Source organism: Dama dama, chromosome 14 (assembly GCF_033118175.1).
Source record: "Dama dama isolate Ldn47 chromosome 14, ASM3311817v1, whole genome shotgun sequence".
NCBI classification, from domain to species: domain Eukaryota; kingdom Metazoa; phylum Chordata; class Mammalia; order Artiodactyla; family Cervidae; genus Dama; species Dama dama.
This window is the reverse complement of record NC_083694.1, coordinates 22,477,371-22,549,459: the sequence shown is the minus strand read 5'-3', so window position 1 is coordinate 22,549,459 and position 72,089 is coordinate 22,477,371. Positions and strand designations below refer to the sequence as shown.

Genomic DNA, 72,089 nt, shown 5'->3' with positions numbered 1-72,089 from the left:
TAGTTCAGTTCTCCAACCAGAAACCTGGGGGCCATCCTTGCCTCTCCTCCTCCTTCCACACCGGTCATCCAATCCACCAGCAAATCCTGTTGGGTCTAGAGTCCCAATATACCAGGACCACTTCTCACCGTGTAAACTGCTAAGACCTGATTTGAGCCATTGGCATCTTTCTCCTGGATGATCACAATTCCCCAAGTTGTGCTTCTTGCTTGCAGCCTTGTAATCTACTGCCTATTCTCTGCCAGCTGCCAAAATGAACCATTGTCATTTATCCACTAAGCTGTGTCTGACTGTTTTGTGACTCTATGGACTGTAGCCGGCCAGGCTCCCCTTGGGATTTCCCAGGCAAGAATACTGGAGTGGGTTGCTATTTCCCTCTCCAGGAAATCTTCCTGACCTTGGGATGGAACCTGCATCTCCAGCCACATCTCCTGCATTGCAGGCAGATTCTTTACCACTGAGGCACTGGGAAAGCCCAAAATGAACCATTGGAGTGTGTTAAATCATTTCACTCTCCGCTCAAAATCTTCCCATGTCTCTCATTATTTACAGCATTAATGAGACACACACACACACAAAAACAAAAAACCTTCCCATGACTTCTAAGCTCACTTGGAGTAGCATCTAAAGTCCTACAGCGCATATCATTGCCCTAAGTGATCTGCCCCAGCTCCCTAACTGTATCTTTTTGCTCTCCAATCAGTGTGTTCCAGTTACACTCTTCTTGCAGAGTCCTCAAAGAAGCCTTGAATATCCTTGACTCAGTTCCATCTACCTGGAATGCTCTTTCCCCTGGACAAGGTGTGGCTCTCCTTCCCTTTCTCCAGGATCTCTCTAATCCAACATTACCTTACTAAGGAGGCCTTCCTTTGCCATCCTGTTTAGAATAACACCTCCTCCTGGTCCTCTCAGCATTTTTTATTTCCTTTCTTTGATTGGTTCTTATGAACAGCATTTATCATCTCCTGAAATGTTATATATTTACATGTTTGTGTCCTTATTTTCCATCTTCCCCCAAACCTCTACAAATAGAACGTACGTTCCATGAAAGCAGGAAGAATATAGTGCATTTAGTGTGGTTCATTTGTTTCTGAAACTGCAAAGGCAGGCTAACCTGCTCAAAATCCTTAGAGACTCTGGCTACCTATAAGCCCCCATATGGACAGGATTTTTGTCTGACTTAGTTTCCCTCTATTGCCAGCACCTAGTGCTATGTCTGATAAATGGTACGTGTATCATGTTTTCTTCTTTGACAGCTTTATTGAATTATAATTTAATCTACTCATTATAAGTGTACAATTCAATGATTTTTTAAGTCAGGTTTACAGAGTTGAACAATCAACACCATACTCCAGTTTTAGAACATTCCCTTAAACTCCAAAAAGTGTACTCATGCCTTTTGTAATTCATTCTCAACACTCCCCTCAGACCAGGCAGTTAATGTCCTGCTTCCTATCTCTATACATGTGCCTTTTCTGGAGATTTTATGTATATGGAATCATATACTATGTAGTTATTTATATCTGGCTTCTTTAAGTCAGTATCATTTTTTGAGGTTCATGCATGTCGTAGCATCAGATAGTAGGATCCTTATTTCCTTTCTATTGATAAATAAGTACTGCCTTATACTGACATAAAATATTTTAGAATGAGTCATCACTTTATGGACATTTGGATTTTTCCATTTTATACTTTGAATGTTCATATACACACCTTCGTGTGGACATGTTTTCTTGGGTAGGTTCCTAACAGTGAAATTGATGAGTCATGTAAATTTATGTTTCGCTTTTAAAGAAAGTATCAAACTGTTTTCTAAAGTGACTATGCATTTTATATTCCCATCAGCAATGCATAATGGTTCCAGTTTCTCTACTTTCTCGCTAACTCTTGGTTTTATCTTTTTTATAGTTATTCTAGTCAATATATAAAGGTATAACATTGTAGTTTTAATTTGTATTTCTCATACAACTAATGTTCACCTTTTTTATTCATAATAATTATTAGCAACTTGAATATCTTCATTGGTAAAATATCTACTCAGATTATTTTCCCTATTTTTATGTCAAATTATTTATCTTATTGAGTTGTAAGAGTATTTCATGTACTTTTGGGTACTAGTCCTTTATGAAAAAATATGTATGACTTGCAAATATTTTCTCCCTAGGTGTGTCTTGTCTTTATATTAGGATAATGGTATCTTTGGCAATACAAACAGTTTTAATTTTGGTAATGCTCAATTTATCAGTTTTTTTATGGATCATATTTTGGAGTTACATTTAATAATTTTTTTCCTACTCGAGGTCACAAATATTTTCTTTAATATTTTCCTCAAGAAGTTTTATAGTTTTAGCTTTTACATTTTGATATATAATCCATTTTGAGTCAATTTTGTATATAATATGAAGGTTCCATGTCCAGGTTTTTCTACAAGGAATGAATATAATAACCTTAGCATTCTTGTTGAAAAGACTATTGTTTCCCAGTTAAGTGTCTTTACATTCTTTGCTAAAAATCAATTACCCTTTAATGAAATGAACTATTTACAGACTCTTAAATCTGCTCCATTGATTATTAAGTGTATCCTTGCACCAATACCACAATAACTTTTTTGTTTGTTTTTTGCTAAGATGTTATAGTAAGTTTTGAAATCAGGTAAAATAATGCCTCGAGTCTGTGCTTATTTTCAAAACTAATTTTGGCTATCTAGGTCCTTTGTGTTTCCTTATAAATTTTAAGAGAATTTTGTCAATTTTTGCAAAAATATTTGCTTGTATTTTGATAGAGATTGCATTGATTATATAGACCAATTTGTGATGAATTGCCATCTTAATCATATTGTTGCATACCTTTGGTTGAGTTCCAAAAGTAGTTGTTTTTATCAATTTTGTCCAACTTGATAGTTGTCTTTAGAGAGAGGATTTGCCAACCCTGTCACACAACCATGCATGTGAATTCTGTAACCCCAACCAAACTCTAAGCTCTCGGAGGCAGCTACCATATTTTCCACTACTTTGACACTCATTAAATAAAGTAAATTGCTTTTCTCTATCATATAATGTGCTGTGATGGAAAGGATTTAATAGACGTTGGAGAGGATATTGCTTGTAGATATGGCAGGAAGAGTTGCAAAACAAGCATTGTCAGCATTATTATCTTCAGAAAGAGAGAAATGTCTGACAAGCTTCACTGACTAAGGTCAGACAAGGCCCAAGTAAGAAAAGTCATGGACACCAATCCAGTGTTCAGAGTCTGTTCTCCTTCAAAGACAGGAAAAAAGAAAATAAACCTAAATTCCTATAAAATGGTATTTGGTTAGTTTTATGGGGACTTCTGGAGGGGAAAAATATATAGGGGTATTTTTCTAAAGTATGTTGAAGAAAATTTATCTCAGGCATCATTTAAGAAATGGGACTATAATTATGTTTCTGTCATGTTTTATATTGAGATATGTCTGAGGCTTGGGAATGGGTTAGAGGGCCTTTCAAAAGTCCCTCCTAAGAATCTTCAAATCTTGATTTATGTATCCTCCTACCACATCCATATCCATAGCTGTATTTTCTGAGTTAAAGCACAGAAGATTTATCAGTTTTTAACATATGAGAACCTCACACATTTATCTCTCGAGTGTCATAATGGTGGACTTTCACAAGGCCCCAAAGCTTGGCACAGACTTTGAACTGTGTTTTTATTTTTATACCTTTCCTGTATTGAAAGACACGTAGTGGAGAGAAAAGCGAACTCTGTTAGAGAAAGAATACAGCTGATACCCAGGTTGGGCCACCCAGAATGCACCAGGATTAATGACAAGTTGGCCTGACAGCATCCTGACCACAAGAAATGAAGTCACCCTAGGAAGTGTTTTGTAGAAGAAAATTAAATCAGCAGAGTGAAAAGGGGAAAAAAAGAATTAAAAGCATAAAGTCTAAAATATACATTGTCCAAGTATTTTCCCCCCATTAATTTTGGAAGCCCTTGAGTGTTTCCAGAGAAATTTAATCTGCATGTTTCTGACCCATTTACACTTAACTCACCACAACGTTGTTTTCTGAGTCATTTGTTGTCCAAGAAGCACTCTGAACCTAGTTCATAAAGACTTTTATTAAAGTGATTGTTTTCTTTTTCCTTCAAATGAAATTACGCTTTTCCAGATTGAAATGAACATTGAAATGAACCCTAAATTTAAAACTTGTGACATATAAGATGGAGCCACTTTTGATCACAATGTATTCCTAGTCAGATTTCCAACCCAAGGTGTTTTGGTCTTGGCAGCATTACAATAAGGGGTTGAAATGAAAAGACACAGGTTTATTGCTCTTTGGATAGACAAAGTGAGCCCTCTCAGGCCTTTTTTTATTTAAAGGCAAAGCTTTTAAGGAACCCTAGCCAATCTAACAATCAGCCCTGCTTTAGAATCCTTTGGGAATAAGCTCTGAACTTGAGTACACTGGAAGGACTAGAAATGCTTCATGATCTTAAGGGCTTTGTGGCCCAAGAGACTAAACTGTAAAATGAGGGCAGCAGTAGCTTCTACCTCATAGGATTTCCGTGCGGATTAAATGAGATAATCGTGTAAGGCAGCAGTCCTCAACAGTTTTGGCACCAGGGGCCAGTTTTGTGGAAGACAGTTTTTTCCTGGGATCGGGGCAGTGAGGGGGTTGGTTTCAGGATGACTCAAGTGCATTATTTTTTATGCACTTTATTTTTATTATTATTAATTGATATATACAATGAAATAATTCTACAACTCACCATAGTGTGGAACCAGATCATTAGGCATTAGATTCTCATAAGGAACACACCACAGAAATCTCTCACTTGTGCAGTTCACAGTAGGTCTGCACTCCTATGAGAATCTAATGAAGTCACTGATCTGACAGGAAGCGGAGCTCAAGTGATAATGTGAGCAATGGGGAGTGGCCGTAAGTACATTTGAAGCATCGATTACGCCTACCACTCACTTCCTGCATGTGGCAACATCTCCAATCAGTTGACTTTAAGTAAAGGAGATTACCTCAATAATGTGGGTGAGCCTCATACAGTCAGTCTCCAGGCTTTTAAGAACAAAAATAAGTTTCTTGGAGAAAAATATTCTGCCTAAAACTCTATCATCAATTTCTGCCCGTTTCCAGACTGTTGCCTTACCCAATGGATTTCAGACTTAGCAGCCCACACAAACTGATACAATGTATCCATCTTTAAAGATGCTGATAATCTCTCCCTTAGAGTAGAGGCTTGACCCAGAAAGTGAGCCTTTTGCTCAATAACTTCCGAAGCCTCCTAAATTGTTTCAGTTTTCCATTTGGAGTAAAAAGCACTGACTTCACTGCCTGTGTGTCACCATTATGATCCAAGGGTGTAGAGGTTTGCTTGCCCTGTTTGCTACAGTGTTACCAAATAGCACATGATACAACATTTATTCAATGGACAAACACTTATTGAGTGCCTCCTCTGTGCCAGGTACTCAACCTAAGACACTGTGGAATAGAGCTGTAAAAAAAAATTTCCAAAATCCTTGCCCCTGTGAAATTTACATCCTCATGAGGCAGACAACATGCAAACAAATAAATAAGTAAAATATATTATTGATCTGATGATAAGTTCTTTGGGAAAAAACAAGTCCGGGGAGGAGGCAGGCAATGCTAGAGGTAGGCATCATTGAAATAGGTTGGTGAGCTGAGTCTGCCTTAAAAATATGACCTTGGAGCAAAACCAATGTATCAGTGATGCTTGTGAAATTGCCAAATATTTCTGTTTTAAAATGACAGAAAATTCTTACTCACAATGGTTTAAACAATAAAGAAAGAGCATTTTTCACATAACAGAAATAATAAGGATTTATTGAGCATCCACAGTGTACCAGACACTCTTTTGAGCACCCTACATATATGCACTCACTTAAGGCTCACAGTCAGCCTTATAAAGTAGGTACTTTTTCTGTCCTTGTTTCATAGGTGAAGAGACCAAGCCTCAGAGGGAGTGAGAAGTTTCCAAAGGTTATGTGACTGGCAAGTGGCATAGCTCTACAAATTTGTCCCTGGCCAAGTTTCTTTCCTGACTCAGATGTTTGGCCACGAGAGAAAAGGCAGGTAGATCATGTCGGGGCTGTGTCCCATGTCTTCCCTGTGTCTCTCCTGGCTCCAGTCTCCTCTCTGTTTTGCCTCATCCTCAGCTGTAGTGAGATGGCTGCAGCATTTCCAAGGGTCACACTTGGACACAAGGGAGAAGGGCTGTCCTTCCTGAGTCGTAGACCCAATGCTAGACCAACCACTACTAAGCAGGAATAGGATTAACAGGTTTAGATCAAACTAATTTTTTTCAGGAATGGCAAGGATGTTGGGATTCAAATGAAAGACTTCGCCAGTGATATATTAAGGGCTTGTGTTTGTACTACTTTCCTCAGCTGAGGTCCATCAACAGAAACGAGTAAACATCATGTCTTCCACAGCTAGAGTGCATGCCGCATGTCACACTCCACCTTGGAGAAACGGAATGTTTGATCCATTTGATTCTGTTGTGGATCTTGGACGTGAACCCAGGATAGGCAGTGGTCATATAGAAAAGGCCACAGCTCCACCAGGGGCACGTGCTACAAATTCTGTTCTCAGTCTTCAAGATTTTAGTGTTGAGCTGTTTTATACTCCCCTCTCCTAACTGACATCACCAGAAGTGTTGATAACAAGAAGGGCTGTTTATTTTGACCTCATGCATCAAAGTGACTGGATTTCTTATCAGATGTTTTCAAAAGCTTTTAGTCTGACTAAAGACCATCAGGAGATTTTTGGCTGTGTGCTAAAAGTGAGAGTAGAAAAAGGCCGCTGAGTGTAATTCTGAAATCACACTTGGGTAAAAAAGCAGAAACTACACCAATGGAAATTATTCTGAAATTTCTCTGAAGATAGTACATGATTATTTCAACAATAACTTATTTTATAGACTGTGCTTGATAATGTTTATCTGGTCCATTATAAAGCCAACCAGTCAAAATGCCTAATCACCCATGCAATTTCATTTGATACCAAACACTAATAGGGAGATTTTCATTATCAAACAAATTTGGATTTTAGCCCTGTTCAGCATTTGCCTCCAATCAAACTTATTATCTCCCTTTTCAGTTTGGCATGGGAGTACGAGTATTACAAATATCTATATTGTCCCAGCACCCTATAATAGTATTACAATGACAATTTTATTAGGTCCATAAAAATTTTGCAACTTCCCCACAGCACACTGTAATTTCACCAACAGTTGTAAAAGGTCTTAAATTATATTTGTGCAAAATTGAGATGAATGGGCTTGAGCATTAATGCATTTCTCATTGTGTAATAGGGACTTTTTCTTCCCTCTCTCTTTGCCAAGAACAGAGAAAAGACTATCCCATTCAACTATTTGTCAACTCCCATTAGAAACATTTAATACTAATAAAATTTATGGATTCAGTTTCCAAAGGATACTGCCAGAAGACTTCATGATTACTACATCAGTACTTAAATACAACCATTGTTCACCTTATAAAAATCTATATGCAGCCTGACAGGTATAAAATGTAGCTTTGTGTGCTGAGTCAGCATCATAGACTTTTTTTTTGGTTGAAGTAGAGTTCATGAAATAAAAGTAAATGTGTTCTCGAGCCAGTGAGGAAAGATTGATCTGAAAATATTCCCCCAATAAATATGAAACTGACAGACTATGATGCTATATGCCTATTCTCAGCTGAAAAAGAAATAAAACATGATTCAATTGACTCTAAGTAGGGAATAAGTGAATTCACTTTCAAGATTTTATATACATAGTCACAAATGTTAGCTTGAGCATGTAAATTACAAAGGTTAAATAAAGTGCTGTCTTTCAAATAGGAAGATTGGGCCAACAGATCCCTCAAGTAGCATTTCTAGAAGTCAAGATGGCTTTGCTTCTATCCACGTACACACACACTGTCATTCTTGGGACCTGATTCTTCCAACCATAATTGTTTCCTCCTCTAAACTCCCCACATAACAATGTGACAATTTCTGATTTGTACCATAGTTATTTATGTACAAGTCTTCTCATTCCTACCAAATAGGAGCTCCTTATTTTATTTTGTCATTATCTTTAGCTAAGCTACAATGAATTCTAAATGGTAGGTACTTCTCATATATTTGCCAAATTAACAAATGAAAAAAAAAATGAATGAATGAGGTGCCTGTCACCCAGAGCTATGCAATCTGTAGTAACTCATCGAGCTAACAAGTTGATAAGAAAAAGTGTCATGAAAGTAAGGAATTTACAACTGTGATACCATCATAAGTATCAGTGTTTATTAAGCTAAATGATAGTCCTGAGGAACATAAGACAGTGGTGGTTAAGCTGGAATATATGTAGCCCTGAAGGTATACACTGTCCAAGGGGCAATTGACTTGGGTAGTTTTAAGAGAATACATTTTCTGTTTCTCAGCTTCCATATTTGGTTTTTAAAAATCTCTTTGCTTGAAGAAATGTCTGGAGTTGACATTTCCTGTCCATTCTTCCTTCTGCCAATTGACAAAAGACAGACATACCTCTGATCCTGAACCTTATGATGGTGCGTTTTCCTGAGGTGTGAAATCCTTCAGCCCTCCCCCTGTCAAACAGACCATTTGAAATATTGGCGTTGGTGAAGGCTCTTGTGCCTATAGGAGACACCTAAACCAGTGAGAGGGCTCCTTATGTTTTCCTATCTTATGTACTTATGCATATAAAAGCAAAGTGTGGCATTAGACCCTAAGTATTATCAACCCATTTGGGATGTTCTGAAGTCAGATATATTTTAGAGTGCAAAAGCAAGTGAGATAAAGATTTTTGTTTAATGACCTTGTTCCTTTCCATCCTCCAACTATTCTCCAAAAAAAAAAAAGAACTGCTTCTAAGGAAGAATTTTGCAAGAGCAAAGAAAAAAAAATGCTGATTAAAAAAATTATATATTGAAGGCAACTGCAACTTTGTACACCCAAGCACAAACTCATGGCACATTTTCCTGCCTTATTAATTCGTCTTTAAAATTCAAAAATGAAATGGCTGTCAAAAACTCAGTGCTTGAATAAGTTGATTTGATTAATTAAAATATGAAAATGTTAATATTAAAATTTAGTTAATTATATTAATTAATATAATTTAATATTTATATTAACTAGCGTAAGGAATTATACTTCAAAAAAACTAAAAAAAAAATGGAGGACATAACTGAACTGCCATCTGATTAATTATTTAAAATATTTTTGATGATAGATCTCTTACTTGCCTTTTAACACAAATCAAAAGGCATTCATTCCCATCTAATTTATTATGAGAACAAAATATCTCAATGTTACATCTGTTAAAACGAAAAATAGAAATAATATTGATTCTGAATTCCATTTTTCTGGTGATTAAGGGAACAAATAGAGAATTTTAAATCTCCTATCATTAAAAAATGTATGTCCCATAAAATTTTGTATTACTGTATGAGTAATAATCATAAATTGTAAGATTATAAGTAATTTTAAAATTGTTATATAACTGTGGTTTTTGATTGACTATGCACTAATAATGTTTGTGATAATTGAATGATTCAACACAGCAGAAATTGTTTCCAACATGGAGCCTTGTGGGCACTGAAAATTTAACTTAAACATTTAAAAGATACGGTGTTGCTTGTAAGAGTGGTATGGTGTTCAATAACCATAAAACAACTGTTAAATTAGCTCAAATTCTGTAAGAAAGGTGAAATGATAATATAAATTAAGGGAAGAAGAAGAAACTCTAAAATTCCCAACTGTCATAATAAGGCTTATTTATGTACATGTAAGTAGATGATAGTAGGATTAAATTTTTATGCTATATACTTTTGGAAGTGGTGCTAGTGGTAAAGAATGGGCCTGCCAATGCAGGAGACAAAAAAGAAGCAGGTTTAATCTGTGGGTCAGGAAGATCCTTGGAGAAGGAAATGTCAACCCGCTTCAGTATTCCTGCCCGCAGAATCTCATGGACAAAGAAGTCTGGAGGGTTACAGTCCATGGGGTCGCAAAGAGTCAGCCATGACTGAAGCAACTTGGCATGCCAAAATAGTGAGGTAACAATTTTATATTAACTGTCAATACTGGCACCACACAAGTAATTTTCATAGTATTGTTTAACATATTATGCAAAAGTTTAGGTGTCAATATAAAGATGAACAAACACAACATTAGTTTTAGACATTCTTATGAAAAAATGTAATTAAAAAAGCTTGAAGTTCCCTAATTTCAAACTGGTCTCTATACTGAGAAAATACCCAGTTTAGTGGGAAAGAGGGAAAACAGATAAAATACATTAACCAAAAATACACTCAGTATTCTAGTTTTAATGTCTTCTTTCTCTCTGAGGCTGAAAGTACAAATCTGATCATTAACTCTAGTCAATCCATTCAACAACACTGCTCAGCCGTCTTTGGCCAGGCTCTAGTCAGATGCTGAAAGTATAAAAGTTGACATGACAAGAATGTTACCCGGATAGGGTTCACTGTCTGGTAGGTGGACTTCCCAGGACAAACCAAACTGACCAGAAAATGGCTTAAGCACTTCAGCTACATTAATAGATTTAAACGATTCCTATAATGTGGATTCTTTCTGAGCAACTATTTATTTCCTATAAAAACGGTAAAATTTGTGTCATGTGCCAAGTTCACAGCAACGTTATTCACAATAGCCAAAAGGTAAAACCAATCCAGACTTTCATTACTGGATAAACACAACGCGGTCTGTGCATTCAATGGAATATCATCCAGTCTTCAAAAGAAAGGAAATTCTGAGGTATGCTACAACATGGATGAGTTTTGAAGATGTGTTAAGTGAAATAAGCCAGACTCGGAAGGACAAATACTGTATGATTCTATTACATGAAGTACCTAGAGTAGCCAAATCCATAAAGACAGAAAGTAGAAAGGTGGTTTCCAAGGCCTGGGAGTGGGGTGGGAGTAGGAAGGAATGGGGAACTATTGCTTAATGGGTATAAAGTTTCAGTTTGGGAGAATGAAAAAAATTCTGGAAATGGATGGTGGTGATGGTTGCACAACAGTGTGAATGTGCTTAATACCATTGAACGGCACACTTGAAATGAGTAAGATAGTGCATGTTATGTTGTGTATGAGTGTGTGCTAAGTCCCTTCAGTTGTGTCTGACTCTTTGTGACCCTATAGCCCATAGCCCGCCAGGCTCCTCTGTCCATGGGATTCTCCAGGCAAGAATACTGGAGTGGGTTGTCATGCCCTCCTCCAGGAGATCTTCCTGACCCAGGGATGGAACCTGCATCTCTTATGTCTCCTGCACTGGCAGGCAGGTTCTTACCACTAGTGCCACCTGGAAAACCCATGTTATGTATATTTTATCACAATAAAAAGGTGGTAAAAATGAATTGATCCACTATTTAATTATATAACTTTTCAAAATGTATTTACTAAGCACCTACTATATTCAGGCACTATGCTACTGACACAAAAACTAAAATACGACTCCTGTCATCAAGGATCCCTGAGTCTAGTCCTTTTGGGGTGTGAATCTAGATTCTATTAGCCAAGGAATGTGAATTTTCAAAATGGGAGCAAACAGGTAAATCAAGTCCTTGAACTAAGGCTTGAGTCTAGCTTCAACAGCCTGATTATTCCTTTCAATCAAATTAACCAAAGCCCTAGTAAATGCATATTTCATGGTCAGATAGCTTTTTGCTTTACTCACATGCAAAATCTTTAGGCAGAAATTAGTCACACAACTGAAATTCTTGAGAATCATACCTGCTTCTTAAGCTACATGATACAACATAATAGGCTGTCTTTAAAATGATCAGTAATTGCACTATAATCAACTTTCTCAAAAACTCTATGATTGTTAAGCCAAAAATAAAACATAAAAAATTCACCCCTGTTTAACTCAAATCGAATGAGCTGGAGAGCTGCCAAATCTTGCTTTGTTTTATGCTCTGAGGAGACGGCCTTAGTCTCTCTTCTTTTCAACGTTATGTGAAGTAGGTCTCTCGGGAATGTTATTCTCCCCAGATAGTTCTCTTCTTTGCTGCAGTCAGAGGATAAGTTGAAAATGTGGTAGTAAGAAAATCCTACCCAATTCCCTTCTTAAACAACCAAGCAACACCAACAAACAGGGCATCAAATGCTATTATAAGAAATGACCTCAGAGAGAATCAATTTTTTGAAATCACATATTGGAAACAGAGGCTGTGGGGAGAGATAGCTCCCAGGAACCAGAAAGGCAGCGATACAGATGATTTTTTTAACTTTTTATTTTGTACTGGGGTATGCATGCCGGCTAAGTCACTTCAGTCGTGTCCAACTCTTTGCAACCCTACAGACTGTAGCCCGCCAGGCTCCTCGGTCCATAGCATTCTCCAAGCAAGAATACTGGAGTGGGTTGCCATGCCCTTCTCCAGGGGATCTTCCTGACCCAGGGATCGAGCCCACATCTCTTATATCGCCTGCAGGAGGGTTCTTGACCACTAGCGCCACCTGGGAAGTATATTGGGGTATAACTGATTAACAATGTGCTAGTTTCAGTCATACGTATACATGTGTCCACTCCCTTGAAAACCCTCCCATCCAGACTGCCTCATAATGTTGAGCAGAGTTCCCTGTGCTATACTGTAAGTCCTTGTTGGTTATCCATTTTAAATATAGCAGTGTGTACATGTCCATCCCAAACTCCCTAACTCTCCTTTTCCCCCACCCTTCTCCACGGTAACCGTAAGTTCCTTCTCTAACTCTGGGAGTCAACACAGATGAATGTTTTAACCCATCTCCCCAGGCCCAGTCCTATGCTTAACAATTTAATCCTCCTGAATCTAAGGGGTAAAAGTGGAAAATTCACCCCAACCAGTTACTTAGAATTGCTTAGAGCAAAATAAAGAAGTCACTGTTGATTTCAGTGGTGGTTGAATGTGTTTACGACATTTAGCATCAACACTAAGTATGCTCAGAGTCTGGACAGCTGTTCCAATACCTTGCACTGCTGTCTGCTTGGTGAGGAAAATCAAGAATCAGAGCAGCTAGCAAAGACCATCTCAGCATTTTGGGGTCTTTCCCTAGAGCAAGACTCTGTCCCCTAAACGAGTACACTGATATCTGCTCATCACGATTTGCTGGGGAAGAGGGTGGTTGGCCACAAACAGCCTGTGGAATCCAAACTGGAATCCAAACACAAGGAGGAGGAGAAAGATGGTACAGAAAGAGTTGCCCCCAAACCCCACAGATCTGCCAAACTAGAAAAGCTAGGAAGACAAACCTAATTTCCAGGACACAGTGGGAAGACGGGAAGGGATGTAAAGTTATTTCTATATGCCTTCCCAACCAAAACCCCACTTGCAAAATAGAGCTGTTATAAAAATAGATTTAAGGATAATGGGGGCCTTGTAGCTGGGGGACCAGGAAGGTACAGCTGACCAAATTCAGCAAGAATAAAGACTTTCACAGTGAGGTTTTTCTGTTTTTTGATTATCAATGTCTACCCTGATTTTTTTTTTCTTCTCAATATTCTCTAGTAAATCAGAAACCACATGACCTTTGTTTCTCCTGCTGTAATTTACAGAGATGCAGTATCGCAAGAAAAACAAATGATACTGACTCAGATTCCAAAGAACCCTAGGATCAGATTTCCAGGCAATAGTTGTGAATAGCATTTATCCACCATGTAATTTTCCTTTTAAGTGTGTGACTCTGTGTGTGTGTATGTGTGTAAGCCTGGGTCTAACAAACAGAGGGTGCAAATAAGAGGGTAAAGGAAATAATAGTTTCAGTTATCTAGAAGGCTTTTTTTATGCTATAAAGAAAAGCTGTAAATCCTACCAAGTTTACTTGGGGGCTCAGGAATGAGAGAAGGGGAAGAAAGTATGAAAGGAAGGAAGCGAGGGACAGAGAAAGAATGAAGAAAAAAATGAAAGAAGGAAGAGAGAGAAAAAGAGCAAAAAATAAAAAATATACTTAGGTGAAAACCACTACTTGGGAGAAAAGCAAAGTGAGGCCACATGTTGGGGAATAAATGGGTTTCCACATGTGAACGCCAATATATTATTGACTTACCCTGAGTCATAAATATGACAATTTGCCTCATTTCATAGTGAGGTCAGTCTCAGCCCAAATAAGCAGCCATCCTCTGCTTACTTAATGTTCCTAAATATGAGCTTTCCCCAAAGCTCTCCACGCATATAATATAACGCCATGTGCATATGCAGTGGGGAGGAGGGATCGGGGAGGTGACAGAAAGCAAGCTGTGAACACAAAGATACTTTTAAGCCGAATACTTGTACATGATATATAGAACAGAAGATCGTCCATCATGGTTATTGAAACTGTGACCAGCAAAGCTATAAACCTGACACGAAAGAAGAGAAAATATGACTTGTTAGGTTGAAAAAGCACCAAAGAGGGAATTATAAAAGGGAAAATTTCATGACAAATTAGTTTGTATTTTTTGTTTTCATTTCTGACACATGATAGGAAATGCTATATGTTTGCTTAAGGAAGTGCAAATTTCTCCACTTCATCCATTTAAAATCCTCACCCTTAGGCCTTTTGTACTGAAGCATAAAGTTTGGAGACCTTAAAAAGTCATAATGTTTCCCCAAAGAATTTGGCCTCAGAAACATATTACAATTCAGAAGGGCTAAAAAGGAAAGCCATTTTACAGCAATCTGGCGGTGTCTGCTTCAGACGGCTCGCAAGGAGCATCAATTCATTCTCATGGTTTCTTTACCATATTTGATGAAATATTAGATGCGATTGGAACAAGCGGCTCAAGCAAGAAAGTCATAAACTTGGAAACAGTGTTGTAAAACAAAAGTGTGCTAACGTGAAGTAAGTCTCAGATTGGGAAAAAAAATGCCCAGTGGCTTGCTCATAGACTAATCATACAATGAGCTGGAAAGTTACAGATGTTAAGGACCAATCTGCTCTTTTATACACATTCCTCTTCTGGGAACTAAGATTTGGAGCTTATTAATAACCATTCCCCCAGCTCTGGGGAGCAGATAAAGCAGAGCAAGTAAAAGAAGAAAGCTTCAGTTCAAGAGAATGCACTGAAAAGTCCCTATTTTAATATGCTCTGCAATTTCTGTGGGAGGGGAGGGTGGAGGTGGGTGGAAAGGAGAGGAGTGAAGAGAAGACAAGATGATAATAAGGAAATTCCCCCCAATGCAACATATTAGTAGTGACAATAACAGTAATACTGCACAATTAAAAAAATGATGATACCTTTCAGTTATAGCTGCAATTTAATCTTGAAAGACATCAGTTCTCTCTAAATCACTCTACAAAAAATTATGGAATTCTACAATCCCAATCAAAATCTCAACAAAACGCTTTTAACCAGAAAAATTATTCTAAAATGTAGCCTAAAAAATGAACAAGCAGAAATAGCCAGGAAAATTCTAAAAAGGATGATTAATGGAGAGAGGTATATTTATCTTAACAGATATTAAAATTAACTATAAAATCATTATCACTAAAACAGGCAGGAATAAATTGAATATAAAAATAGTACCAACATATATGTAAACTTAGTTTGTATCAAAGATGGGATTTCAAATCAGAGCAAAAAGAGATGGAGTATGCTTATAATAATGTTGGAAAAATCTGTTAGTAATTTATAAAATAAATTAAGCTGCATCTCAACTCACTCCTGATTCCAATATAAATTTTAAATGAATCAAATATTTAAGTAAAAAGAAATGCAAACATAAAAGCACTAGGAAAATATGGGTGAATACTTTTATAATTTTGTGATGGAGAAAGCTGTTCCAAGTATAACAGAAAATTCAGAAACCATAAAATATAATGAAATCTTGCTGCATAAAAATAAGATGAAATGTTGTACGAAAAAAGAAATCAACAAAGTCAAAATACCAAAGACAACAAACTGGGAAATTTTAATAATACTATATTTTCACTTCAGCAAATGATGTTATATAAATGAATTCATGCATTTAAGCTAATACAGCTAATATACAAAGAGTTCTCAGAAATAAATACAAAACAATCCCAACAGAAAAAAATCATATGAAGAATATGTACATGCAAATAACCACAGAAATACAAATATCCAGGGACTTTCCTGGTGGTTCAGTGGTTAAGAGTCTGTGTTCCCAATACAGGGGGCTATGATTTGATCCCTGGTCAGTGAACTAGATCCTGCATATCACAAGGCATGGCCTAAAGAAAAAAATAAGTATAAATATTCAGCATCATTAAGAAAAATGTTCAATTTCACTATTAAAGAAATGCAAATAAAATGCCAAAGAGATATCATTTTTGTCAATCAGATTAGCTATGATTTTTAAAATAATTAGAGGATCCCTCGAGAGTCCTATAATAGCTTCTAAAATGTTGCTTTCAAGCTTGCTCTTCTATAGAGAATTCTTACAAGAGGCATCATTTTAAAACGTAAACCACATTAATTCCAGGATTTGGACCCTGACTACCTGGGTTTGAATCTTAGTTCTGCCTCCAACTCATTATGTGAACTTGAGCAATTCATCTAATCTTTTTGTGCTTGTTGTGTTATTCGTAAAAGTAAGATGATAGTGATAGTGTCTAGTTCTTGCATTGAAAAGATTAAGTGTATTAACATGTGGAACGTGCTTGGAACATCTTGTATATAGCAGACACTTATCAAGGATTAGTGACGAGGAAGATGCTGCTGTTGCTGATACTAATGGTGATGATGCCACAGTCCTGCACAGAAACTTCCGGTGCCATCCCACCAAACTCAGAATAAAATACAAAATGCTCGTTGCAGCCTTAGAGGTGCTACAGGATCTGGCCCCTGCATCTCTGCAATCCAACTACTGGGCCTCCTTCACTCAGTTGAAGCCAAACTAGCCAAAAAATTCATATACCCCCTTCCCTCTAAGTGTCTTTGTAATTGGTCTATTGGGCTTCCCTGGCGGCTCAGCAGTAGAGAATCTGCCTGCCAATGCACAAGTGGGTTTGATCCCTGGGTCAGGAAGATCCCTTCATGTTTTCCAAACTATGAATAGTAATTAGCTCTCACTAATAGAATCAGTTACTTCTGTCTTGCTTCCTTCCTTTCCTCCTGATATCTTTTCTTCATTCCCGATATATTTGTTCTTTTCTTCATTCCTTCCTGGAGAAGGAAATAATAGCCCACTCCAGTATTCTTGCCTGGAGAATCCCATGGACAGAGGAGCCTGGCAGGCTACAGCTCTTTGGGTCTTAGAGTCAGACAAGACTGAGAGACTAAACAACAACTGCTTTATTTCTAGCCTGGACCACTGTTTGCCCAAACATGTTTCATTGTTTCCTCCTCAGGTCTCTGCTCCAACAGGTCACCTCCCCAGAAAAGATTTCCTGAAACACTCTATCTAAATTGGTCCCTACCTCCAACCATGTTGAATACTGCTGTATATGATTGATTAAAACATAACTTAATCTTACTTTCTAGGGAGCAATTTAGCTATATATGTTGTAACTTAAAATGAACATTCCCTCATATCCAGCAATCTCACTCCTTTTCCTTAGTATAAGGAAATAAATCTGACAAGCATGTGAAGAGCTATACAAATATTATTTTCATCAAAACATGGTCTATAATAAAGAAAAACTAGCACAATCTAAAGGTTCATCAATGATCAATTTGCTATAAAAAAGATAACCCAAAACTTTATGGTTTCAACAATAGCCATTTATTCAGCTAACACATTGTGGGTTGGCAAGTTGGCAGAGTTTAGCTGGATGGTTCTCCTGTTTGGCTGGCCTCATTCATATGTCTATGATTAGCTGTCAGCTGGGCTTGTTCACATAGCAGTTTAGCAGGATTCCAAGAGAACAAATAGAAACATGCAAGGTCCCTTTTGATGACTAGGACCAGATCTTGCATAGTATCATTTATATTTTATTTTTTCAGCCAAAACAAGTCACAAAGACAACCCAGATTCAAATGATGGAGAAACAGACTCCACTTCTTCATGGCAGGAACAGCAAAACTGCACAGTAAAGGAGCACATATGGAGAGAGAGATAGAATATATGGCCATTTCTCAACCCATCAAAACAAACAATGGGTTGAATAAATTATGGTAATAATGACACAAATTTTGCATCTATTAAAAATGGTGATGATTGATATTGATTGGTTCAGAAAGATGCTTATGGCATCTTTAAATAAGCAAAGCATAGTATTGCCAAACTTATGATTTATATCCTATGTACAAACATATCTATACATGTAAGAGATATTGGGAAGGATGCTTTCCAAAATATTAATACTAATTAGCTCTCACTAATAGAATCTGCTAACTCTGCCATCCTTCCTTATATCTTTTCTTCATTACTGAGGTATTTGTTCTTTTTTCCCTTCCTTTTTTTTCCCTTCCTTCCTTCCTTGCCTCTTTCTTCTGCCTTCCTTCCTGCATTCCCATAGCCAAGCGTCCCTTCCTAAAGTGAAGTGATTAGACTTTGCTCCTATGTCTCATCCTATACTAGTTTAGTCTAGACAGTTTCTTATGACACTAGAAGAACAAGAATATTATCATAAGCTTGCAGGTATGTTTCCGTTTTCCACCTGCATTGAAACTACAAAAACAAGTCTCATGGCCAAACTCAGAATCATGGAATAGGGAAACAGTCTTCATCTCTTGCTTAGAGGAACTGCAAAGTCATACATGGGAATTTGCTGTGTAACTCAGGGAACTCAAACTGGAGCTCTGTAACCCCTAAAGTGGTGGGATGGCGAGGGAGGCAAGAGGGAGATCCAAAGAGGGAGGACATAGGTATACCTATGGTTGATTCATGTTGATGTTTGGCAGAAACTAACACAGTACTGTAGAACAATTACTCTTCAATTAAAAATAAATAAATTTAACTACCAAAAAAAGGGGGGGATGCAAGAAGGAAAAGGATCAAGAACTGCCACTGTTAATGCAACCAACTATAACTGTCTAGTCAAAGCTATGGTTTTCCCATTAATCATGTATGGATGTGAGAGTTGAACTATAAAGCTGAGTGCTGAAGAATTGATGCTTCTGAGCTGTGGTGGTGGATGAGACTCTTGAGAGTCCCTTGAACTGCAAGGAGATCAAACCAGTCCACCCTAAAGGAAATCAGTCCTGAATATTCATTGAAAAGACTAATGCTAAATCTCCAATACTTTGGCCACCTGATGCAAAGAACTGACTCATTGGAAAAGACCCTGATGCTGGGAAAGACTGAAGGCAGGAGGAGAAGGGGATGACAGAGGATGAGATAGTTGGATGGCATCACCCACTCGATAGACATGAGTTTTGAGTAAGCTCCGGGAGTTGGTGTTAGACAGGAAGGCCCAGTGTGCTGCAGTCCATGGGGTCACAAAGAATCGGACATATCTGAATGACTGAACTGAACTGTTAACAAGGATGGTGATCTAGTTGAAAGGAGTGGACTAGAAGATTTCTCTTAAAGTTGTGTTTGCCTAGCAAACATATTGTTTCTTAGAAAAATTATTTGCTTAGGAAATGACAGAAGGCTAACAGGTATTACATAAGGTAAAGCATCCTTACCATGATTTGACATCCATGTCTGTCATCAGTTCAGTTCAGTTCAGTCGCTCAGTCGTGCTTGTTGGATCATCGAAAAAAGTCTGTCCAGTGTTACCATAAAAATAAAATGAGATAAGTTTTAAAAGTGCTCTGAAAACTTTAAAGCTATGTATAGATGATTATTCTATGTTGATTTCTGATTGCCAGTGAATGTCTTTTGGGCTTCCTTTCCTTTCCTTGGAGTTTTCAGGCAATGCAAAAATCATTTCAATAACAGAGTAAGCCAAACACGATTGGGTACATAAATCTGTTGCTTAAAAACAAAGACAACATCACACGATGTCTACCAAAGCCAAACACAAATTACTCTGGGGAAATTTACAACATTAGTGTGAATAATTGAAATTTAGCTAAGTTGTTATTATCATTATTCCTTCTAATACTTGACTTGCATCTTATGTCTACCAGAAGACTTGGTGATATTTAAAAATCAGATAAATTCCATTAAGCTATTGCTTTCATTAACATGAGTCTCTTTGCCTGCAGGGATTCTAAAATGAGTCATTCTTCCTTGAAATGCATCCAGTTGCTGGAGCAGCTGTAAACTGTGGGAGTTGATGCTCCTCAATATTGAGGTGAGAGAGTCACTGAGCCCCACCCTTTGGAAACTACTTTGGCTACAACACTCAGACAAAGTTCAAGGCCTTCATGACGAGGCCTAAAGCCTTCAATTAATCTGTTTGCCTCTGCAGCTCCTGTGGTCCCTGAATACTTCACCATTGCATAGCAACAAATGCTTGTATTTACTCTTCCTTTTTCTCTGAGCAACAGCAGACACTTTTAGATGTCCTACCCAACATCTCGTCATGGAAAAATAAAAACTTAGCAAAAAGTCACCAGGAAGATTTCTGCCCCAGAATAGGAAACACAGAATTTGTTTTTTTGTTTTTTTTTTTTTTTTTCCCACAAAACCCGCCTAAGGTATCAGAAGTTTCTTGCTTCATCCCAAGTAACTATTTAGCCTTCAACTTCTTGTCTTTTCCATTCATTTTCTTTCATTAATTAATTCAACAAGTATTTATTGAACACTTTCTCTTTTTTTAGACATAGTGATAGGCACTGGCAATTAAATTCATGTCACAGTTTAAATTAAAGCCCTGGCATGCACATGTGCTCACTCACGTCCAACTCCTTGGGACCCCACAAATTGTAGCCCGCCAGGCTTCTCTGTCCATGGGATTATCCCAGCAAGGATACTGGAATGGGTTGCTATTTCCTGCTCCACGGAATCTCCCTGACCCCGGGACTGAACCCATGTCCCTTTTTGTCTCCTGCATTAGCAGGTGGATTTTTACCACTGAGCCACCTGGGAAGCCCAAAGCACCAGAAGACTTCTCAGTTCTATCTACTTATCAGTAAGAAAATTGGTTTTATCCCCTTTTCCTACTGTACTTTTCTTAAACCTTTGTGGAATAGGAAAGGCAAGGTGCTCCACTGTCTTATACCTTGTGTCAGTAACCAAGCTGAGCTATGAACTAGCGGACTAGACAGTGTCACAGGTGTACTGCCGCTTACATCTGTCTCTCTGGCTCTGTTAAGATTTAGAGTAACTGGCTTTGAAAAGAAATAAAGCATTTTGATAATGCTTTTATGTTTATATGTTAATCCTTTCTTTTAAATGTCTTTAATCATCTTAGACATAGTTATTTCATTATCTCTAAAAGATAGTTTTGTCATTGGAGCATTTTGGTAGCCTAATTCTTCTATTGTTTTTTCCTCTGATTCTTATTTATGGTGGATCTGTGTTTCACAATTGTAGATTATTAACTGATATCTGGCAGATATTATTATGGGAATCTTACATGGCGTAGATTGAGAAGATGTCCTTCCAAAGAGGTATTTTACCTTCTGTCATTCCGTTTAAGTATATCATTAAGCCCAAGACTTCCTTTTTATTTATGTCACAGTCTAGATGTACGTGGGCCACACTGGTGGTAAAAATATTGAACTATAATTCCACATGAACACAAGTTCCTATTTATGTCAAAGGAGACATTTTGGAGTTTGTTGTTATGGCTGTTGTGCTGTTTATTTTCCAAAGAGCTTTTTACCAGGTCCTCATATCTTAAAGGTCAAACTCCTCCCCACAGCCAAGGTAACTAGAGCAACAAGTCAAGTGCTTACTATCTCTTTATTAGTTGTTTTCATATTTTCCCTTAAAAATTTCCTTTCCTTCTTATAAACTGGAGTATATATTTAATACAATGCTTATTCTATTTTAGTGTATATTTTTAAATATTTCTAGAAGAGGATTTTCTTGAAACTTAATCCAAATATGTCCAGAAACTAGAGTCTTCCATCATTTTCTTGATATGATCAACTCAAGTTTTCAGTCAAGCAGCCTGACATATGTAGGAGTTTTGACATAGAATAATCACAATTGTAAATTAGTGAGCAACCTTCTTATAGTTAGAGGCAATGTCTGTGTCCCACTTCAATTATGTGTCTGATAGGTGCTTAATACATACTTCCTGATGAATTAATTAAAATATTCTTACTGATAAACTTCTTGTCTGTTATAGTTACCCCTTGTTTATGGCAAGAATGGTTTTACTATTATTTTAAAATATGCAAGTGAGTCACTCTAAAGTAATGAGGCAAATTCCACAAATGATGCATAAAAATTGGTGTTAGCAACTTGCCAATAGTCACTTCTTCTATGACACATACTTACTAACAACTCCCAGAGCCATAGATGGTTTCTGTGACAAAGAGATACAGATATGGAGACTATAGCACTGTTTTTAATTTTTAAATAATCCTTAAGTGTATCTGAACAATTGATTAGTTTTCAAAGACCACCATAAAACTTAGCTTTAAAAATGAAGATTATTCATCTCTCTGGTAAACTGAAGATATAAAAATAATATTTGATTCCCTATAAACTTGAAGCAAAATGAATGAGCTGATAGTCAAATAAAATAAAGATTTTAAAACCCATGTTGTCATCACAGAACATAGACCTATAACTCAGTCACTAAGCAAGTCACTATTTAATTATTTACATGATCTCCATAGTTCTAAAAATAGACCCCATGTTTCAAGCTGAGTAACAAGTGAAATGACTGCTGTTTCTATTTCCCAGGCTTGTGGTCACAGTACAGGAGACTGCTGTTTCCTTGGCAACAGGATGCCAAAGACCATCAACTTACCTCTAAACATGGATGCCAGAGAAACAGGGAAACCTTGTAGGCAAAGCCCTAGTCCAAGTGGGAAATTTCATTTTTTGGAAGAGTACAAATAGGATCAAAGGAAAAAGGCTAGAGAGCATGAGGATATATTCAACTTTCAGTGGCTTAACAACTTTGAGATTCAACTTGCCATCTATCATGATAATTTGATAAAGCCCATTCAACTCAATTTCATTTCCAAACACAAAAAGCATGAAATCTAGAGATAAGCCAGTCTGAGATAAGGCCTTGTGCTAACTTACTACCTGAGTGAACCTAGGCAAGTCTCTAATACTAATTTTCCCCATCATAAAAATGGGAATAATAAGAATACCAGTCTTATAGGATTATTATTATAGGATTAATAAGGTAATAAATAAACAAATGAACTAGTGTCACTAGTGTGTGACACTAGTGAGTAGCCAAATATGTGCTATTATGTCAACAAACATTTAAATATTTACTATGAGCAAAACTTTGTACTAAATACTTTGATGGATAAAAAGATAAATCAGATATATACCTGGTCCATCAGGAGCTTAGATTCTAACAGAAGAGATGAAATAAGATGAAGTTAAAAACTCCATGAGAGTAAGGACTCTATGGGTCTTATTCACCCTTATGTTCCTAGCATTCAAAAAATTTCTAGTATGACATATGTATGCAGTATGTGAAAATGAATAACTCTCCTATCTCATAGAAAATGCTAAAGGTGAGCAGGAGTAATAAAAGAAAAAATGATGGACCTTGAAGACCAATCAAAGAAAAAATGTCTCCATAGTTTCTCACCTGTCAAAGGACAAGAATAATTGCTCTTGGTTTGCTTCCCTCATACATGTTATTGTAAAGCTGAAGTAAGAGTGTGTTTACCTGACAGCAGCAGATGGAGAAAGCTAGCAACAAAATGATGATAAATAAACCCAAAGAAAATTAATATTTACAAAGAACCGTGCAGTGCTTCGTATGTGATAGAGACTGTTTTAAGCATTTCACATGGGGTAATGAATCTTCTCTTTATAACAACTCTGTGAGATAGGTTATGTTATTATCTTTGTTTGTAGAAAAGGAAACTGAAGATACAGAGATGTTAAATCAAATGTCCAAAATAAGTCACAGAAACAGAATTTAATTTCTGGCAGGGTAGCTCCAGAGACCGTGTTATGAAGCAAAGAATTCTTGGCCTCCCAACCGATGAAGCCAGGGGCCCAGACTTTCATCTGCTATTTTTACTTATCGGAAACACTGGTCCTTTCAAAGCAAGACCCTCCAAACTCCATGCTCAACTTCTGTCACTTTCTAGCAACCTTCTCCAACACTTTCTACCAGAAGCTTAATTTCATTATCTGACTGCTTCCTGGGAGGAGGAGGAAGGGGAAGAGTGAACTATAAATATCCCTTCCGAAGGGCCCCCCAAAGCAGAACCACCTTCTGGACCTGTGTGAGGTAGCGGGAGAAGCAGAGCTCCCTGGTGGAGAGAGGTTTGAATACCATCACTCAACACGGGGTTTTTAGGACCTCTTGGGGGACTGACTGCTCCAAAGGCGAGGAAAGTAAACAAGCCATAATGAATGATGTCATTACAGGGTTTTATCATCTACCTGCTTAAAGATGTCAGTAAGAACTCAAAGGCAAGTGTTGGGCAGATAAAGCATTCTGAGAAAGCTGAATTTTCAGGTATACTGTGCCCCCAAACCCCACAGCACAGTTCTGAGGTCCTGGACTCACAGGTACTTCTTAGGCATATCTTGTTTTCTTGCACCATATCTTTGGGTATGGAAACACTTTGTAAACTGGAAACAGAACAAATGCTTCTATAACCAAGTAACCCAGAGAAAAGGCACTAATGGGGTCCTTTCTTTTGAACTGGATGAGGAAATATATTTTCTGCAGGTGTCTGAAAGCTGGAAGCAGCGCTTACTTGCAAAAGACAATGGGTCCAAGGTCAGAGACTAAGTCAGTGATTAAACTTGGTTTTCCATCCTCTGAGTTCTTTTATTCGCAGCTGCCTAAGGCGGGCACAGGGATGAGCCAGCCCCTCTTCTAAGGATCGACTCACCCGGGACAGACCATTCTGGAGGTCAACTCTAGGGCAGAATCGAGTTAGCAAAAAGCTGTGCTTGCTTCTGCCAAAGTGCAAGATTTCTCTTGAAACACCCACACACAATCACGGGTGCACCATGCACGCATACACACAGACAACCACGAGGAATTTTTATTTTCTCCAATCCCAATCCACAGTCAGACACAGCTGCCAAATGAGTCCCTCTGACAGCACCTCCTACGCAAGGAGACGCCAGAGTTGCAAACTGTGCTCCGCGGGCGTTTTAATTGTGAATCCAGATGCTCTACCCTTTTGGTTCTCTGCACTGACCTTTCACTTGAAAGTCAATTTGTCAGTCTGCTCCATGTGTCTGAAGAAATCATCAAAGCTGCCCTGCAGAGGAGCTCCCTATAGGTTTCTCTGAATGCGGCTGCAAGGCAGCTACACTGTACAAGGAACTAGGGGGAACTGGGCTAGGGGGAGACCGGGCAGCTCCTCTCTGCTCAGGGTTTTGTGGGTGCGTGCGGTTTCTCAGGAAAGACGGCATCCGTGAGAGGTGGACACTGCATGTCTTTGGGGAGACAAGGAAGAAACAGAGGCAAGAAGCTGCCTCCCTTTCCCCCACCACCTTCCCACCATCAGCTTGCCAGCAGGACCCAGCTAAGGAGAGAAGACAGAGATCCTCTAGATTCTCCAAAATCCAGGCGTGTCTGAGTTTTAGTCTTGAGTTTCAATATTCTGCCAGCAGAGTCAAGGGCTCAAGTCTGGAAATAAATATTCTTCTGCCAGAGGGCCAAAGAGACAGGTATCCTCAGAGATACTCTCTAAGTGTGAAAACAGTTAAAGAGCCACAAAGGGCTGACTGAGACCATTCTGTCACCCTAAATTAAGGGACACTCAAGGATCTAGTCTTCAGTTGCTAGGAAGAACTAGACAGGGCCAGGGGCCAGCCCAGTAGCACCCCATGCCATCTCCAGGTACTGGGGCTGTCTTTCTAGTTCCTGTCCACCCAGAACAACCTCTTACCTTTAGAACTTTCTCTCCTACACCACACCTGCCATCACAACTACACCCCACCTGCCATCACGTGTACACACTACATATACACACACACACAAACCACCAACACCACCAAAGTCAAATCCTATTAAGCTCAATAGAATCGAGTTGGCAAAAAGCTGTGCTTGCTTCTGCCAAAGTGCAAGATTTCTCTTGAAACACCCACACACAATCACCACCACAGTCTCAATTCTATTGAGTTCTGTTGAACGACTTGTCAATATGATAAGTTAACTGTGGCTAAGTGTGTGCACTGGAAAAGCATCTTCTGGGAACCAAACAGTCAAGATTATAGCTAGTTCTGCCCCTGGTACCCTTTAACAACTTTGAACCACTGGTTATTTGCCAAATGTAATGGAATGCACTATGAGGTAGAAAAGGCAGACCAGTTTGCATTAGAAGCCAAGACATTTTGGAAGGAAAGAGACAGGAAACCTATAGTCGGAACTCCATGATTTGTGTCTTGGGAGATGATTTGGGTGAGGATAATCCTGAGGAAGTTCTAGTAACAAAGAAGAACTGTGACTTACAAAATACAATTCATTCCTAAGTCCAACAAAGTTAGCCTAGTTACCCAACTAACACAGTCAGCTATATTGTACGGTACTGTAATAGGTCTATAATACATTTCACACAAACTACACAAATAAACATAAAAAAATAAATAAAACATGTTTAATCTTACAGCACAGGACCTTGAAAAGTACAACAGGTGACATACAGAGGCTGCCATTGAGTGAACAGGCAAGAAGAGTTACTGATTAGGGGAGGGAGAGGAGGTGGGAGATGGTAGAGCGGAAGGATCATCAACAATAGGAGGTGGGGGGCAAGCTGTGATATCACTCATGCCTGACATTGATGGCACAGATTCTGGTTCTTGCTCAATTCAATTCTATCTATCCTCTTGAAAAAATGATCCAGCGATGTCTGGGTAATGGGTAGTAGCTCTTTCTTTCTCATCATGGATAACCCAGGAACACAAGATTGCATTCTGAGTGGCTGCTGCAACCTTCCTGTATCTTTCTACATTTGGGTCTTGTGCCTCAAAAACTAAGAATGCCTCCTCAAATAAAGAATTTCCCCTTGCCATTTCCTGCGATGTGAATCTCTTTGGTTCTTCAGTTACTTCTTCCTCTTATTGCTCCATTCTCTCAAAAATTTTCACTTTTGTTTCCATCGCTTGGCATTCCTTAGTGGTGCCAGCTATATCACCAATGCGTCTGTGCTTGCTCCAGGACATCCTGGGCTTGAAATAAAGATACTATACTGCTGCTCTGTATACAGTGCAGTGCAGTAAAGTACATGAAAGCACAGCTATTTGTAGATGATGCGTGCAGATGACAATGTATTTCAGACTTGGGAACTAGCTTATGTAAGTGGGCATGTGAATGCACATTCACATCTTTGAGAGTTTGCAACTCAAATGTTCGTATGTAGGGAGTTTATTGTATCGGAGTTTAGGATAATGAAGCAGCTAGAATCTAAAGCCTAGGTAATCAGAGAGGAAGGAACTATTCTGTGAGCTCTTGGTTGGGGGCCTCTGGGCTAAACATGCACAGGTCAAGGTGACATGAGGCTTTCAGGAGAGTGGCTACTGTGGGTTTGAGAGTAAAGAGAAACATGAGAGGAGAAGCAAGTAACTGGATGTTGGGGTTCTGCTACAGGCAGAGTGAGAAACTTGGTTAATACCTTGCTCACATGCGAAGCAACTAGTTAAGATGTCAGAAAGGCCAAGTCTTGGGAGTAAGTGCACACTCTAGAGTAATTCCTACTCTGCCTTTAAAAATGCTGTAATCTAAGCCCTGACAAAAGCCTCTAAAGAGGCAGAGTTTGGAGATTCTTTCCCCCAGCCCCAAGATAGAGGAGGCTGGGAAACACTTTGGGCTCTCCATAGATCTGCCATGATAAAGCAGAAACCTAAGACTTTATAAGTTCAGTGTAAAGAGCTAGTCACTGAACTGTCTCCTAAAACAAAACTCAACTTCCTTCAGAGATTCTACAATGCAGTATTCACTAAGTTGAGCATACAATCAGGAATATTAAGAGATGCAAAGATAAAGGAAATTGTGACAATCAAGAAAGAAAAAAAGCAAGCATTAGATATCTATCCTGAGTTGGCCCAAATATTGGGTACAGCAGGCAAAGATTTTTAAAAGGTTACTATAAATATTGTAAAAGAAATAAAGGAAAACTGGGGAGTTCTCTGATGGCCTCATGGTTAGGATTCAGTGTTTTCACTGCTGTGGCCACGGTTCAATCCCTAGTTGGAGACCTGAGATCCTGCCAGTTGTGCTGTACAGCCAGGATTTTTTTTTAAAGTAAAATGAAAAATGAAGAATAAAAATTTTAAATGAAAAATATAGCTTAATAAATGAAGATTACAGGAGATATCAAAAATACATGTAATCATGAAATAATCAAATAAAAATTATGAACTAAAATAAGAAATTAAATTAAAAATTCAGTGGGTGATAGAGATGGCATGAAAACAGCACACTAGAAATAGCAGAAGAACATAAAACTAAGCATTGTAGAAGAATAAGCAGATGTTCAAGTACTTAAGCACAATTAAAATGGTCTATTACACATGTATTTGGAGTCTCAGAAATACAAAAAGTAGTAACTGAAAATTTCCCGTATTTGTTCAAAAATACGTTTACTGACCAAGAAATGCAACAAACTCCAAGTATACTAACCAAAAAAAAAAAAAAAAAAAAATCACACCTAGGCACATCACAATCAAACTGTTGAAAATCAAAAATAAATAGAAAAGTCCTGAAAGCAGCCAAAGGCGGGGGGAAAGGTTATATATAGATGAATAATAATATAAATAACAACTAACTTCTCATCAGAAACAATAGAAGCCAGAAGATCATGGAATGCCATCTTTAACAAAGGGGAAAAACCCCACTATCAATACAGAATCACATAAGCAATTAAAATATCCTTCAAAAGGGGGACCAAAATAATTGCATCTTCAAATAAGCAAAAATTGATAGAATTTATGACAAGAAAATCCAAAAGATTTTCTTCAGGTTGAAAATAAATGATACCACATAGAAACTAGAATTCACACGAAGAAATAAAGAACACCAGAAATAATAAAAAAGTAGTTTACTATAAGACATCAGGTTTTTTCCTCTTATAAATTCCTTATAAGAAATTAACCACTTAAAGCAAAACTATTAACATTATAAGGTGAAGTTTATAACACGTATAGATGTAAAAGATATAGCTAAAAATTTAAAAGCTAATAACACCAAATTTTCCAGAGCATGCTGAGCAACCAAGACTCTCTTACAGTGTTGATGGGAGTATAAAATGGTAAAACTTCTTTAAAATACTATTGCATGCATGCATGTTCAGTCACTTCAGTCATGTCCAACTCTTTGTGACCCTATGGACTGTAGTCTGTCAGGCTCCTCTGTCCATGGTATTTTCCTGGCAAGAATACTGGAGGGGGTTGCCATGCCCTCCTCCGGGGAATCTTCCTGACCCAAGAATTGAACCCACATCTCCTGCATCTAATGCACTGAAGGTGAATTCTTTACCCACTGAGCCACCAGGGAAGCCCTGAAACAATGTTGTGAAGTGAAATGAAAGTCACTCAGTTGTGTCAGACTCTTTGAGACCCCACGCACTGTAGTCTACAGAGTTCTCCAGGCCAGAATACTGGAGTGGGTAGCCTTTTCCAGGGGATCTTCCCAACCCAAGGATCAAACCCAGGTCTCTCGCACTTCAGGGGGATTCTTTACCAGCTGAGCCACAAGGGAAGCCCAAAACACTATTAGGCATTTTCTTATCATTTTAAGGATACCTTCACTCTATAACCCAGAAACTGCACTTCCAGGTACTTATTAAAGAGGAATGAAAGTTTACATCCAAAAAAATACATGGCAGAAGTGTTCATGGTAGCTTTATTAATATTGGCAAAAATAAACAAGGAAACAAAACAAACAAAATAACCTAAATAATTATCAATAGTAAAATAGGTAAATAATGTGCAGCATAGTCATATAATAAGATACTGTTCAGTAAAAATAGTAATGAATTACCGATTTGTACAACAACATGTTCAGTTCAGTCGCTCAGTCATGTCCGACTCTTTGCAACTCCATGAACCGCAGCACGCCAGGCCTCCCTGTCCATCACCAACACCCGGAGTCCACCCAGCCCATGTCCATCGAGTCGGTGGTGCCATCCAACCATTTCATCCTCTGTCGTCCCCTTCTCTTCCTGCCCTCAATCTTTTCCAGCACCAGGGTATTTTCCAATGAGTCAGCTCTTTGCATCAACAACATGAATGTCTCTCAAAAACATGCTCAGTGGAAGAAGACAGCCACAAGAGAGTAATTCTATTACTCTAAATATCTTGTGGTCTCTGCACACATGACATTCAGGCTATAGTCCTTGACCTCTAACGGAAAGCTGTTTCAATAAAATAGCTTTACCATGTGATTCTATTTCAATAAAATTTTAGGACAAATATAATTTACTTGCTGTGATTTTTTAAAAATTGAAATAGTGGTTGCCTAAGAGCAGAAAATGCTCATCTCACACACTAGTAAAGTAATGCCCAAAATTCCCCAAGCCAGGCTTCAGCAATACATGAACCGAGAACTTCCAGCTGTTAAGCTGGTTTTAGAAAAGGCAGAGGAACCAGAGATCAAATTGCCAATATCCACTGGATCATCGAAAAAGCAAGAGAGTTCCAGAAAAACATCTATTTCTGCTTTATTGACTACATGAAAGCCTTCAACTGTATGGATCACAAGAAACTGTGGACAATTCTGAAAGAGATGGGAATACCAGACCACCTGACCTGCCTCTTGAGAAACCTGTATGCAGGTCAGGAAGCAATAGTTAGAAGTGGACATGGAACAACAGACTGGTTCCAAATAGGAAAAGGCTGTATATTGTCACCCTGCTTATTTAACTTATGTGCAGAGTATATCATGAGAAACGCTGGGCTGGAAGAAGCACAAGCTGGAATCAAGACTGTCGGGAGAAATATCAATATCAATATCAATAACCTCAGATATGCAGATGACACCACCCTTATGGCAGAAAGTGAAGAGGAACTAAACAGCCTCTTGATGAAAGTGAAAGAAGAGAATGAAAAAGTTGGCTTAAAGCTCAACATTCAGAAAACTAAGATCATGGCATCTGGTCCCATCACTTCATGGGAAATAGATGGGGAAACAGTGGAAACAGTGTCAGACTTTATCTTTTTGGGCTCCACAATCACTGCAGATGGTAATTGCAGCCATGAAATTAAAAGACACTTACTCCTTGGAAGGAAAGTTATGATCAACCTAGATAACATATTAAAAAGCAGAGACATTACTTTGCCAACAAAGGTCCATCTAGCCAAGGCTATGGTTTTTCCAGTGGTCATGTATGGATGTGAGAGTTCGACTGTGAAGAAAGCTGAGCGCCGAAGAATTGATGCTTTTGAACTGTGGTGTTGGAGAAGACTCTTGAGAGTCCCTTGGGCTACAAGGAGATCCAACCAGTCCATCCTAAAGGAGATCAGTCCTGGGTGTTCATTGGAAGGACTGATGCTGAAGCTGAAACTCTAATACATTGGCCACCTCATGCGACGAGTTGATTCATTGGAAAAGACTCTGATGCTGGGAGGGATTGGGGGCAGGAGGAGAAGGGGATGACAGAGGATGAGATGGCTGGATGTCACCGATGTGATGGGCATGAGTTTGAGTAAACTCCATGAGTTGGTGATGGACAGGGAGGCCTGGCATGCTGCAATTCATGGGGTCGCAAAGAGTCGGACACGACTGAGTGACTGAACTGAACTGAATGAAGGGCAGAAATTGACTGGGCAGAGAAATCAGAAAAATTTCTGGGATTATAAAACTGTATTTTATTCAAAGGTATTGGTTCTATGAAATGAATACATTTGTCAGAATCACCTGAGAGTACACTTAAAATTTATGATTCCATGATATGTAAATTTTACCTCAATATTTTAAAACATACTTGTCCTTGGGGGAAAAAGCTAAGTCAGGTAATGCCATCCCTTGATTCAAAATTTCTAACATCCTTCCATCTTGAAGCCAAAGCATGAATCCTTACAATAGTCTTAAGACCCTATGCATTCTGGTTCCCCACTACATCTAATAATCTTCCTGATACTCACTCTGCATTGCCCTTTTCACAGTCTCTTGAACGTGTATGCCTGCTCTTATCACACCCCAAAACTTTTACCCTGTTCTATTTCTCTCAATAGTACTTACCATCACCAAACATAATTATTTTAAATCTGTTTACCATCTGTATCCCCCCAAAATAAGTACAGTATAAGACACTTTATTTTATTCATATGTAAATCCCCTAGAGAAGGAAATGGCAACCCACTCTAGTATTATTGCCTGGGGAATCCCATGGACAGAGGAGCCTGGCAGGCTACAGTCAGTCCATGAAGCTGCAAAAGTCAGACATAGCAACTAAACCACCACCACAAATCTCCAGTGGTGAGGGTAATACCTGCCTCATAATAGCTGCTCAACAAATATTTTTGAACAAAAAATATTAAATGAATGAATCATCATTTTTCTTCCATTAAAAACATTTTCTGCTTCCATTATTCTGAAGAAGTCTAAGCTAAATTGCATCACTTAATGTAACTCTGGCTAGCAAAACTATGGTTCTTTGGCTAAGGGTTCCAAATTCCCTGGGTTTCTACTAGGGGTGGGGGCAATTTGAAGTATATTAAAGAGCACTAAGGAGATAAAATGTTTAATGTTCTAAGGGGTGGTCTGGAAAGAAGAAGTTTGGAACATATTGGAGTTAATTGCTAGATCCAAGAAGTGACTTTACATTTCTAAAAGGTAAGGCAAATTAGCATATCTTTAACTCTATGAGAAAGGAACTCACCTTGAATTAAGGTAGTCAGAATTCATCTAATCAATCCACACCGAAAAAGCTGGGATTAACTTTAAGGACAATTTTCCTTTGTTCATTGTTTTGATCTCATCACATTTTCTCCGAATCCAGTCCTAAGAAAAAGCATACCATGCTCTCAAAGGGAAAGGCTTTTTATACTAAAAGAAGTATGGACAGCCACTACACAGAAAGTCAGAGAAGCAGCAAGTCTTTGGTGAAAAGAAAAGTGTTGTACCAAGACAATGACCAACCCCAAAGTGACCACAGTGTCTGCCAAATTCACGAGAAATGGCTACAGTGAGGTTATCCAAGTGGAATGAACAGCAACGTGAACCATTATACCTCTGCCCAGATAAGAAGAATTGTCTCTAGCCATCTCAAGCTGAAAAAGACTTCATTGGAAGGATGTTGGATTGCCCTCAAATCAACATAAAGGTTGGAGAAGCTGACACAGAAAATGGATGGCAATCAAGGAGAGTTAGACAGCTAAAAATACAGCTGAGCTCACAGCACTGAAACAATCTGGTTAAAATATCTCCAGCTCTCAACATGTGCTGTTACTTTGTCACCATATACACCTTAGACATTAGCTGACCCCACCTCAAGACTCACAACTCTGTTGTCCCTGCCGTCATAAAAAGCTTCGTACCTGCTGCTTGGTCTGTACATCACTCCCTTAGGTTTCAAAGTCCTGGGTGGGATCCTAAATATGATTGGCCAGGTGTAGACCACATGGACAAACTGATGTCAGGAGGCAGAGAGAGGAAATAGCTACCCCCTTCGTTTCCTTAGTAGAAAAGTGGAAAGTAGGATCCTGTTATCACACCTATTTGGGGATTCCTCCAAAATAAAAAGAATGTTTGGATTCTGGATACTCAAGTCTGTTATAATTTATTCCTTTGTCTGCCTTACATACTCATAAACACTTTCTCCCAAACTCACACTTCCAAAAGTATTTCTACACAATATTGGTATCCCGGGGTTTCCCAGGTTGTGTTAGTCAATGCAGGACAGGTAAGAGATGCTGGTTTGCTCCCTGGGTCGGAAAAATAGCCTAGAGGAGGACATGGCAACCCACTCCAGCATTTTTACCTAGAGAATCCCCATGGAGAGAAGGGTGCGCTTCAGACCATAGAGGCGCAAAGAGTCAGATACACTGATATCTGACTTCAGTCAGATACTGCTATATACAGTCAGATAGACTGAAGCAACTTACCACGCACGTACGCGTTGGTAGCCCACCTTGTGCAACCGAAAACATACCCACTCTTTCCCCAAACAGAGAAAATAGTAAGTTTTATTTTTTACTCCCTCCAGTTTCAGTCCATATTCTATGGCCATTGTCCATTCTTCCTGTTACATTCCCACCTTAAATTTCTAAAATTTAAGATTGAATTGTAATTATAACCACCACCAATAACAACACATTCTATATACAACAGGCATTTCTATGTATGAACCCTAGCTAGTACATGCAGCTTTTCCATGCAGTCACCACCATTCCATGTTCTCTGCTTCAGCTAGCAGAATCAGTGCAGTTCAGTTCAGTTCAGTCACTCAGTCATGTCTGACTCTTTGCAACCCCACGAATCGCAGCACGTCAGGCCTCCCTGTCCATCAGCAACTCCTGGAGTTTACTCAAACTCATGTCCATCGAGTCAGTGATGCCATCCAACCATCTCATCCTCTGTCATCCCCTTCTCCTCCTGCCCCCAACCCCTCCCAGCATCAGGGTGTTTTCCAGTGAGTCAGCTCTTCGCATGAGGTGGTCAAAGTGCTGGAGGTTCAGCCTCAGCATAAGTCCTTCCAATGAACACCCAGGACTGATCTCCTTCAGGATGGACTGGTTGGATCTCCTTGCAGTCCAAGGGACTCTCAAGAGTCTTCTCCAACACCACAGTTCAAAAACATCAATTTTTTGGTGCTCAGCTTTCTTCATAATCCAACTCTCACATCCATACATGACCACTGGAAAAACCATAGCCTTGACTAGACGGATCTTTGTTGACAGTGTAATGTCTCTGCTTTTTAATATGCTATCTAGGTTGGTCATAACTTTCCTTCCAAGGAGTAAACATCTTTTAGTTTCATGGCTGCAATCACCATCTGCAGAACAGGGCAAATTAACCTAAAATTTCACCTCTAGAAATCTGAGCCCTTGTTGTTTCTGCTTGAGTAAACTGTAGTAGCCTTCTACTCATCTCTCCCACTCAAAATAATAGTACGAGAAGTACCCCTGGATTGTGTCCACGGCCCTTCCTTTCCTTGTTTACAATAGTCAGGATCCATCAAGCCAGCAAAAATCCAACTTCCTCATCACAATTTTCAATGGCATGAGAATCCTTGAATGCTCAAGTGGTTGTTTCAGCTCTCAGTTTTATAGAATTATTGTAATGTCTCAGTGAGATAAAATTTCCACTAGGGACTAAAATTATTGAACCACCAGAGCCTAGGGACAGAATGCAAAATTTTGGTAGTGGGTTTTTAGATGTGATTTTGTGTGTTTACCCATATTTCTTCCCCAAATCTCCTGAATCTCTGTGTTCTAGAACCGGAAGAAAGTAAACCACTTAGTCACCATTAACTCAGTATATGTTTCATCCTGAATGAGGAATAGCACTTCAGATATGCAAGAAGCCATCTACCAGCCAACTCAATGACTCAGTGATATCAATGACTCAACTCAAGACTCAATGATATCTGAGTCCTCAATAGATGATTCCATGTTTCTATAATGTGAACTGCTTCTGAAAATGGGACACATGGTTAGAACAGTGAATCGTATGGTCATTAGCCCATTGTCTTATTTTTTTCCCTGTAAAATTAGTTGCTCACAGCATTAAACTTACAATTTTAATTTTTATTGTAGTTCAGTTATATAAAGTCATCTTAAGTGTTATTTCAAGAGATTTAGAAAATAAATGTCAAGAAAATCAATGATTTTATAAAACAAAGATATGTAGAGTATGGATTTCATTATGATGTTTAAGAGTTTAAACTACACTGATGAAAGTGTTAGCAAAGCACAGTGGGGCAGTGAAAACAAACTTACATATGACTGTCCCTTCCATGATAGAAGTGTCCAAAATAATCAGTTCCTACTGAGTAGTTGACTGTCTCTCCCAGATGTAGCACCATCCTGTATTCAGGCCTTGTTGCTAACTCCTGGACAATGGGGGACTCAGCTGAGGTACTAGCCATAAGTCACCTCATGGTAGGATGGCTAGCCATTAGTTCTTGCCATTAGATCCATTTTTGACAACATAGCTGTTTCATTTATGAGACATTTGATAAATACCAGGAGAGGACCCTGATGGATAACTTCAGTGAGAGTCATTCTGTCCTTCTGATTATTTAAAAATCTCTCCATAGGGGGACATTTTGATGAGCCTGCAGGTTTAGTACAAATATTCTCATATTTTGGGCTCATTCTAAGAAGTGTAACCAGCTTTTACCCTAAACTTCTGTATCACCAATTCCCCAGTATTTTTTCTTCTGAGCCTCAGATTGTCTGGCCAAACCATTAGCCAGTGTCTAGGAATTGGATCTAGATCATTGCCTTAGGCAATCACTCCTGGATAATCAGACATACCACTAAATATCCACTCTCAGGGGAATTTTTATTGTCCATTGTGCTTGAGGACCACCCTTGAGCGGAATTAATGCACTACAGCAACTTACAAGCAGGAAAATTGACTGGTCTCTTGCCGTACGCTAGAGAGGAGAGTTTGCCTTGCCACAGGGAGAATGCTGAATCTCTGCAAGACTCTACAGTGAGTGGGACTGGATTGGGACCTGGGTGGAGTATGAATCTGGGGTTCTTCCAATTGCATTTGAGGGAACCCTGGAGCAGGGCTACGGATGTTGTGGCTCATACACCCGTTGGTTCTGCCCTGAATTCTGGAGTCACTGGAAAACCCCACCAAACTACTCAACACACTTGGGAGGTGTACCCACCAGTCTTCATCCCAGGTCTACACTCCAACACAAACAGAGGCTGTCTAAACACATCCTGCCTCTGTGGTGGGCAGAAATCTGGAGAAATTCAGGGGGAAAAATGCTTTGGAAATGGTTTTATTTCTGAGAACTTTAATTTCCAATCTTCCCCATCCCCTCCCTCCCCCTGACATAACCACATTTTCTTGGAGTTCAAGATCAGAGGTTGACTACCCTGGTGGCCTTTTAACCCTAATTAACCCATGAGCCCATGTGGTGCCCCCGCCTCACTGAACTGTGTGATGCCGCTTATAAAAAGATGTGGCCTCTCCTCTGTCAAATACTGCACATTCCACAGTTCTTGCTCAGGCCACTTCCTTCCCTATGGAGCCGCTGCCTGACTTTTCCAAAGCTGATATTAATATCACAGACCATTATAATATAGTTATTTTCATGGAAGGCAGGGAGGAAGTCACGTGGCATTAATTGGTCCCACGGGATCCTGAAAGTCTCCGTTTAGCATGTTGTTTTTACTCACATAAGCAGCAATGAAGTGGAAACAGCGAGGAAGTCACTGTGATTGTATTAAATGAGTATTTTTTTTCTAGGACTTGTTTGGTTAATGAGTCATTATTCCTTTTTTAATTGTATGAACATATGTAGTAGCTAGGTCAAAGGTACACGTGCATTTTCCTAAATGCACACACACACATTCTCACTCACACACACATAAATGCACATATCTTGGCCAGTGTCTGTTTCCTTATTTTAACATCTACTGTGATGTCAGCTTACTGAAAGACTGGGACACAGGAAAACTAACCAAACTGTAGGAGTTTTATTAGTTTGGGGGGGAAGGAATTCAAAAGCTCCTGACCATACAAATATATGTATATATTTCATCCTCTTTAAATAAGTTATCGAACTAGGGGGATTTCATATTGAAATGTTATTATCACCTGAATCCATTACTTTGTGTTTGTATCATAAATTTTACCTTCAAAAGCCTTAATTTCTTTCTTGGGTTCCTGGAGTTTTCAGGCCATCTCTTAGTAGCTGTGTGATCTTTAAAAAGCCACTGAACCTCTATGAGATCATTTGCTAGTTTAGACACCAGGGTAATAATTCTGGTCCTACCTACCTCACAGCCCCATTATAAAGGTCAAAAATGATAATGTATAATAGCATGTGATGAGCTTTCAAAAGGCAAAATTTATGATACAAACACAACGCAATGGATTGTGGTGATATTAACACTTCTGAAAATTAAGGGAACCCAAGAAAGAAGTTGGGCTTCCCTGGTGGCTCAACCAGGGCAGTGATGGTAAAGATGGTAAAGAGTCTGCTACAATGCAGGAGACTCAGGTTCGATCCCTGGGTCAAGAAGATCCCCTGGAAAAGGAAATGGCTACCCACTCTTATATTCTTGCCTGGAGAGGAGGCTGGTGGGTTATAGTCCATGGGGTTACAAAGAGTTGGGCACGACTGAGTGGCTAACAGGAAAGAAGTCGGGGCTCCAAGGAGACTTCATCATGGCTTAGAGCCATAGTGAGTACAGTGGATACAGAAGACATTGGAGAGGGAGCCTGAGAGGTCACCGAGTTCTGCACATCTTCCTTTCTTCCCCAAGCAACTGCACACAACCCACTGACATAGTGCTCTCAGGACTACCTCCACTCACCGCAGTGATGAAATCCTATTTTTCAGTCAATAAGTCATATGAAGCAAGCAAATGATGGAAACCCCTCCTGAAATATTTTCTGTTGGAAGGTGCTGCTATTAGCATAATTTGTGGGTTTCTTGGACATAAGAAAAATTCTTTTGACAAAGATGCACCAGAAAGGCATTTATCATGTTTCCCTCAACATGGTAGAGGTCGCGATCACAAACTACCTCTCTTGAGGATTCTGAAATAAGAAAAATAAGATTCTAGTAAGAAAAATATTATGTTTCACAGTCAAGGAGAGCTTCAGTGTGGTTCACCCTGAAGGCTGGGTATTAATAGGAATAAAGTTCCTAATTCTTTTTACCATACTAATAAAATGTCATTCTCATGGTCAATAGGTCCATCAGCCAGGTAGGAAACAAATGCACATTTACTTCAGTTAACTGTGTCAAGCTATTAAAATAACTGTTCATTAATAAGAGCCAGTTTATTTCATATAAGAACAACTCACAAATAGATGAAAACTGACCACAGATGTGATACCCCCTGGGACTCTGTCAGTCAGTCTTTACACAAATGCTCACAAGCGTTCCCACCAGAAGACAGGGAGAGGATGCATGGCTCACTCATGTCATCACCATTACCAGACGCATGACTGAAAGGGCCGCCCCCTACGTGGTTTTTAACTACCTCACCTTCACAGAGGAGAGTACGTCACCATACTGAGGTTTCAGAGCCCACAGTGGTCTGCCCTCTAGAAAGGAAGCCCAGAATGTCCAGTGGGACTGCTTGAGATGAAGCTATACACAGGCAATGGGGAATGAAGGACAGCTTTCTAACCCAGCTTGTGAATGGACTAAGGCCATTGATTTTCTTCCTCTTTGTCCTCCCTTCTTATCAGCAAATCATTCACAAATGAGGCCAGGGACTTCCCTGGTGGTCCAGTGGCTAAGACTCCATGCTTCCAAGGCAGGGGCCCCGGGTTCAATCCCTGGTCAGGGAACTAGATGCCACATGCCACAACTAAAGACCCAGTGCAGCCAAATAGATAAATAATATTATTTAAAAAGCTCCATGAGGCCAGTTGAAGGACTAAGTGAAAAATAAACTCATATAGTTTATATGGTTTCTTCTGAGTCATTCTAGTTGAAGTGGGTTGAGAGGAGAATGTTGAATCTATTGATTGGCAAGCCTGAGGATGGGTGTCACGGGTGGATTTTGATTGCCCACACCACCCATATCCAAACCAAAAGGAGAGTCACAAGAGTAGAGCATGAGGACCTACAGAGGCAGAGTGGAAATATTTTTCACTTCCTCACATATTACAGATGTAGAAACTGAGCTTAGAAAGCATAGGGATTTGACAATGTCACAGAACTTGCTGTAAATGCTAGACTAAAGCCCCAAAGTCGTTACATATTTGATAACTAGCAACGGATTATATAGAACACATGTATGCATTTATTGAATATATGTGTTCAATATACCTTATTTATGGAATGTATATATTTAAGAAAATTTTATCTTTGGCTCAGCTCTTTAATAACGGTTGTTTTCCATCACAGAACTGCAAGGATGATTTTCATAAGTCATCTGTTAAAAGCATTTTGCTTCAGGAGCACACGATTCATCGGGCAATCATAACATATGCTGTGAGGTGACACGCCTTTTGTTTTACAGAAGGGAACAGAGTGAGATATATCTGATCACGAAAGCATGAACATGCCTTTGAACCATTAATCAACCTGCTCCTGTTCCTGCAGAGAGATCTTAAGGGCCTATACAAAGTGAAGCCAGTGTTCCTCTTGGGAAGTAAAAATGGAGAGGGAGGGAGGAGAGAAGAACAATGAATCTCCCCATCCACTCATTTTCCTGTGACTACGCAAACTCTCTTCTCTTCTATCCGGAAGGTATGATTTTAAATTTTGCAAATCTTGAAAAAGGAAAGTTCTCTGTTGACACTGGAGAGGCAATAGGGCTTGGCATTGGGAGAGATGAAATTCTAGTTACACTTGGGACAGCTTTAATTTCAATTTATAATAAAACTCGAATTCAAGGCTGTACTACAGACAGTCAGTAGAAAACTCAATTTAAGAACAGAAAAGCCTCTGGGGAACACAGTAGGCACAGGAAGTAATTGTTGGATTGGAAAAGGCAGGAAGAATATAAGATGAGGAAAAAAAATAACCTCCAGCAAATAAACCATGTTTTCCTCAACCCTTGGAAAAATCAAGAAATGCATATTAACTGTACTGTGGACTGAAGAAAAGCCACATAAACAATCGATAATGACAGCTTGCCCTATAGATTCACCAGAAGTAACCACTGGAGAAAATGACAGGAGCAGCCTAATTCCAGAGGAAACTGAAGGAAGAAACATACCTTACATTTTCTCTTACAGACACAGAAAAGTAGGTTCTGGCAACACAGTTGTCTCAGAAAGTTTACTGGCCAGATTTGCTCCTCTCATTTAAATTTTGATATGTATGACACACAGTACTTTCTGGTAATTAAACCTCTTAACATAACTTTGTGGGAAGAGTACTTGTCTGGTATTTCAGACATTCCTAAGATTCAAAGCAAGATGATTCTACAACCCTGCAAATTTCCAAGAAACTAGTTACCTGGAAGAATTAGCTAACTGTGCTTGCCCTAGGAAACTGCCTTGGGCTTTCAGGGCAGGTGAGAAAATTCTGAATGGCCTTCTGTCAGTTGTGATTTTTCTTTCCTTCTCCTCAGCCTCGTTGGCTCTTTGGCAAGTTCTGGAAGGTGGAGGGGGCATTAAGGGGTGTCAAAGAGAGTGTGAAGATGGGGGGGCCAAGACAGAAGAGGGAAGAAGACAGTTTGCTCAGGGCCAGAGAGAGGGGTCAGGGGGAGGCAAGCTCAGAGGCTCATGAGAAGCTCCTTTCCCTCATTCAACCAGTTTATCACATACAGGAAAAGTGTTTGGAAGAAAGAACAAATAATGGTTCCAGTTTCCTCCAGTCTTAATATAGAAGGCCCCCAAAGGTCCAAAACAATTTTAGAAAGAGAGCTGCAGGGTGGGGAGGAAAGAGTATTGTGCACCTCTGAGGAAATGAAGGGGAGGACAAACAATATTGTTTTAACACGACTGCTATGGTCTTGGGCTCTCAGCGCTGATCCACCTCATCCTTCTGACCCTGAGACATGTATTGTTAAATTTTCTAAAGAAAAAAAAATCCACTTTGGACAGAACACCCTGAGTTATTCTATTTCACAACAAACTATTTAAGGAGGCCAAGCTATTAGGACTTTGACGCATTTGTGTCTCGTCGAGGAATGAATAGATGAAATCAAGAGCCACATTTCCCTTCTCACTGAGTCTATATATAGTTACAGGGATTGAAGAAAGACAATCTGATTTGACTTTATAGAAAAGGAATTTTGTAAATGCTCAGAAAAAAATATCATTCTGTAAAAGTCATCAGAAATCAATAGAAAAAAAAGACTTCAAAAATAGTTTTCCTTTCATTTATTGTTCACTCATCTTCCCCTTCCTTATATGATGCTGAGGATGACCCACATCTTAGGTAAAATGGGGCTTTATCACACGTGTGTGATATGCTTATTAATTCTAGAACCAAAAACTCCAGCCTTTCTTCTATTGGATAGCGAGCTGCCAAAGAGTATGGATCACTATAGTCAGCATTTGAACACTGACCATGTTTAGGAATAATATACTCTATGGTATTTAACCACCAATATGGTAGAATTGGGCTTCCCTGGTGGCTCAGTAGCAAAGAACCCGCCTGCAAGGCAGGAGACATGGCAGGGGCAGAGGGTTCAATTCCTGGGTTGGGAAGATCCCCTGGAGAAGGAAATGACAATCCATTCCAGTAAAGCAGACATCCCCCCTGCACTCAGTGCTTGCCATTTATTTTTCCCAGGTTTCTAAGGGCCACCTCAATAGCATCTTTTTCTCGAACACTTTGAGGTCTCTCCTAGGATAATAACTGCTGCTGCATCACTTCAGTCATGTCCAACTCTGTGTGACCCTATGGACTGTAGCTCGCCAGGCTCCACTGTCCATGGGATTCTCTAGGCAAGAGTACTGAGCCAGCAGGAAAGTCCAGGATAATTATGTTCTACTAAAGAGTCCCCAAATCAATAAATAGTTGCTTGCTTATGCTTAGCGTTTTGGCCCCCTTGATCAAGAACCCTAAGAATCAATCCTAAGACTACCTTCCTGGCTCAGGTCTGAACATGGTGACTATTTCTTGCAACTCTTGGTGTTTGGTGTCTTGCCTATGTTAGGTTCAGTGCATTCCAAAGCAGGTTTTCCTGGGATTTATTGCTATCATTATCCTCGAAGTCAGGAAAGGATATCGGGTAGCTCCTGAGGACAAAATCTCTTGCTATGTGGGGCAGCACCTTCCCTTCTTCTGCAGCCACTTCCCACAGAACAGAGTTCTATTAGCTAGCTGTTACTAGGAAGGTAGGCAAACTCTGGATGTACTCTGATAGCTCAGTTGGTAAAGAATCTACCTGCAATGCAGGAAACCCCAATTCAATTCCTGGGTCAGGAAGATCCCCTGGAGAAGGGATAGGCTACACACTCCAGTATTCTTGGACTTCCCTTGTGGCTCAGCTGGTAAAGAATCTGCCTGCAATGTGGGAGACCTGGGTTTGATCCCTGGGTTGGGAAGATCCCCTGGAGAAAGGAAAGGCTACTCACTCCAGTATTCTGGCCTGGAGAATTCCATGAACTGTATAGTCCTTGGGGTAGCAAAGAGTCAGACACAACTGAGCGAGTTTCACTTTCACTTTCCAGTATTCTTTCCTGGCAAATCCCATGGACAGTCCATGAGGTTGCATTAAGAGTTGGACACGACTTAGCAACCAAACAACAACAATAATGGTAGAAATATGTATTAGTTATCAATTTCTATGTAACAAATTACCCCAATAGTTAGCAATTTGTATAATATCCCATAATTTCTATGGGTCAGGAATATGCACGTGGCTTAGCTGGGTGCATTCTGGCGCAGAGTATCTAACAAAGCCGCAACAAATGTGTCAGCTGGGGCTGCAGTCGTCTCCAAGTTTGACTGGGTGGATTCACTTCTAATCTCTCTCAAGCAGCTTTGGCGGGTTTCAGGTACTTCCTGGCTGTTGGCCAGAGTCATCAATTCTTTCCCACGTGGATTTCTCCATGGGGCAGTACACAATATGGCAGCATACTTCCTCCAGCATGAAGCTTACAAGAAAGAGAGTTCAAGAGAGGACACCCAAGGTGGAAGCCCATCCTTCTACAACCTAATCCCATGACTTCTGCCGTATTCTACTCATTAGAAGTGAGTCAGCAAGTTCAGTCCCCACTGAAAGGGACAGAATTGCATGAAAGCCTCAATACCAGGAGGCAGGGTAATCCAGGATCATCTCAGAGGTTGCCTACCACACAGTTCCTGACACACAACAGCAGCCTAAAACACTGAAGCTTCACAAAATTAATATCTCCAACTGGGTAACTTCTCTTAACAGAAAAACAAAACACCAGCTGAGCTGAGTTTAGAGTGATTTATAGACAGGTAACTTGTAAAGACCATAATCTGAATGATCTGCCAAATATGGGAAACAAAGTATGACAAATTCCCTGTTATCATCACTATCAAATTAAAAGACTAAAGAGAAATAGTGCATTCACTCTGATGCATTGGTCATGCTACATTGGTTATGGTTACACTTCAGTCATTTGGTGAATGTAGCAACTTGACATATGAACTGCCTTTGAGGGGAATTTGGTTTAGAAGCCTCAAGACTTCATCTCAGGACAATTTATCACTGAACTTACACAGTATAAATGTAACCAATCCTACCTCGAGTTGTGTGTATGCGTGTGTGTGTGTGTGTGTGTGTGTGTGTGTGTGTGTGTGTGCACGTGTGTGTGTGTAAAAGGCAAAAAGGTCAACCATGTTCTATATATGAGGCTGAAGATCTTTTCAACATATTGCAGCCAAAGGTTCTATATTATGATAAAAGCTTATCAACCACAATTCAGAACTTGGCCATGTTTTCCTGGATTAGTGGGGACTGTAAAAACCAAATGAAATTTAGAAGTAGCTAAAATATTAGTTTTAAAAAAGGAAGAAAAATAAACAACTAGGGAGAACTTATGAGGCTGTCAGAATCTAATAGATTCCTAATCTATTAAGGAATTGACTCTCTCTGATTAGATTTTCTACTCAGAGTTTGTCACTTAGAATCTATCTTCTGATTCTATAGAATGTTTTAGGACAAGTCCAACACAAGTGTAATATGTTTTTCTATGGCTACAGAGATATCGCGTATCCTTAAATGAAGTGCAACATGTTTGGGGCTCATTGTGTTATCTTTGAGAAACTCAAGTGCACAAGATTATCCAGTAAGTGACAGTGTGGCTATCTGTTCTAACTACCACCCATCATCCTACTCAAACTTTTACATTTTCCTTAACCAGGAGACTTCTGCCTCTACTTCTAAAAGTGTAACATGATTACAACCCTGCGAAGGTTTTTGTTCTCTAGTGTTTGGAACCCTTAAAATTGTGTGAAATTGCACAGTTATGAAAATTGTTGGGAATATAAAAGCATTTGGCTCTTTTCCCTTGATCCAGAAGGTACTTTGTGTTCTTTGGATCCCAGACAACTTTTTGGGCAGTTCCAGATAAGGTATCCAATAACTTCACTCTGTGTCCCCGTTTTTCTTGCCCTCATTCCAGAAAAAGTTGGAGAGCTGCCTCCCAAATAATTTTATTGTGAGGAAAGTTATTATGAAAATGTACTCCACTGATTTTCACTGACCTCCAAAACACTCTCCCTAATTAAGTGCAAATGGGAAACTGACTTGGAGCAGGTTGTCTCTGATTTTGGACTTGGGAGAAGTATTAGAGTTTATGAACTCGATATGCAGGCTCCATCTGCCAAACGAGGAATTTCTTATTTCATTTGGTAACTGCACTAAGATTATATAATGCTCCTCAGAAAGCTCTAAATGCTGAAGATGCGTAAACCATCTGTCTGTGTTGAAAAGTCTAAAAATCTACTACCCCCTCAATATGTCTCTGGGCATAACTAATTATTTATCCAGAGAAATTTCATCAGTGAGTTTTTGAGGTTTTATTTTTAACATTGAATTTCTACATAACCGTAAAACTTTACAGCACTAAAGAGGCAATGATTATATTCATGCTCTCGCATCCTTTTGTAGGAAGTTAGGGTTATTCAGATTTAATGTTTAAAGAAATCTGAAGCCCTGGCAGAGAGAAGTGAAACGGAGTAGGCAGGAAGGCAAATTGACTTTCAGCTCCTCCATAGCCTCTTGCCCCTACCCCCAGCCAGCAGGGGGCAGAAGGAGCAGAGGAAGTGAAGCTCGCTTTCTTGCCTGTGAGTATCTATAAACAAGGAGAGAGGGTGAAAGTTGCCTGAGGTTGCCCTACTCTCCAGTGGCTTCCTGCTGGCAGGGGGAAGCGTCAGGTGTAGTTCTGGATTCCAGTTCCCTCACGTACTAGCTTAAGTTATAACAAATATTTATGATAATAATAGTAACTAACATTTTGAGACCATATTCTGAGCCAGGCACTGGATTAAAGTATTTTTATGTGCATTATTTTATCCCCTCCTTCAGCAAAGTAGGATGAGTAGGTTTTGTTATTTATTTGTCTTTGAAAATGAGAAAACTGAGGCTTAAGACGTTAAATAATTTACGATTACGTAGTTCAGGTTATAGCAACTATGAACAAGAACCGGAATATTCATCTTGAATCGAGGCATCAGTTCTCAACTTTATTCAGTTTGTTTTTGTGTACTTTTTTTTTCATGTTCTCAATTCTTTAACTTGACAAAGCAGATGCAACTGTTTTCAGTTATTTTATTACCCAAAGTGTAATCCATGGAATACAGAATTATCAGGTGCATTTTTCAATGTTCAGTGAACTCTAATTTCAATCAGAGTAATTCAAGAAAAGGACAAGTTTCCACCAGATTACCAAATTGGTTAGCAACAGTTATATTTCTGAGTAGTATTTTTCACTTAGATGTTACGCAGTCTCCCTTTCTTTTAGTGTAGCCCCATATTGGATCTGTACCATTGATTGTTCTGACCCTCTATAGTTGTAGTTGTCTGGCAACAGTGCAGGATATAGTTAACAGCCCAGGGTTTATCATTAGACCACAGGGGTCTTCCCCTCAGCTCTGCTCTTCCCTTTCTGAGCCCCAGAACCCTCATCTGTGAAATGAATGTATTCATCATTCAGGACTCATTCACTTGTTGAGGGTTAAACACGCGAAGGCAGGTAAAATATTTAGCCTGGCTCTGGCACATAGGAAGTACTCAGTGACTATGATTATTCTGACACAATGTCAAACTCGGAAAACAAGCATCAAATTCCAACAAACGTCCAGATGTTTTGGTTCTGGGTGCCAAAAGTCCAGATGTTTGGGGAACCTCAGATAATTAATTGTTGTGAGTGTTCACCAGTATAGTTGGCACAATATGACCACAGATTACATTTGAGGGCAGATGGGGGTTAATGTTCTCACCAGTCAAGCACAGTCGCCCTTTGTTAGGAACTAAAAATACAAAGATATAAGGCTTCCCCTTTCCATGCCTGCCGAAAAGATTACCGTCAAAAAGCAACTGTTGTTTTTTAAGGCACTTAAATTCCTTTTAAAATATTAAATGGGAGGGAGAAAAAGCATTTCTTTATTTCCTACAGTTGCTTTTCAACTTTCAAACATATCATAAATATCTAAATGTAATCCAGTGTAATTTTCTTCATTCTCATCTTAAACAACTTCACATTGAAAATAAAGATCCAAGGTTTACTAAAATCCCTTAGTCAGGGTTTTGTTGTTGTTGGTACATGTACTTACTATTTTAAATAGTTGGCTCCTCAAAAATAACTTGTATGAACCATAAATTCCTTTCAGTAAAGTTCCTTCTTAAAACTCTGCCCAAGTAATGACATCTGACATATAAAAGCAGAACTCTTACACATTAAATACTTTAGAAGGTAGGTGTTTATATGATGGAAGAATTGGCCAAAGGGCATAATTATATGCCTATTTTTCCTAACAATTGTAAAAATATAACATTGTTTCACACACTTGTTTTCTCAAAGTTTTCTGTTTTATTAGCCCTATTTTTATTTTTCTCACTCTTCTCTTTATTTACTCTACAATTTTATAATTTTCAGAACACACATAACCTCATAAATCTTTTTCATGCCCAAATGAGAAAAATGTTATTCTATTTTATGATGTCTTAGAGTATGAGAAAAATAAAATGTAGAATTTTCCTAGAATCTATCTTGACCCCTAGATGATGTAGCTAATCAGTCAAAGGGAAGTGGGTGGATAGCTTTGAAAGTAAAATTTTAAAATATTGTTTTCTATAAAAATTATAAATTACCCAGTTCCTATGAGTTTGGTCCTTCTAAAGTTAGAATCTACTCCTGCTTCTGCTTTTTAAACTTCTGAAAAGGATACTCTAGACAAATCAGCAGAAAAACCGCCACACTGACCCTAGACTCAAGCGATGAGCGGACAGGATTCTAGAATGAAAAGAGCAGCACTGTAGATCCCAGACCTCAGATATCGCTCACAATCACTTTATTATCAAAGAAGACCCAGTTTATCTTCTGTGGTTGTGGGTCAATCTGGAAGAAGAACCAACAGGGCAAAGTGGCAAGTAAGTGCAGTTTTCATCATAGAGGATTTTATGAGGGAATGCCGTTAACCTTCTTATGTCCTTAGCTTAGAATACTCTGTGGGAATATTTGTGAACTTCATGAACCAATTAGTCAACTCTATGGCTAACATATAGTACATAATAGATATTCAATTAAAAGTCTGATGAATTAACAAATTCAGTCCAGCCCTGTCATTTTTCCTCTTCATGACAAATCATTTACTGAGTCATATAGCTGCCTCCAGGCTTTGGGTCTAAGACTAGCAAATTCCCTCTCACCTCTCCATTGTTTCTCTCCTGTTGGAGGCTGACAAAGAGGGCAGAGGGAATAGAGAGTGATCCTAGACCAAAAGGAAGGCTTGCCGACTGGCCGGGGTGGGAGCCCTGGAATCCCCTCTCTGACTCTTCTCTGGTGGCTTCATCCCATGATGATGTGAACTTCCTCCTCCCAAAAGATCCTGGAAACATCAGTGTCACTTCTAAAATGCTGGCATCCAAATCATCCAAAATGCCTTACAAGAGTTATGACAAAAATCATGTTGTATTTAAAGATAAGTTATTGAAATCTGAGTAATTCCATTACATAAGGCAGCATAATAACAATCCTTAGTCCAGTTTCATATAAATAGAAACACAATGCATTTCCTGAGAGACTAATAATCGTAATTATTTCATTGTGATTGGGCTGCCTGTCACAGTTGGAAGTGACAGCATTGAAAATTTTCCCATTTTCCCAATTTTCCAGAAATTCTGTCTAGGAAGGTCTTTTAAACGCACACACACACACACACACATAATCAAATGTCAAAACAATTAACTGGTCTTATTTTTAATATAACAGTTTCCACCACTTCTTTGGTAGAAAATATGTGCTAGAGACTTTATAAGCATTCTCTCTAATCTCTGCATAAGCCCCAGGCCAGGATCTTGAATTATTATTGAATCATTTTCACGTTTTTAAAAGTCAGGAAGAGACACTTGCCCACTGCAGAAGGTTAATGCAGCAAACGTATCTCCAGCTCCTTTAAGCTCTCCGGGCTACATAAAGAAGGAAGAGAGGTGGCTGGCTGGTGCACATAATCCATGTTCTCTTCCTGCTATCAGCTTCTCTTATTCTCTCAGCCAAATTCAAACAGGATCAGTCAGGAGGTCCAGCAAGGAGTCCTAGATCTGCGGTCTTGAACCAGTCCTTCAACTCTCTTGGGTGTCAGCCTCTGCCCACATGTAAACAAAGGTTTACATCGTAACACAACCACTAACAGGGTCCCTTCACACCCTTGTGCTATTTCTTGATTTTGTTAAAGCCAAGTTCCCAGAAGTGATGCTTGGCTTTGAAACTCCATTCCGAGACTTTAGGTTAAATCCAAATCGATCCCCAGAATCAGCTTCTAAATGAATTTGGTCATCCCCAAGATCCAGAATTGATGGTTTTGCAAATCATAAAAACCATCTTCCATAACTGAATCATTACCTTTCCCAGGAAACTGCAAATACATAGGATTACCCCATTGCTATTTCTTTGTCACTCTGCCAGGCAAGTGTATCCTATATAACCCAACTTCCAGGTCAAACTCACACAATCTCAGGCCTCTTTCCTTGTCTGATAGGAATGGGAGATGATAAAAATGCTACTGAATAACGTGAAGAAAAAGGAGTACATGTCCTAGTTCTTCCCTCTAGAAATCTCCTGATGGGAGGAGGAGGAGGAACCAGGGAGTGGAACATGGGTGGAACAGAGGACTGGGCTGCAGGCCGGCAAAACTATACAAAATGTAGACAAAAACACGTTCATTCCCAAGGTGGCAGTCCTCTGGGCAGACTTGCCAGGTTTGGCCACAGCCATTTTCCAAACCCACAAGTTTTTTCATTACTCATTTGCTGGCAATATTTCACCTGATCTGAACTCATCTGGTAGTGAAGCCTGACCTGAACTGACGTGAGACTATTTATAGTCTTTATTTGTGTGACCTGGTGAGAATATTAAATGGTTTCACCACAGAAATATCCATGTATTTGACTGCAGTTGTTGCGTCAAAACCTATTGAGGATTTTGACACAATAGACAATATATGCATCATAGAGCTCTCTAAACCTCCCAAATTCTGAATCCTGAAATTCATCTGCCCCCTCAAATGTTGTACAAGAGTCAGTGAGACTTTAACACCCCAGCCACCACCTGGAGTGGTGCCGATAGACTAATCCTAACCCTTCACACTTCAAGGCTGTGTCTAGAATGTGATGTCTTTCGGTGTTAGGATGTTAGGGGCAAGAGCTAGACATGCGACCGGGAAGAAAGAGTGAAGGCTCAAAACTAGTGTCCATCATTGGTCTCATTCTTTCCTTGCACCAAATCAGAAAAGAAAACCAATTTTAAATCAGAACACATCTGCCAACCTTCTCTCAACAACCAAGACCCACCATTTTATTTCCCCACGAGCATCATTTTCTTTTCTTTTTACCAGTGGATAAAAGTTCAGAAGATCTTTTTATGAACAGAAGTTAAGGCCCTTGTTCCCTTCATTCTAATAATGAAAATATAATAATTTTGTATGTACCACCAGACTCTGCTCTAAGTGTTTGTACATTACTTACTGCATTTAAATCTCGTAACAGTCATATGAAGTAGCTTGTACAGACTGAGGAAATTAAGTCACAATAAAATTAAGTAAATACTCAAAGTTACCCAGAACTAGATTTGAACCCAGATAGTCTCACATACTTAAGCACATTCTGGCTCTAAGCATAGTTGCTTCCTTGTTTTCTTAGCAAAGAATACAGATAAACTCTACAATAGTTGCTTCCTTGTTTTCTTAGCAAAGAGTACAAGTTACCTCTACAATAATAGGCTGGTAAATATTGGGTTGGCCAAAAACTTCATTCCCTAAGAACAGAAAAACTGAAACAAGCTTTTTGGCCAACCCAATACTTAATAAACGTTTCTCTGAAAATAAAAATATATGCATACATATATGTATACACACATAAATTCATTATAAATTTTACTGCTGTAAAATTATTATAGGATGTAATTTTCAAATAGTAATAAAATATCCAATATTCTTAACTGTAATTTCCATACAGCCAAATGAATCTCACAGAATGCCTTCATCAATTTTTGCTAAACTTTTTTTTCATAGCCAACCTATGACTTCAATTAACCAATTAGTGTACTTTTCACATGAATGTTGGTTGATACTTTGCTTTACATTATTAACAAGTGATTAAGGATCACAAAAAGTGAACCAATTAAGATTTAGAACTTCACTCATTTGTCAATTACTTGGGTGACTTTGCTGAATTGGAATAATTTTCAAACCCTGGAATTGTTATTGCAACAGGTTTTCCTATTCATAATGTAAAAGCTAAAGACACTGTACACATTTTAATATAAACATATTAATATGAATTATTAACATTTTATCCATTACTTTCCTAAGACAAGACTGTCAAAAAAACAATGAATCAAACCCTTATTTGCATTATTTATCTATTTCTGCATTGTAAATACTCTAGTTTCCATCATGACATCATTGAATATGGAGAAGGAAAGAAATACACAGTAGTACTCCATCATACAATATTTCCACCATAAAGTTACGAGAGACATAAATAATCTCCAGGGTTTACATAATAGTGAAATGTGGTAAAATAATTAGGAAGTAAAGAGTTTTGAGTATTTATTAGTTTGCTTTACATATAATTTATTCCAGCATAAGCTTTTATAATTTAAGTTTTAATAATGGCTTTATGTAAAAACTAGCTCACAGAACTCCTAAAAATTCAACAATAGGCTCTCCTGAGATGCTCTGCTCTGGCTTCGGCACCCATCCACCTCCAGCCACTGGCCATTTGGCTGGACCTTATCCAATGGATATTCCCAGAAGCCACTCGACTCAAGGCTGCCTTTACCACGAACTACTTCTCAAATAACTATTTGCCCCTTTTTCTGATGCCAAGAGCCTTTCTGGGCTGTTGTGGGTTTGTTTTTTTTTTTTTCTTTATTCATTAGTAAGGCCTTTCTTAGAGACTGTTCTAACCTTTTCAGCATCTGAAATCTTATTATTTAAAAGAGTCTTCGGAGATCAGTAGAGGTTTCCCAATAATCCTCTTTGCTAAGACACCTGGCCTACATATATCCACGTTCAGTATTTTAAAATGCATAAATGGACTAAACAATCAACTGTTTCATTTAAATCCGCTCCTTGCTGGCAGGGGTTATTTGCTATTGAAGGAGGTTACTTGGAATATAATCTGGGCAAAGCTTCTTTCTTGCAATAACTTTAAAAGCCCTGACATCCTTAGTGAGGCCCCTCTACCACCCACATCAGAGCTGTAAGATGTCATAGAGTCAACTTCCTTCCTAATTCAGCATCCCCTGACACACTCACCCTTGACTTCATCACCTCATAAATGTGTCACATCCAGCACCACCTTCCTTCTTAAGAAAATGTTCTGCCCACCCCGAAGATGTGACTGCATCTGAGAAACACTGAGCCCCAGCCAAGATTATGGAGTTAATTTACTCAACCAATTTACATTAAGTGGCTCCAGTACCCCAGACCCTGTGATAGAACCAGGAATAATATGGAAAATTCCCCATCTTCAAAGAGTTTACAGACTCAAGCAGTGGTTCTTAATCCATGAGGCACTTTCCAAGCTTTAAAACCCACCAAGGTCCAGGCTCCACTCCCAACTAGTTGAATCACAATTCCTAAGGGTGGGACATAGGCAATAGAACTGTTTCAAGTCTCCTCATGTGGTTTTAATGTTGAGGCCAGAGTTGAAGGTGGTGCTAGTTGGAACCTACTTGCCAATGCAGGAGACAAGAGATACAGGTTTGATCCCTGGGTTGGGAAGATTTCCTGGAGGAGGGCATGGCAACCCACTCCAGTAATTTTGCCTGGGGAATCCCATGAACAGAGGAACCTGGTGGGCTCCAGTCCATAGGATCGCACAGAGTGGGATATGACTGAAGCAACTTAGCACCCACACACATAAAGAATAATAGTTAATAGCTTTCTCTCTTTGCATAAGCAGCCATGTTGTTCTGAATCCTTAAAGCACCAGAAAACACGGAAAAAATCTCACTACTCATTGTGGACCAAGAACCCGTGCCATTGGCATCACCCAGGAGCTTGTGAGAAATGCAGAATCGCGGGCCCCATCTCAGAGCTATTGAATGAGAATCTGAATTTTAACAAAATCTCTAGGTAATTTGGGTGCATGTTAACTTTGGAAAATACTAAACTGAGTCAAAAATCCTATTTCTGAGACGTTTCCCATCCACAAAGAAAAATACATATAAGCAGAGATAATATATAAAACATTGTAATAAGTTCCAGGCTGAAAGTTATCCAACTCACTCCAGGAGGACCAGCCTCCAGGAAGATGGATGGAGCCGGTGATACTAAACAAAGTTGTATATGAAGAATACAAATTAATCAGGAAGAACAGATAACTGCAAATAGCCCTGTGTTGCCAAAACAAAAAACATAAGACACAAGTTATGTGTCCATAACTTCTGGGACACAAGAAGTGCGAGAGAGGGCGAATGAGCTTGCCCAGATCCTAAGGTAGCCCTTTGTCAACCTCTAGAGTCAAACCTTAGTTATCCTCCTCTGAAAGAGAATACAATACACTTTCAGGCTAGTGATCTCAAACTTGTCAAGGAAAAGTTTGCTTACAAAGTGCCTTGGAAGTAAAAAGAAAAAATTTGGTGATTTTTTTTTTAACATAGTGGAATACACACACTACTATATATAAAATAGGGGCTTCCCTTGTGGCTCAGCTGTAAAGAATCTGCCTCCAATGAGGGAGACTTGGGTTCAATCCCTGGGTTAGGAAGATCTCTGGAGAAGGGAAAGGCTACTCACTCCAGTATTCTGGCCTGGAGAATTCCAAGGACTATATGGTCCATGGGGTCGCAAAGAGTCAGACATGATTGAGCAATGTTCACTTTCACGTTCATAATATGAAATAGATAACTAATAAGAATCTATGATATAGCACAGGAAAGCCTACTCAATACTCTATAGTGACCCATATGGGAAAGGTATCTAAAAAGAATGGATATATTTATATGTACAGCTGATTCATTTTGCTGTAAAATATTATGAATCAACTATATTTCAATAAAAATTAATTAAAAAATAATAGAGTAGTGAAAAAATGGAGTGAGCCTGATAGTGATGCTATCCAGATATTTTCTTAGCTTCCTGTATTAATCAGCTATGGCTGCTTTAACAAGATACCACAGACTTGGTGGCTTAAACAAAAGACTTCTATTTTCTGGTGGCTCTGGAGGCTGAAAGTAAGTTCAAGGTGTCAACAGGATTGGTTTCTCATGACAGTTCTCCCTGGCTTGAAGACAAGTGTCTTCTCACTGTGTCCTCAAGTGGCCTTTCCTCTTTGTGGAGGGAGGAGGAACTCTCTCATGGCTCTTCTTCGTCTTTTAGGAACCAAGCCTATTAGATGAGGCTCTCTTAATTTCCATTCCCCAGATATCTGCCTGTCTAAATCAGAAAACTCCTTGAGTTTTCTGAGAGTGTAACACACCTCTTTGTCTTGTTCATAGTTTGTTCCCCACCCTTAGGGTTCTGGGCTTCCCTTGTAGCTCTGTCAGTAAAGAATCTGCCTGTAGTTCAGGAGACCCAGGTTCGATCCCTGGGTTGGGAATATCCCCTGGAGAAGGAAATGGCAACCCACTCCAGTATCCTTGCCTGGAAAATCTCATGGACAGAGGAGCCTGGTGGGCTACAGTCCATGGGGTCGCAAAGAGTCGGGCACAACTGAGCGACTAACACTTAACACTTAGGTTCTGCTGGGACTGGAATCAAATTATAGGTCTAGAAGCAAAGAGGGGTTGTGGGATGGGTCTTGAGGAAAATCAGCATTGTCTTGCAAGGAAGCTGCCTCAAAGAATTACAGTTTCCTCAGGCAATTAAAGGTTAATCCCCTGAGACCCTCTGATAGGGGTGGAAAGTCTCCTTCTAATGGCAAAGAAGACTCATTAGAATTTCAGGGCTCGATGTCTCCAGGTCCATCAAGGTTTTCCCACACGTTCCCATCCCAACTACCAGAACCCCACTCCTTCCCAAACCTTGTCCTCACTCTACCAGGAGACACTCCACGAGGCTAGGGATTCAGTCTGCATTGTAATCTAGCCTTTAGCAGGAGAGTTCTGGTTTGCTCTTAGCATTCTCAGTCCAGTGGCTCCAGGAGATGAGTCTCCATCAGAGCAGATGTAGAAGCTTCCAGTTCACTAATGTGGCCCTTGAGCTGGGACTGGGAATCTGTGAGGTCATCCCATTTTTTCCTTTCCCAAACATTGTCCAGCAACATAAGGAGCAGTCAGCCAACCCCACTGTACTCATTAGTTTGGCAGACACATTTGAAAGTATTGCATACATGGTCACCCAGATCCTTGCTTTTTATACATGTTTGATCAGAAGTGTCAATGGTGACATTCTTTCCTTTCTCTATTGCTAGATGGAGCCTTGGAATCAGTGTTCTTTACTACTGGAAATGAGTCATTACTGTTTTCAAATCTAATCCAATTAAAGAACCAACTCTATAAAATCCAGAATCAAGTAGAAAATTCATCTTCAAGACTGTGTTCTTTTAGAACCACTCTTGGCACCAGAATTAAGGCTAAGGCCCTACTTAAGGATAAGGCCCTAATCCAATAAGACTGGCGTCCTTACAGTAATAATAAGAGACCCCAGAGACTTCCCCAGTAGCTCAGGTGGTAAAGAATCCACCTGCAATGCAGGAGACTCCGGTTCAATTTCTAGGTTGGGAAGATCCGCTGGAGAAGGAATAGGCTACCCACTCCAGTATTCTTGGGTTTTTCTGGTGGCTCAGATGGTAAAGAATCTGCCTGTAATGCAGGAGACCTGTGTTCGATTCCTGGGTTGGGAAGATTCCCCTGGAGAAGGGAACAGCTAATCACTTCAATATTCTGACCTGGAGAATTCCATGGACAGGCTACAGTCCATGAGGTCTCAAAGAGTTGGATACAACTGAGAGATTTTTCGCTTTCACCAGAGACATCTCCTTCTCTCCAGACACACAGAGGAAAGGCCATGTGAGGACATGAAGAGAAAGTGGACATCTGCAAGCTAGGAAAAGAGGTCTCACCAGAAACCAGCCCCAATGGCACCTTAATCTTGGACTGCCAGCCTCCAGAACTATGAGAAAATAAACCCATTTTTTGTTTCTTATTTGGCTGGTCAGGTCTTTGGTTGTGGCATGTGGGATCTAGTTCCCTAATGAGGGATTGAATCCCAGCCCCCTGCATTGGGATCTCAGAGTCTTAGCCACGGACTACCAGGGAAGTCCCTAAATGTCTGTTTTTCAGCCACCCTGTCTGTGGTATCTTGTTATGACAGCCTTAGCAGACTAACACCACCCATCACTATTCTCAAGAAAGCATCAGTGGCAAGGTTGTCAGACTTTTAAAAAATATGTGGTTCATCCCTCTACCAACTCTGCCCAAGTCAGCTCACCATGTCAGTGACTCACCCGTCTAACCACTCATCTATTAATCCACTCATCTCTTTAAACATTTCACCAAACTTTACTGAGTACAACTCTGTCAGAAGGGCTTCCCTGGTGACTCAGTGGTAAGGAATCTCCCTGCCGAATCTGAGACGTGGGTTCAATCCTTAGGTTGGGAAGATCCCCTGGAGAAGGAAATGGCAACCCACTCCAGTATTCTTGCCTGAAAAATTCCATGGACAGAAGAGCCTGGTGGGCTATAGTCCATGGGGTCGCAATGAGTCGGACACGACTTAGTAACTACGCAGCAGCAGCGCTCTATGTCAGACACTGGGCTTATGCTGAAAATTCAAGGTTATCTGTCCTGTTCCTCAAGGGCTTGCAATTCAGGTATGTTCACTCTTACTTTTTAAAATTAACTTTTAGTTACACAAGTAAAACATAAATATAGGCTCCTTTAAAAAACCACAAACAATAAATTTAGACTCCTTTTTTATTTCAACTCATTGCTGCCCTGTTATGATTTTTAAACTGTTATTTTTTTTCTAATTATACATGTACCCACAGAAATTGCTACTATAGGTGTCAATCAGTACTTACTTATCACTGAACAAACATTTTTTACCACTACCCATATTATTACACAAAGAGCCAGTCTGTTTCTTTCAAATGTTGTAGAATAGGATGTCTTATGAATTTAATGCATTTTGTTGAGCTTTGTACTATCTGTGGGCTATTCAATTCACTATGATTTTAACAAACACCTTTGAACTGGTCTCATTACACATGCGTGAAAGTGTAGGCTCTTTATGAAAAAAGGGAATTACTGGGTCTATGTATTTTTAATTTTAATGAATACTGCTCATGCAAGTGGCAGTAAAGTGGTGTGTTAGACTCTTAGTGACCACATGGACTTAGTCCATGGAAATCTCCAGGCCAAAATACTTGAGTGGGTAGCTTTTCCGTTCTCCAGGGGATCTTCTGGACCCAGGGATCAAACCCAGGTATCCTGCAAATTCTTTACCAGCTGAGCCACAAGGGAAGCACAAGAATGCTGAAGTGGGTAGCCTATCCCTTCTCCAGGAGATCTTCCCAACCCAGGAATTGACCCAGAAATCAAACCTAGGTCTCCTGCATCACAGGTGGATTCTTTACCAACTGAGCTCTGAGGGAAAACAAACTCATTTTGCTGGTATATCAACTGGCTCTGTTGTTTTTTAAAGGTCAACATTACTAACTAGGAAAATGAAAAAAAAAAAAAAAAAAAAAAACTATACGAATTTGTTTGAATACTGCTCGGTTAGCCTCCAAAACCATCAGCAGCATGTTGGAGCACCTGGTTCTTCACAGTCTTCCTGGTTCTTATCATTCTTTCCATTTTACTTATATGTTTGTTAACTCGATTTATGCTTATCTGAAGGGTAAAAATAGTGTCTCATACAGTTTGTGTTTTCTTTTTCATTTTCCTAATTAGTAATATTGACCTTTTAAAAAACAACAGAGCCAGTTCATATACTAGCAAAATGAGTTCGTTTAGGAATAGCAGAGAATTGCAGTTTCAGAAAAGTGAACTAGAGAACAAGGGAGGGGCTCACCTTTACAGAAGAAAGGAGGAAACAGGGGGAGCGGTGGCTCTTCCTCACTGGCTGCAGGCAGTGGCCCGCTTGCGCTGAAAAGTCTGGGGTCTATAAGAAGTGGTGATGTGTGTGTGTGAGAGCTCCCCCTTCAGGTTTCCCAGCTCCATTTTAAACGAAGTTTCCTTTCTTTTCATCTGAGCCACCAGGGAAGTCTTTCTTTTCATGCTATGTACTTAAAATGAACATCTTTGCATGTTTTATTGATCATTTATATTTTGTCTTCTGTGTAAAATTCACTTATATATTTTGCCCATTTTTATGTTCAGCTGTCTGGTTTTTTTTGTATTGGTTTGTTGATATCCTTTATACATTTCAGAGACAAATACTTTGTCTCTGAAATGTGTTGCAAAAATCTTCTCCCAGTCTGTTTGCGTTTTATCTTCATTTATGGTATTTTTATGTTATACAGAAGTTTTCTTTCTCTATTTTTATTTATCAAATAAATTTATCAGTATTTCCTTTTATTTTTGTATTTTTAAATAAATTATTCCTGAGATTTTATAACACATGTAAACATTTGGATCTTTAACCCATAAAGTTCAGGAGACTGGAATTTTTTTCTGTTTGGAAAGCCAATTGTCCCAGTACCATTACTTTCAAATGTTGCTTTTTATTCCTTTTTTTTTTTTTTTTAGGTTTTCAGGACCTTAGTTCACCAACCAGGGATTGAACTCAGGCCTTCAGCAGTGAAAACACAGAGTCCTAAACCACTGCACCACCAGGGAATTATCTCCAAATGTTTATACATGCATATACTTGTTTCTTTGTTCTAATTTCTTTCTTATTTGTTCTGATCTATTTCTTCATGCTCTCCCATAGCAACTACAAACTCATAATGTTTTGATTTCTAGTAGGACCAATTCTCTTTTTTGCTCTCAATTTTATTTTTATTAAAACTCTTACACATGCATTTGAGAATCAGTTCTATGGAAATTCCGGCAATCACATTAAATTTATGAGGCAATTTTGGAAGAATTAACATCTTTGCAATATTGAGTCAAACTCTTCACAACCAAATTACTTGAAATATACTCATGGACACCCATTATACTCTGAATGCACCCAGCTAGAACACTCCCAGAACACCCACACGTTTTAAATGAGATGACAGCTTACACACCCTTTTGTGACATCTGCTCTAGTTAACATTATTATGCAACTTAATTAAATATTTCACAAACCAACATCATGCAAGAGGAGAAAATTAGCGTTTCTACCAAAGCGAAATTGAACACTTTGAAAAGACTCAATGAGGGGAAGTTGCTAAAATTAGATGTAAAGAGAAATTAGTCAAATATTAGGACAAGGAAGTTGTGAAATTCTAGGAGGATTCTGCTCTCAGATTGCTTCATCAATACTTTCAGCTACTAGTCTCACTTCAAAGAAAAGGAAACTGAACTTTGAGATACCGCCTTTATGGATATGATTTATGCAAAAAAGTCAGTGAGGAACTCCAATCAATCCTTGTTTAAAGTAAGACTTACAGTTAAGCTCTATGGAAAAATATTGGTGAATAAATGTAAATTTATATGTTGAAAGTTGCAATAAAATACTTCAGGTTTGTATTTATCCTTGTCTTTAATTATTCCATGCCTTAAGAAGCTTGCTATGATCAGCTGATCAATTATCAGTTCCTATTATGATGGAAAAGAGGAATTCTACAATATTTCTCTTACTTATACAGGTCTTCAACGTACCTCAGTAAACTTTTTTATAATTTTTTCAAAAAGATCCTTTGTTAATTTTATTTGTAGTTGCTTTATAGTTTTGCTACTACTGTAAAAGGTATTTTTATGAGTCATATCTTCTAATTGTCTTTTGCTGAATAAAGGAAAGCTACAAAGTTTTGTACGTTAGTCTTGTATTGGCCTACTGGTCATTTAATAGACCATTTTATTCATCTTAATATTTTCCTTAGTAACTAATACATCTTAATAATGATTTGGGAAAGGTTATATGAGATCACAAAATTCTCAGCATGTTTCCTAGGAAGTAGACTCTGAGATGGACATTTTCATGAAGAAAGCATATTAGGAAGATGTTTCTACATTTGCCCCTGTTGAAGAAGGTAAAATAGCAGGACTGGGCAGAGTGAGAAGTTGTTATGATGATGTTACAACAAAAGCCACAGGGTTTTCCCCCCACAGAGTTTCCACGCTGGGGTGGCCCTGAGGAGTTGCAGAGATGAGGCAGTAGGACTAGATCTTTATACCCTCACTTTATCCAGTCTTTGCATATGAGCCACACCCAGGAACAGGGTGTGACCTTGAGTAAGGCAGCAGTCTTCAGCCAAGAGCCAACCACTAGGAGGGGGAACTCAACCAGCTGTGAGCCTTCATCCATCACCAGTCATTGCAACTGGGAGAGTGGCTTTTCCAGTTTTAAAAGAGGAGGATACGGGGAGCACACCACAGCATACACTACAGTATGAAATAAAAATTTGGCTCTTTTTCCTTGAGTATTTACATCTTGTTTAATTGTTATTGCTCTTGCCCATGTGTCTAGGCCCCTTTAGTATCATACTGAATTAGTAAAGGCAGACACTGTCATCCCTCTCCTGGGCTTTAATTGCACTTCTAATGATTCACTGTTACATGATATTTACTATAAGCTTCTAGTAGACACCCTTTTTAGATTAAGAATATTGTAAATAAAATGATAAAATTTTGGCATGAATAAGTATTCAGTTCAGTTCAGTTCAGCTCAGTTGCTCAGTTGTGTCCGACTCTTTGTGACCCCATGAGTCACAGCACGCCAGACCTCCCTGTCCATCACCAACTCCCAGAGTCTACTCAAACTCATGTCCATTGAGTCAGTGATGCCATCCAGCCATCTCATCTTCTTTTGTCCCCTGTTTCTCCTGCCCCCAATCCCTCCCAGCATCAGGGTATTTTCCAATGAGTCAACTCTTCGCATGAGGTGGCCAAAGTATTGGAGTTTCAGCTTCAACATCAGTCCTTCCAATGAACACCCAGGACTGATCTCCTTTTAGGATGGATTGGTTGGATCTCCTTGCAGTCCAAGGGACTCTCAAGAGTCTTCTCCAACACCACAGTTCAAAAGCATCAGTTCTTTGGCACTCAGCTTTCTTCACTCTCCAACTCTCACATCCATACATGACTACTGGAAAAACCATAGCCTTGACTAGATGGACTTTTGTTGGCAAAGTAATGTCTCTGCTTTTAAATATGCTATATAGGTTGGTCATAACTTTCCTTCCAAGGAGTAAGCATCTTTTAATTTCATGGGGAAAATAAGTATTACAACATATCAAAGCCTTTTCTAACAACTAATGGAATGAATATATGGGGTTCTCCTTTAATCTAGCCTTTTTTAAGTCTAAACATAATTTGCTACAATATCAAATAACTCTTGCATTCCTAGGGTAAATTTTAATGACCACAGGTTATTCTATTAACACATTGCTAGATTCTTTTTCTTAGTAATCTCATTTAGGATTTTTATACCTGCAGTTATAACAGATTGATCAAAAATTTTGCTTTGCCCTTTCTCCTACCTTTGTATTACGGTCATCCTGGAGTCATTAAGATAATTGAGTAAGTTCCCATCCTTTCTATGCTCTTAAATGATTTATATGATTGAAAATAGCTGGCCTTTAGATTTTTTAGTTACACATACAGCTATCTTGGCCCAGAGGTATTAAAATCTGGTAGATCAGTAGACCTTTAACTACTGTTTCAATTTCTTCTAAGGTTATTATGGTCATAGCAATTTTATTCTCCTCAGAACAATCTTGATAATGTGTATTTTTTTAAAAAGTTGATCAATGCATCTAGGTACTAGTATAATTTGTTTTAGTAAACTCTTAAGTTTTTTTTTTAATTTGAGTGTAGAGTTATATATATTTTATTAACTTCTTTAGGTAGTTTATTACTTTTCTTTTTTATCATACCTGTCACAGTCTTTGCTGAGATCTAGTTTCTAGGTTATTGATCAACTCAATTTTGACTCTTCAATTCCTATTCTTATCTTTACTCTTTTCTGCCTCTTAATCACTAGTGTTTATGTTTATTTTGTTGTTTGCTTGTTATTTTTTCTAGCTTTGTAAGTTAAAAGCTTAGTTTATTTATCATTTTTTCTTTTGTATATGCATTTTAGAGTATAAAATTTTCCCTGAGAAACATTTTGGCTTTTTCCCCATAGATATTAGAAACTCTAATTGTTTTCTTTTAGTTCTGAATATTTTACAATTTCTATTTTAATTTTCTCTTTTCTCATGAATTTATTAATATGTTTAAATTTATAGATAAATGATGTTGATGTTCTGGGGAAAACAGAGTTGGATATCCTTCTGTGTTTACTTCTGAATGCATTGAATTGTGATTTTTTTTTTAATGTTTGAGACTTCTTATATACTTGTCTCATATATACATATACATATATATATATATATATACACATAAATACACATGCATGACTTAACACATATATATATCCCCAAGAGAGATATTTAAGTTATTCAAATACTGTCCACATGTATATGCTTTTGTTTGTTTGTTTGTTTTTAGTTGACTCTGTCACTCTATGAGAAAATTGAGTTAAAATTTCCCATGATGTTATAGAAGTAGGCATTCTCCCAATAGTTGTATATATAAACATATACAACATATAAATATATATAACAAAATGTATATATATATAAAAAAAGTGAATATTTTGTTATATAGTTATATATATGTAACATATATAGTTTTTGTTATATAGTTTGCTTTTTGGCTTTTTTGCCAAAAAAAAATCTTAATTTGTAAGCCTCTTGCCAGCAAATTCAAAGCACTTACTCTATTTTATATCATAGTAGTCACAATTAAACTTTCAAGAGTCACTCAAGAAGCTGACTTCCAATCAGGCTTTTTAACCTTTTTAACCAGGCCTCATCAGAAGGACTCAGTATCAAAAAGATACCATTAATCACCAGGTGTTCTAAAATGCCAATCATAAACCCTTTTCCCTTCTCCACTCTCCAAACTCCCTTCTCCTTTTTCCTTTTCCCTTCATCTCTCTCACCCAAACACACACATACACACAACACTCCAGCAAATACTCAAGACTATATACTTGATAAACTCTATAATCTAGCTTAGCAACAAAGAAAACACAACTAGAGGTTTTTAAAACAAGAGATATCTGTGAGATCAAGGTATTAAAAAAAGGACCAGCAGAAATGCAAGGTTGGCAACACTTGAGAATTAATCAATATGACTGGCCATACAGACAAAGAAAAACATGATAACCAACAGGTTCAAATAAAGCATTTGAAAAAGTATCCATTCATGACAATTTCCAAACTAGGAACAGAAAGTCACTCCTTCAGCTTAACAAAGGGCATATACAAAATCCTACAGCTAAAGTCATATTTAATGATAAATGACTGAATACTTTCCTCCCTAAAATCAGGAATAAGGTAATGATATTTGCTCATCACCTTAATTAAGTCTAATCTTGAAGGTGCTAGCCAAACCAATAGGGTACAAAAAAGCAAAGTGAAGAGAGAGTATAAAGGAAGGAAAGCAATTGTCTCTACTCACAAATGATATGATCACCTTTATAAAAATAGTTTGAAATTGGAATCAAATTTATTTACTTTTCCCTCTTTTATCTACAGTTCTTTCATTTTCATCTACTCTCTCCTGGGGATTTTTCCACAAATTCTTCCAAATTATTTAAAAATAGCATCAAAAGGAAGACTAAGCCATAGATTTGAGTAATCAAAGGAAATGTGAGTGACCTAAAAACAGAAAATATCATGTGGAAAATTAATATATTTGATTAAAACAAAATTTTAAATTTCTGCTTAACAAAGGATACCACTGACAAATTTAACAGAAAATGAAAATTAAGAAAAGATACTTAGAAAAAGGTATTTTCCACACCTAAAGCAATATATGATTAATACTTAGAAAACAAAAAGCTTTCTGAAAATCAATATGCAAATGATAGAAACTTCAGTAGAAAAATGGGGAAAAGGTATGAACAGGCAATTCAAAAAGTGTGAAATTCTAATGGTTAACCAGTATTTGCAGTGATGTTAAAACACTTGACTGATCAGAAAAGTTTCAGATTGACCAAAGTACAGAGGTTGTTGAATGCTAAGAGACAGTAACTCTAAGCTCTGCAAATGAAATTATAGCCAGGTACAGCCTTTCTGGTGGGCAGTGTGGCACTGGGTAGTCAAATTGGGTCCATATTCCTCCTGTGAGTGAGCAATTCAGTTCTGAGAAATCCACCACAAAAAGCTGCCCAGGTCCACAACACACAATGATGTGCACTGTGAATTTGTACCGTGACACCCTTAAGACTTTCATGGGGTCACAAAGAGTTGGACGCGACTTTGCAACTCAACAACAACAACAGCCCTTAAGCTAGAATTCCTTTTCTAAGAATTCTTTTTTCGGTCTAATTTGAATTACTCTAGGTCATGGGGATATTTTGCGCAATTTGGAAGGCAGAATAGAAGCAGCCAGCATAATCTTTCACACTTGGAAAGTCATCACCATGCACCAAACACTAAAGTAGTTCATGCACATTGTTGCCTATCTGCTCACTCACCTTGTTGGCCAGCATTTCTTGCTGTTCCTGCCAGATTTCCTTCTTCAACTTCTCCAGGCTACCCTAGAAATGAGCATCTTCCAGGCAGAAACTGAGCCTACAGTCCCTCCAACTCTTGTTGAGTCTCCTTCTTCTACTTCTCCAAAATCCTGGGCCAGGTGTGACAAAGGGCTCCAGCTTCTGCTGCAAGCCACTTGCACCACCAACGGCTGGGAGGTAGCAAGAGAGTGATGCTGGTTTTGGTCACCCTCAATGGTTCCAGTTTGTCCTTGCTCTCCCTACTTCCTGTCTATCTTTCCTTCCCAACTGTCTGCCCTCCTGACTTCAGGCCCAGTACCAGATGCAGAAGCAACAACCATATGTAAATCATTTAACCCTTCCTAGTGGTTCTGCTTTTCTGATTAAACGCTGACTATCACAGAGGAGGATATTATCCCAGGATTTTGCAGTATCAGGGACAATTAGGTAATCTAGGGGCTTGCTATGGACTTAATGTGTATGTTTCTCAAAATTCAAGAGGTGATAGGTCATGAGGGAGGAGTCCTCATAAATGAGATGAGTGCCCTTATAAAAGAAATCCCAGAAAGCTCTCTCATCCCTTCCCCCATGTGAAGGCACAGCCAGAAGACAGCCATCTATGGACCAGGAATGGACTCCTACTAGAGAACTAATTTGCTAGCACCTTGATCTTGGATTTCCCAGTCTTCAGAACTATGAGTAGTGAATGTTGTTTAACCAATCTAGTCTATGATATTTTTATTGTAGCAACCCAAACAATCTAAGACAGGGCTTATCACTCAATAAATAGATAAGCAAAATGTGATAAATACTCACCATGAAATACTATGCAGGACTTAAAGGTTGTACATATTATACATGGCAAGATGAATAGGTCTTAAAAAACAGTTTTAGTAAAAAATTAAGTAATACTAAGACATCTATAGCAAAATGACTTTTCTGAAAATTTATACATACAAATAAACAGAAAACAGCAATGTAACAGCTTATATATGATCTCAGGAACGCACACCAAGACCCTTATACTGCAAAATCCTGGGATAACATCCTCCTCTGTCTTAGTCTCTTTCAAAGTATTTATCACTGTTTCAGTTTCACAATTTCTATTTGTGGTTTTTTGAAATTTATCCTATGACACTATAAGCTCCACGAGGACAAAGACTGTGTGTGTTTTTTTCTCATCATTGCCTGTCCAAATGTAGCTTAGTGCCAGGCACCTAGTTAATGCTCAATAAAAATAAATTGATTAAGTGAGTGTGTTTATTTTTCCTTGGTTGGTTGTTTGATTAGTGTAAGCTCATGGCTCAGTAGAGAAGTAGAAAACTAGCTTCATTAGAGCAGATTTTTAGCCATCATCTGGCATTTCCTACTTTTAGGGCCGTGTACCTTCAAAGACTAAATTCAGAATTATATATTCTAGTCTTAGGCTTTGCCATTTACAAACTTGCTGACAATTGTGAAAGCTGTCCTCTCTCTGCTCCTCTTTTTACGCTTTCTTTTCTCTTCCTTCACCCTCCTCCCCTCCTTCTCCTCTCCTCTACACAAAACCGTGAAGATATCCTATGACGAGTTTTGTTAATAAACCTTAAGGCTAAAGAGACTAAATCATAATCAACTGAATAACTCAGTGCAGGAGATGGACCACATTATATTAACAATCATTTCTAGACACATCACTCGATGATTACATATCACTTTTTTAATGCTCCTGCTAGAAAAATTATAAATTAAATCCCTCTTCATTGAAAAAAAAAAAAAAAGGATTACTATTTCACTAAGCCTGCTGTGAAACTGAGATTAATGTTCTATATCTAAAGTATAAATTACCTAATAATTCCTCCCACCACACAGCTCAGGAATTTAGAAATCCTGTATCAGGATTTCCTCTGTAAATGTATGCCATGAATCTCTTCCTCCTTAGGACACATACCAAAATGGCATTTTAGAGTTGTGTAGTGCTTAATTCCATCCCAAATGTCTCGACTTTGATAAAACTCAGAGGGATCACACACCAGAGTCCCTCCTCCCTACTTTCCCTTAATTCTCTCTCTCTCCTTATTTAATTCTTGAGGACACACAAAAATATATATTCATGAGACAAGTGCTCAGGCCTGGTGCACTGGGAAGACCCAGAGGAATCGGGTGGAGAGGGAGGTGGGAGGGGGGATCAGGATGGGGAATACGTGTAACTCTATGGCTGATTCATATCAATGTATGACAAAACCCACTGAAATGATGTGAAGTAATTAGCCTCCAACTAATTAAAAAGAAAAAATAAAGACTTTAACAAAAAAAAATATTTTCATACATTTTAATTCACACGTCTTTCCTTTTTATAGTTAAAATTGGTACTTTTTAAAAATATTGAATCTATTATTCCTTTACAAAGCAGATCCTAAAATTTTAAAAAACAAAAAGAGAGAAAAACTCTTTCCATTCCTGATTTTAAGAAATGTGGGTACACTTTCTGGACTGGATTTAAAACCTTGAATCCAAGGTTTTCAGGGATTTAGGCTTAGAATTCTACTGTCATTTATGAGAAAGTGATGGATACAATTTCACATAAAATATTTAAGTATTAATCCTATCAAAATATATATTACCATAGAGTGATCCATGCACATTTGTACAATTACCTCTTATTCACTCTATATGTACTAAGAAACCTTGCTTCAAAAGCCAGTAGTAAATCACTTGGTAAAATGAGAAATGTTCTGGCAATGAAAATGATTATATCCTAATTGTATCTTTTAAACCAGAAAGTATTAAAATGCTTCCCCTCTCTCTTCAAGCACCAGGATCAACTCTTCTATTGATCACTATGTAACAAACAACCCCCAAAACATCATAGCTTGAAACAAAAATTGCCTACTATCACTTAGAAGTTCTCCAGTTTGACTGGGACTCAGCTCCACGGCTGTTCTTTGGCATCTCTCCTAGTGTTGGTTGAGTCAAATGTCAGTTGGGACTGCAACCTGAAAGCTCTGTTGGGCCAGGCATGCAACATGGTTCCCTCAGATGGTTGGCAGTTGACAGCGTTTGTCAACTGGAAGTTCAGCTAAAGAACCTTCGCTTTCCCTTCACATGTGCCTCCCGTTGCAGCCCTGGGCTTCCTCATAGGAAGAGGAAATCCAAGCTACCAAGAGGTACAGGTGGAAGTTGCAAAACTCCTTATGGAAGTTAACCTCAGGCGTTTCATAGCAACGTTCCTGCTGCAATCTATTGAGTCACGTAGAATGGCCATGATTGACGAGGGGATAATTAGATTCCATGTCTTAATGGAAAGTGGCAGTGCCATATTGCAGAAGAGCATCTGGGAAAGGAGAAGCTTTACCAGTCTTCTTTGAAAAATACAATGTTTTACTAGTTCAGTCCATCATAAACCGAAAGGAGATAGAACGCTTTCCCAACAGATTGATCAGAGACAGACAGTAAGACTATTACATTTTACCCAGGGTGACTTGAAAAGATAATGTTATGGGGTAAATTGTATCCCCCCAAATATATATGTTAATCCTCTAACCCTCAGTATGTCAGAATATTACCTTATTTGGAGATAAATCTTTAAAGAGATGATCAAGTTAAAAATAGGTCATCAGCTTGGGGCCTAATCCATGGAACATTTGAACATTAAGCAGGCACACTCACACAGAGGACACCATGTGAACTAGACATTAGAGTTTGGGGTGATGCACCTACAAGCCAAGGAACACAGAAGATTGCCAGCGAACCAGCAGAAGCTGGGAGAGAACAATTAAGCAGATGCTCCATCACAGCCTTCAGAATGAATCAGCCTAGCTGGCACCATGACTTCAGAATTTTAGTCTCCAGAACTGTAAATACTAACTCCAGATAGTAAATTTCTATATTTGAGGCATGCAGTTTATTGTAATTTGTTACCGTAGGTCCAGGAAATAATACAAGTAACATTAGACCAGCAGACCTGACTTTCCCCCTGGAATTACCTACACTCGCACTAACACGGACAACTTCTCAGTAGGCACTCATCACAGGCAGACTCAGAATGAAACAGAATATTTAAAGAGGTTTCCTTCTGAGCCTAATAAAAGATGTAAAAATTGTCCAGCTACACTTGCCCACTAATCCTAAATTTCATGGTTCCATTTTTCTTTATCTTCCTTCCTTATTTTCTTGCTTTTCCTCTCCCTCTCCTTCTATCCTTCCTTTCTTTCTCTCTTCCTCTTTCCTCTTTCTCTCTTTCTTTCTCTTGCATGATTTCAGGAACAACTCTTTTTTTTTTTTCATGCTGATGTCCTTAATATGGCCTTTAGTTTTCCTAATTGAATCTCACAAGATGACTGTGCACCATGGCTGGGCAACCTGCTTATGGAGAATCAAAGGACTAAGCCTGAATTTGGAATACCAGGGTTTGTGGAATCAACATTAACTCTGGCAAAGAAGACCAGAGCCTCCCAAGAAGGTACTAAATACCTATTTCCTGAGGGTGAGTCTTTCGATCCTGTGTTCCTGTGGCGATTCCTCCCAGATGTTAAGGGGGTAGATTCACCCAGGACCTAGGATCATTTCAGCTGGAGATTATTAAAAGCTGTCGGTGTGTATGCATTGACAAGACGTTGCAGGTGTGTTGATTAGTGCCTGCAGGCCATTGTATAGACACCCAAAGGGAAGACCTCAGCAGATGCCTTCCACACCCTTCCCCCTAAAGCATGAGAGAAAGCTTGACTTGGCAGAGCTGCCCCAGAGAAAAACCTTGCCTCTTCTTGGCCTAACTCCTCTGTTGTGTCAGACATAGTGTTGGCTTCTGATCAAAGCACCTCTTGTAAGCATGCCCTTCTTTAGTATACAGTAAGTTCCCTTCACACAAAACATCAGGTTGTGAACTTTCAAAGATGAGAACATTCATCCCATCAATGGCAGGCATAAGTGAAACTGCAGCTTGCCCTCTGTCTCCTATTGTTGACGATCCTTCAGCTCTACCATCTCCCACCTCCCGTTCCTCCTCCAGTCAGCAGGACTCCAGCTCTTCTTGCTTGTTCACTTGATGCCAGTCCCTGTATGCCAGTTGTTGTACTCTACAACTGTAAGTTTCAAGATACTATGCTATAAGATTAAAATGGTTTCCTTTTTTGTGTTTGTTTTTTATGTATTATTTGTGTGAAAAGTATTATAAACCTATCACAGTACAATAGGGCTTCCCTAGTGGCTCAGACTGTAAAGAATCTGTCTGCAATGCAGGAAATCCAGCTTCAACCTCTGGGTTGGGAAGATCCTCTGGAGAAGGGAATGGCAACCCACTGCAGTATTCTTGCCTGGAGAATTCCATGGAAAGAGGATCCTGGTGGGCTACTGTCCATAGGGTCACAAAGAATCAGACACAACTGGGCAACTTTCATAGTACCATAGAGTCAATTGTGTTAGTTGGGTACCTAGGCTAACTTTGTTGGACTTAACAAATTGGACTTAAGAACACACTCTTAGAATGGAACTTGTTCATATGTGGGGGACTTACTGTGCTCTATAATGACCGTGCTGTTACAAAACTATCATTAAGATGACACTGGTATCCAGGACTACTTGTGAATCTATTTCTCATAAATATTTATTGAAACCAGTAGGACCTAAATTTAATATTCTGCAAAAGAATGGCAATTTTGCATTTTCAGCTGAGTAAAGAGACTTATCTCTCACACAGGAAGATCATTTTTCTGCAATGAACTGGCTGAGACTCTAGAATGAATCAGATAGTTACTGACTGTCAAAGAAGCTCATAGATCCTCTTGTCCCAACTCCTCGTTTTATAGTTGAGGAAACAAAGACCCAGTGAATAAAGTAATCCCAAGTTATAAAACCAGTTGATGGCAGACTCCTGAGGGCTGAGAACTTCTATATGTAATAAGGTATCCTGTTTGAATTTCTTAACGTCCACTTCCACAACATCTGCCACTGTTGAAAGACTTGTCAGCAATCAAGGTGGCTTTATTTTGTTTTGAGAAGCTGCTACAACCAACTTTATATTGGGGTATAAACACGGCAACAGCTTAGAAGGTAACTTGCTGTGGTTATGACAGCATGGCTCCTTTGCCCTCTATATCCATGCTCTGGGACCAGCCTCAAGAATGCTTTACTATCAGACTTTCACCGAACCTTATTGGTTCATTTGAGGAACATCACCTATGGGATAGATCTCAAAGGTGAGTCTTGTAGAATTCCCTAAAAGTGTGGAGAAGATAGATGTGTAACTGTTGTTATTTTTTATAAATGAAGAAAGTAACACCTTTAGTTTGCCTGGATCAAAGAGTAATTTTGCAAAGTCTGTGCTTCTATTATTTTAATGCTCTTTAACATCCTGGTCACAGTTGTCATCCCTGGGTTGAAAGACACAATCTAGCCCTTGGATGACACTTCTTCCTCTCTGGCTAAGGTTCTCCTTTTCCATCAAAATCAACAGAAAATTAAGAAAACATTGTTGGTGTGGAGCAGGGGTCCTTCTGCTTGGGTGTGTGGGGGAATCCTGTGGAGGACTTGGCAAAACAGACCACCAGACCCTACCTCCAGATTTCTGTTTCAGTAGGTCTGGGGTGGGGGGCATGAATTTGAATTTCTAACATGTTTCCAGGTGATGCTGATGCTGTTGGTCTGGGGACCACACTTTGAGAACTATTGGTGTCAGTATGCAACCCAGAAATTACGTGCTATACCACCTTTTATACACATTCACCTGCTTCCCACTTATAGCTGAAAACGGTCCACTTTTACAACAGCTCTCTGTAGTAAGAGAAAGAGATTTTGGAATCCTGAAAATCCACACCTGAACCAGGGAAGTCAGATATCAGTTTGCTTTTCCTTTTCAAACTTTTATTTTGTACTGAAGTATAGCCAATTAGCATGTTATGGTAGTTTCAGGTGTACAACAAAGAGACTCAGCCATACATATACATGTATCCATTCTCCCCCAAACTCCCCTCCCATCCAGGCTGCCACGTAACACTGAACAGAGTACCCTGTGCTATACAGTAGGTCCTTGTTGGTTATCCATTTTAAATATAGCAGCATGTACAAGATATCAGTTTGCTTCGTGTGCCACATGCAAATATTCCTCAATCCTTCAACAGTACAGTCTAGAGAAGAAAAGAAATAGAATGCATTAGCAGATCCATTCCAGGCAGCCCCACCACCCTGCATGAATGTCTGATTATCAAGTGGTTAGAAGGAGAGGCAGAAGACCCCTTCAGATCCACCAACTGTCTCTTAAGCATCAGGCAAGCGCCCATGACCCACCTTTTGTGTCTGTGCAAAAGTAGGTAATGTGGGAAAGGCTTTGGTCTTAAAGCCTCAGCAGTGGTTTGAAGCAAAGCCCCCTGC

General features: G+C 38.9%; 1 long non-coding RNA gene across 3 annotated transcripts; it reads right to left on the bottom strand.

The window, feature by feature from the left end:
* Nucleotides 1–16,082: 16,082 nt before the first annotated feature.
* Nucleotides 16,083–64,986, bottom strand: LOC133069581 (uncharacterized). 3 transcript variants are annotated; one of them, XR_009695907.1, is made up of 4 exons: nt 64,728–64,986; nt 32,727–32,848; nt 19,524–19,603; nt 16,083–16,180 (listed from the first exon to the last, which is right to left on the bottom strand). It is a non-coding gene; the product is annotated as an uncharacterized LOC133069581 (long non-coding RNA). The 3 variants fall into 3 exon arrangements; XR_009695906.1 differs by lacking the exon at nt 32,727–32,848; XR_009695905.1 differs by lacking the exons at nt 16,083–16,180; nt 32,727–32,848 and adding an exon at nt 17,894–17,973.
* Nucleotides 64,987–72,089: the final 7,103 nt, after the last annotated feature.